This window comes from Theropithecus gelada, chromosome 15 (assembly GCF_003255815.1).
Source record: "Theropithecus gelada isolate Dixy chromosome 15, Tgel_1.0, whole genome shotgun sequence".
Taxonomy (NCBI): domain Eukaryota; kingdom Metazoa; phylum Chordata; class Mammalia; order Primates; family Cercopithecidae; genus Theropithecus; species Theropithecus gelada.
In genome coordinates, this window is record NC_037683.1 from 74,349,439 (window position 1) to 74,421,527 (window position 72,089).

Consider the following 72,089-nt stretch of genomic DNA (forward strand, 5'->3'; position numbering starts at 1 on the left):
TTTTTTCCTATTTGAACATGAACCCACAGTACAACTCTCTCCCTTTTCTCTCTCAGCATCCCAGGCACTTCCCCTAGGTCTGGGCTGTGTGCTGCTAGCAGTTTACAAACCATTATAACCATTTCCAGGTCTTTCCAGGTACTCTGAGCCCAGAGAAACAAAGCTGAGGGTTTAAACCAATCTATTATTATCAGCTCACAATAAACTCCAATCTGTTTTGTGCTTTGTTTTGTTTTTACCAGGGTGGGCTTTCAAGTACAAGTCTGTTACCACCAGTGAGGCCAATCTGGTCTGGGCAGAACATAAGCCTTCTTCCCAAGCAGAGGTTAATGGGAAAGCAAGGAAGAACACCTGGCTTTAATGACCCTGGAATCTGGGAGCCTTCCTTCCAAAATGATACCACAGGCTGCTCCCACATGTGCATCTGTCAATACAAAAATATCCTCAATCCTTGTCAGAACATTTATAGCATTCCTTGCTTCTATTTGAACCACAAATGCAGCTGAAAGAATTGCGTGGTTTCTCCCCCACCTCTCCTATCTGAGTTTCATGTTTTTTATTTATTTGTTAATGAGAAGTAAAAGGAGAGGTGGAGAACTACCCACTAAAGGCATGTTTCAGAAACTCCACTAAGTCACCAATGGTTTTAAGGGGTATGGATTCATAGCTATTGTGCTTTTCAACTTTTTTTCTCCAGCAGGGAGATGTATCCAGGGGATTACACCCCAGCAGTAGGATCTCCTTGGAAGCCAAAAGCACAGTGCAGAGCACTGGAACCCCTAGGATTCCCACCATGGGGGAGCTTAATACTTAGGCCCTAAGGCCACAAGAACATAAACCGTTGATTGCTTAGAAATTGGGAGTGAAGAGGCCATACGGGTGAATGAGTGAATCTCCAACCACCAGACAGTAGGTGAAGGGAGTTAAGGTTAGCCTGAGGGAATACCTATGAGTTGAAAGGACTCCCTCCAGGTGCCAAAGGGATATTGAATCTTACTTTGGGCTCCCTATCCTAGAGCCAACAGACTGAAATCAGCATCCATCTGTACTTCCTCCACAGCCAGCTCACATTCCTGTTGGTAGACCTGTGATCAGAGCTAAGAGTGCCACCTATAGACACTTTAGTGCTAACTATTTACTGGAAACATCTAAAGAAAGCCATTCGCAATCAATTGTACAAGATTCTCGGAGATTTTCGAATGTCACTGGAAAAGAAGGGGGTGTGTGCGTGTGTGTTTGGAAAGGGGATGGGTGATAGAGCAATGAAAATTTAAAACGACGAATATTCTGGACACAAGGGTAAATGGGAGGCTTCTGGAGGCATAAACAGGCATAACAAATTCAAAAGGGGGCTCTGGGAGTGAGGACACATTCATCCCTAACCTCCTCTGTCTGTCTGTCTCTATCGCATGCTCACATGCACACACACACACACTGAACATAAGCTGCTAGCCAGACTCCCTCTCCCCATTTTCTGCCAACGTTTCAGATACTTCCTTGAGGTCTATTCTCAGAGCTCCTGACAATTTGTGGTGTGTAGTGACAGAACTGTTACTTTCACATTTCTTGCTGTTTTATTGAGACTATCTGTAGTGGAGAAAAGTGACATGGTGGCTGGTCCCCTCCCTGCCTCACTGCTGGTCAGCATTGCCCTTCCTACTTCCAGCCTGCCCTGAATATTCCCATCTCTGCACGATAGTAACTACTGAGTTTCTCAAGATTTGGAGGATATGAAATTTACTCGTCCTAGAAGAGAACTGGACATTGTAAACCACAAAAAGTGGAGGCAAGTCTCAATCAATTTTGAGGTTTATTTTGCCAAGATTAAAGACACTCCTGGTGGGGGGGTGGAATAACCCACAAGAGCCTGTGTGATCTGTGCCTGTGTGCCTTTTCCAAAGAGGGTTTTGAGGACTTCTGTATTTAAAGAGGAGAGAGGGAAGTGGAGGAGGAGGGGAAAAAAAAGGGAGGGTAGGCTTTGAAGCAACTGGTTGTATTCTTATAAGGCTTTGATTAGCACTCACTGAATTCACATTTTACATATGAAACAAAGGAGGAGGGGAAAAGTCAATTATGCATTCATCTTGTGCTCGGTAGATCTACATTTTACATAAGATAAAGTAAACTCGGAGTAAAAGAAGTCAATTATGCATTTGCCTGGGGTGGGACAAAGGATGATTTCTAGTCTTGTTTTTGTCTAGTTATCTGTGAAGATAAGATATTAATTTACATTATCAGGGTAAGATTCAACAGAACTCTATTTTAGGGTGAGGTTATAGGGGGCACGTGTATTCTGAAAGATCTGGGATCCAACAGAAATTTTTGCTTGTGAGCAATTTGTGAGGGAGGCCACCTGGGGAAATCTGTGGCCTTCTATGTTGCAGCTATCTAGAAACAAAAGGAAGGCAATTTTTGTTTGTTTGTTACACATGACTCAGTTACCAAGCTTAAGCCTCCCTTTAGCATAGGGAATTTGGGATCCTGAGATTCTGTTTTTGTTTCGCAACACCATACCTTAAAACATTGGGGTTTTACTATGTGTTTTGTCTTCCAGGTATTCTAAACAGTCAACATTTCACCCAAAGGAATACAACTTTAATGGTAAAATTTTGAACTGTGATATGGTTTGGCCCTGTGTCCCTACCCAAATCCCATGTTGAGGTGTGATCATGAGTGTTGGAGGTGGGTCCTGGTGGAAGCTGATTGGATCATGGGGGGTGGTTTCTACTGGTTCAGCACCATCCCCCTAATGCTGTCTCGTGATACAGTTCTTAGGAGATCTGCTTGTTTAAAAGTACATAGCACCTCCCCCTTCTCTTTTCCTCCTGCTCCAGCCATGTAGGACATGCCTCCTTCCTCTTTGCCTTCTGCCATGATAGTAAGTTTCCTGAGGACTCCCAGCCATGCCTCCTGTACAGCCTGGGAACTGTGAGTCAATTAAACCTCTTTTCTTTACAAATTACCCAGTCTTAGGTAGTTCTTTACAGCAATGCAAGAACTAATACAGGCTGGATATAGAAGTTATTTCTATATCTACTGCATTTCCATATGCAATGGATCCTCCTCTGCATTCTCAAATTACATAAAATAAAATTTGCCTATATATGTTTACTTTTATCACAAATACTAAAATTAACACTTTGCCCTTTTGTATGGTATAATGGTAACCCATCAGACAGAACCCAGTATGAAGCTCAGCTTTACCCTCTTCCAGGCTATGGCAAATCATTGAACTGATTTGAGCCTCAGTTTCTGAATCTGTAAAATGAGGGGGAAAAAAAACTCCCACCAGAGTGAGTTATAGATCTAAATGTTTTAATGTCCTTAAAATAAATGCAATGGCTTACACATAGTGGGTGCTCCATAAATGTTAGTTCTCTTCCCTTGATTCTTCTTTTTCCAGGTGCAATAAGCACAACGATCAGTCATTTCTGAGCCAGCTTATTTACTTGCTATCACTCCATTGTAGGTTGTCTTTTCCAATGTACCCCAGGTTATTTTCCCCTACTAATAGAAAGTCATTACATTAACTAAATACTTTCTTATGCTTGTCAATGACATCTTACTTTAAATCCAAGCTCTCCCTACTTCACAGAGCTTCCAGTAAAACAGATGAGAGGAAATCATAGTCCTCTGATCACAGGGCCACCATTTCAGTGGGTACCAGCTATTCTTAATGAAAATAGTACCAAGACAATGCACAGAAGGAAAAACATTTATGAGAAGCTCTAAAATGCACAAGAGGTATTAAGGGGAAAGTGAGTTATAATCATGCTGTTGGATTCTTTTTCCATTTTATTTCTCTTGAGAGTGGAGTTCATTTTCCTGGCTCCCAATACAATGACACCATATTAGACACATATTTTTAGAAAAGGTATATTATTGTTGACCTAGTATATGTGCTGCTCTTAATCATCCAAGTAATGCCTGGGTGATGGGCCTGACACAACAGGGAGGCAATGGCTAGACAAAGAGCTATTCCCTGAAATGTGCAAGAAAATAATCAAACAAGGAGATTATCCAAAGTTCCACCGCTGTGTACAATACTTATCTTCTTGAGTCAGGAAGAAGGGGACAGTCTTCAGTTTATTTCTTACTGAACTGATCCTTTGTTTCCCTCCCCCTACTCACTACAGAATCTAAATTAGAGTGATTTCCTCCCCCAGAAAAGTCAGGCCATCCATCTTGATATATGCAGATTTGAAGATGATGTGGGAGGAAAGAAAGGGCGAGGAAATTTATGTTCTACCCTCAGAAGCTGACTCACAGACCAAGCAGGTAGAATCAAGGTGAGGGTGAAGGAAACATCATTCTTACCATCTCCTAATTCAGAGCCGAGGCTCATTTTCACCAATCACACAAGTGTGACTGAAAACAAAGTGTAACCCTCACTGCTTTCTGTAAAGACCTTTACCTTCAGCCTTTCAACATGGGCAGCTGTGGTCAGGAGATGAGGGCGGAACTGCTAAAGCTGATTCAAAGGAGAGAATTGATTAAAAAACAAAATCACTGCTTGAAGTAGTGATGTATTGCCATCATAGCCATGAGCCTGAAATGTTGTGGCAACCAATACAAGGCACCACCAGCTTACTTACTCTGAGTATCTCCAGATATGGTCAGTGGGACGCTGCCACGGGGAAGGAAATGTTTTATAAGTGATCCAGGTAACCTGTGATTCACAGAAAGTTTGAGACTGAAATTAAACCACTTTGAGGTTAGCAAGGACCATATAGGCACACAATTAGTCCCAAGCTATGTTCCTAACACTAATTTGCTGAGAACTGAGCATGTATTTCCCTATGGAAACAGGATTACTGTGATGGTTAGTATCGCATCCATCCTCATAATTCACACTGTCTCAAGAAGCAGGAGCAGCAGCAGGACTCCATCATTCCCTAACTGGGTGCTATGATCTGAATGTTTGTGTCCCCCCAAAATTCATACTTTAAAACTGAATCACCAGCAATAGTATTAAGAGGTGGGGGCTTTGGCAGGTGGTTAGGCTGGGAGGGCAGGGCCCTCATGAATGGGATTTATGTCCTTATACAAGAGGCTGGAGGTAGCTAGTTCACCCCTTCTGCCATGTGAGGACACATAGAAGGCACCAAATATGAAAAAACAGGCCTTTACCTGACACTGAATCTACTGGTACCCTTATCTTGGGCTTCCCAGCCTCCGGAACTGTGAGCAATATATTTCTGTTGCTTATAAATCACCCAGTCTAAAATATTTTGCTTAACAGCCCAAACAGACTAAGGCACTAGGATATTCTGTAACATAGGCATAAGCCATAATGCACCATATGCCACAGTCACAGGATACACACAGTGTGGCTTCCTGGTGTCAGTTGTTCTTAATAAGTCATTTTAAACATAACTTGTATGAGTGTATGGAATGGAAAGCTAAATTCACATGAATCTTTAAAATAAAACCCAGATGTGTACAGAAACTAAATGGCAGTTAACCCTGTGATCACTTCACATAAATTTGCATTGTTTGAGTTGCCTTTTTCCAACAACTGTGACTACATTTGAAGAGAAAATTTGTTTTTTAAATCAATAAAGCATAGATGCTCTAAGAAATCTGTCACTGGGTAAATTCAGTCTGTGTCCCCAGACACAGTTGATTCATTGACTCTCCTCTCACACAGAGGTCTTTCCATGGCAAACCTGGGAAATACTGAGATAAAAATATCTCTGGACTGGACCCAAGATTCAGAAGCACTGCGTTCAAGCCCCAGCTTCACCAAAATACCATGCAAGACTGAATTTACTATGTCTATTGATTGTTCATTCATCTAATAAACATTTATTAACCATTTACTTTGTGCTAGATCCTGTGAGATAGGGATGTTTCTCATCTGTAAAATAAGGATAGTAATACTAGCATACAGAATTAAGGTCAAATAAGATACTAAACATAATCATGTAATAACTATGGTTCTGTACGAATATAGGATACTTTCAGACGTTAGGCTTGTTACTGATTAAAAAGAATTTTCTGTGTTAACCTTTGAACCTAATCATTATTTATAGGATTGTTTCCATGCAGGACACACTATGTTAGAGCACCGGGAAACATATCTGCTTCTCCTAGTCTCTTCCTCTAGCCACTCTGCCTCACCTCCTATAGAACCTATGGTGTTGGCCAGCCAAGGATAAAATGAAGCCACATCACAAATAACTTTCCCTTTCCCATTTAAGACCCAACGGTCACTGATCAACTTTTAGAATGAAAAAGAGAATATATCGGTTTAAAAGACCCTTCTGATCCTCTAGGGCCCCATGATAAATCCAATACTCTTAATGTATCACAAATAAAGTCTTTGATTATATAGACATGAATGTGCCAGCGACTGAAAGTCACTACATGAGGAACTCTGAAGAAGAAAGAAGCTTAAACAGATAGAAGCAAATATTTTCCACAAGTGTGCCATTGCCTTCTGGAGCTAAGGCAGTGCTGAGTTCTGCAGGGAGTTCTACTGGCTACTGAGGCCCATGTCCCAGGACAATGCAAAGTGTACAGTCTTCCTGAAAGAGCTCAGACTTTGGGGCCACCATGCCAAAGAAAAGCCATTCTGCAATAAGAATAAAAAGGGGATAAAGAGGCAAAAAGAAAGCAACCTGTAACCGAAGAAAGGAGTAGTTTTCATCTCAAAGAAAGCTCTTTCAGAAACTGGAAGCTAGAGCCACACTGGGAGTTACTATTGTAAAGGATGGAAATGCTGCCAAGGTATCTGGTTGAAACCTGCCATTCAAAAGGGTTGAATGCAGATAATATTCCTTCAGGCCAAACAAAGTCAGAGACTTTTGATTTTTTTTCTTTTTGTTTTAAGCCTTAGAAGAGTTATAGGCTAATTGAAAAATAATTTTGTCAAAAGCATCTAGAAGCAAAGGAATCAATGTCATGGTTTATAAGCTTATTCACAAGAGAATGAAGAATCTACTTCCTGACCACATCTGCACATGACCATAAAAATAAGCCATTTTTTAAGTGAACACACAGGTACTAAGTGCCGTATGTTTGAAATGCTGGAAAGGTGCTCAGGGAACTGAATGGACGGATAACCTCAAGTTCCATTTGCTTACTATCTATCTGGAAAACAAACACCTACACAGACTCCCTTATGCAAAGCCTAGTGAAAGAGCTTTGCAGAAGGGACTCTATGTCAAAAGGTACCAAACCATGCTGTGAAAATACGGGGGAGACAGATATTAATTCTGCAAAAAGATCTGAGAGAGCAAATTGAAGGAGAAATATTTAAAGATAACAACATGAAAGTATAATATAAGTAGGCAGAATTTGCAGAGGTTAGTAGTTTGGTAAATAAAGCAGGAATAATAGGTCAAAATGTCCAGCCACAAAGAACAAAGAAAGAGGTAAGAAAATACAATCAACAATATATGCTAATACCAATTTTTGCACCATCCTTATTTTGTATCTTCCCAGTTTCCCTTAGGTTACCTAGCTAAGTTCGATGAAAGCAGTTCAGCAGATACTATTGGTTACTTAAACATCCATTGTTTTTCTTCTCCTTTTGTTCAAGTGGCTACTCTGTATATGGCGTTTGACTTTAAGACCGACTAACCCCACAAGGGTGAGTCCTCACTGGGCCATGCCTATCACGGTGCCCTTAAACCTCCTCCTGACAGCAGCTGGTTTGGGAGTGAGCATGCAAAAACATTTTGGCCAATGATGCTGGAAGACTTCGAAGAAAGATTTCCTTGATCTCAAAAGTGAACCCAAGGAAAACACCTGGGCTTTTGTTATTGTTGTTTGTTTTCTTACTTCTCTGTCAGGATATTTTCCTGTCTGGATGTGGTGCCTGGAACTGCTGGTACCACGTTAGGATGGTAGAGTGGGAAAATGGAAGAAGGCTGATTCCTAATAACTACACCACTGAACTCACCAGACCTGAAGCTCCTACTCCTCCACTTCAGGCACATGAGAAAATAAATGTCCTCACTGCTTTAACCAGATGTTTCAGGTTTCTGTTAGTGGTGCTGGGGGAATACTAACTGACACCAGGAGGTACCATATCTTTGCTCTGCTCTGGCTGGGAAACAGGCACAGGCATGGGCCCTAGGAGATGGTTCATTGCCATTGAGTGTTGCATGAAGAAAAATGTAGTAAAACTTCCTGTAAAACTCCTCACTGAAGCTCAAATTTGATTCTGATTAGAGGCCCCTCCACTCATCTCTGTGGGCTCCCTAACATGGCTTGCCTATTGAGGGACCTGTCAGGCTCTCACATTAGATTCAGCTGGCCCTGAGATTAGACAAAGAGGAGCCACCATATGGGATAATTTTGAGAAAAAGAGAGGGGAGGGTGACCAGAGTTATTACAAAAGCTGATCAACAAAACTGCAGTACCTGCATCAGCAATGCCTTCTCCCTGTATGTGGGAGGAATATCTTACACTTCTCTGGCACTTCCTATTTCCAAAGACCTTACAAACAATGTACCACATATATTTTATCCTCAAGAAAACATGAGGGGGTAGTAAAACAGGTATTTCTGCCTTTATTTAACAGATAGGCAAACTAACATCCAGAAAGATTAAATAACCTTTGCAAAGCCACACACTGGTGTTAGAGAAGGTACTCTGACTTTGGCTTTCATGCCCTAAGAAGATGGAAAATATAGAAATATAAATGTGAATATATTTAAATGCATTTGTTTATATTAATATAACTATGTTATTTTGTAAATATATTAGATACAAATTATATATAATTAAATGCAATTATAAAGGATTCAGGCCACGGGGAGCTTATACATAATAGGAGGGTTCACAAAAAATTTTGAGGGAGATTTTGAGGAGAGAGTTTTACTCCCATGTTTTCTGATTTGCAATCCAAGGAATTTTCCCCATATCATACTCAATATAATTCAACAGGCTTTTAATTTCTATTTACTTATTCTTTAGCCTCTGCTACATAGAAAGTGCCCCTTGGGCTAAGTCTTAAAGGAGAGGTAGAAGAGGGACAGGGAAGCTGCAAGGCAGGAAGCAAACCCCTAGCAGAGAGAACAGTCTAGGCTACCATGACAAAGAGGCATTAATCAGCTTGGTGCTGGGTAACTTCAAGTGACTTCATATTGCTGGAGCATTGGATACAGCAAATACCAAGGACAAAGCACAGGAGGGGAGCACAATAAAACTACTGTCTGCCTAAGACTCGGTCCTGTCCGCCACAGAGCCCTTTGAAAGCCTAGCTGAGTTTGGGTTTTCTTCTGTAAGTCTGCGATCTTTAAACTTACTCTGTTCATTGCCCCCTAAGTAACTGAAAATCTAACTGTCTGATGTCTGCAACTTACTGAACTGCATGGAAAAACAAGGTGGGTTTATGGATATGTACATGAATAGCTAGGTAAATGATATGCAATAAGGCAAATATATTGAAACATTTAGCCAGGCACTGTGGCTCACACCTGTAATCCCAGCACTTTGGGAAGCTGAGGCAAGCAGATCACCTGAGGTCAGGAGTCTCGAGACCAGCCTGACTAACATGGAGAAACCCCGTCTCTACTAAAAATGCAAAATTAGCCTGGTGTGGTGATGCATACCTGTAATCCCAGCTACTCGGGAGGCTGAGGCAGGAGAATTGCTTGCACCTAGGAGGCAGAGGTTGCAGTGAGCCAAGATCACGCCATTGCACTCCAGCCTGGGCAACAAGAGCAAAACTCCATCTCAAAAAGAAAAGTTTATAGACTCTCAATGGTGCATATGTGAATGTTCACCACAAGTCTTTGATCTTCTCCATACGTTTAAAATTTTTTTCATCATAAAAATGTTATGGGAAAAAAACTATATACCCTTTATCTATTTAAGGTTTTTCATCATAGGTTTATTTTTTTTTAAACAAAAGGACACAAAAATGTTAAACATTTTATAAAATGAAATGAGAATTGACTATTTAAGAAACAAGTATTGTATTTTAGGTATTAATAAATCAATTTTTAACTACCTTGCTATAAAGCACACTGAATCTGAGAGAAATTATATAAATTATTTATCCTTAGTTTTTATACAATTATCTTGAAAATGTGATAGTCTTCCAGAACATTCCAGTTACATTTAAAAGAACCATAATCATTAAGCTTTACCATTCCATCTGTTCTGAATTCAGACCATCCCAACTCCAACCAAATCCAAGCTCTACCCTTAACAGAGAGATGTATAAGATAGGAAACACAGGAAGCCCAATGGGATCAAGGTGTCATAAAAACAAGAAAACTTCCCTAAACAACAAGATTTCTGGCCAGGTGTGGTGGCTCACACCTGTAATTCCAGCACTTTGGGAGACTGAGGTGGGCAAATCACCTGAGGTCAGGAGTTCGAGACCAGCCTGGCCAACATGGTGAAACCCCCGTCTCTACTAAAAATACAAAATTAGCTGGGCATGGTGGTACATGCCTGTAATCCCAGCTACTCCGGAGGCTGAGGCAGGACAGTCACTTAGAACCCGGGAGGTGGAGTGAGCAGAGATCGCGCTACTGTGCTCCAGCCTGGGTGACAGAGCGAGTCTCTGTCTCAAAAAATAAAATAAAACCAAGATTTCCATGCATCCCTTCTTTTGGTACTCTGAGGATTTTATATCTTAGGGCGATGCACAAAGTAAGATTTAGGATGGTTAAAAAGCCTACCTTTCTTTTGCAAGGGGTACAGAAATCTTGTGATTGCTAGCTCATTCAGATATTGAAGATCTGGACAGATTTTTAAAAATTTATCCGTGCACATGTACCCCCTAGAAAGTCTGTGTTTAGCCCAGTTTGGAGACCATTCTCTAAATGAGGAGAAGTTATTACCTATAAAATGTGCTGAGGAAGGACAGGATCAGTTTTAGACCATTACCCTGGAATTAGTATGGAAGACAGATTTGTGGGTGTCAGGAGTGCAGGGCACAGAGATACCAGCTAAGAAGTGATAGCAGTCATTGGGATCTGAAACAGGAGAGATTTTAGAGCAGATACTGGGTAAAGAATTTGAGAAACCCTTCCAAGAAGCAATGCTCAGCAGGACTGATGACCCACCAGATTCAGAGAGAAAAGGAAAGTAAGTAAAAAGTGACTATTTGACCCATTATAGTAAGGAATAAATATGCCCTTTAGAAATTTAATATGTAAGCAGCCTTCAAGGATAACACATTACAAAGTTATAAAAATTTCTGCAACCTTCAATTTTACCCTCTTTTAGCTGAACCTGACAGTTTAGCCTAGAGACTGTCCCTAAGTACTGTGGCTTCTGTTCCATCACAAGAGACCACACAATCCATGCATTTGCTGGGTCATGGGGGTGGCTATTTCATCCTAAGCTACAGTCAGGGCAAGTGAGAGAAAGAACAGTAAGGATTAGGAGGTACAGAGTCTAGGCCCAGCTCTGCCTCTACTTTCCTGTGTGACTTTGGACAAAACATTTAACCTCTCTGACCTTTACTTTTTGCATCTGGAAAACAGAAGATATCAATGAGATGATCTGCAAGGTTCCTCGCCTCCCTAGCCTTATTATAAGGCTCAAAAATCAATTGACTTTGGATAGGCCAACTCTGTAAGAGGAGTGAGAGAGTTAAGAAGTTGAGTGAAGAAGGTGACAGATTATGAAGACGAAATAGCTGCAGGGAGAGTCATAGGTGTAAATTGCTATAGGCTTGGGGGCTTTCTGCAACCCCTTGTTAGCACCTGGAGGAGGAAGGTGCTAATGATACTATAGGGACAAAACTGCAGATTATTATTAAGCAGTAGGCAATGGAAAACCCAAATTTACACTAATGTGATCTGAATCAATGCCAATGTCAACCCCGATGAAGGTCTTTGGGGGTGGGTGACAGCACTCTGAGAAGTTGAAAATGATGGCTAATAATAAAGCATGGAGTCAAACTAATATATGCATTTCTCATTCTGTTCTTTATAAAAAGACTGCTATATTATCAAGTGCCTCTTTCCAGCTAAGGAATAGTGTGAATTATTTCCAAACAGTCTGTAAACTAATGGACCATCTTCTTTTTCAGCAAGGAAAAGAAAGAGCATTGGTAGAGGTCTTTTGCATGCTCTACCTAGGCTGACATTCAGACTTAAGGGAGGGTTAGCTGACACAGAGCAAGAGGCTGGATTATTCAATAAAAGAGAAACAGAGGCATAGAGCCAGTAAACTGAGGCTGGAATCCCAGATACCTAAATAACAGTTCAATAGGACTGGTCTTCTAGACAGAGAATCCATGAATTCAGAGTAAAAGAGCCAGACAAACTGATTGCCTGACTCCACTGGGGGTAGGCAGAGCAGTTATTTTTTTCCACTTTTTCAAGTTCTGTAGTCTCACTTAGCAAAGCTCTGTGATCTCCAACCTAACCAATTCCGTTCCCAATCAGATACTGCATGTGAATGTGGTTGAAAAACAGATGTACTTTATTTCTCTAAGTGGATTATTCCTATTTGTCCCAGGTGGAGCCCTTTGAAACAGCATGGACAACATTCCTCATATCCTTCTTCTCCTGTCCATCTGGAATGTTCTTGCCTCTCAATCCAAATTCCCCTTCCTACTTCATATTTTGAATCTCAATGTTGTTTTGAAACTACCCATCTCAACAAAAGTTTTGTAATTGTAATTGTTTATATTCCTGCAGCTGAGGGACATCTCCTACCCTTCGTTTTAATCCCCTGTAATCCAAAGGACAGTTTCAGACACTTGTAGACACTCTCAGATCTGATTGGTCGATTGAAGAGTATCCTATACAGATAGCCTCAGGACCCAGTTTACCAGGATTCAGAAGTGGCAAACTTATTTTTCCCATCCTTCATCCAGACCCAAATGCTGATACAGCAGCTCCAAGAGCAGAAGTAGCTTTCCCCCAGCATCAACCTGCTCTGCTACCACACCAGCCATCACCTAGTGTGGCCTCAGCTCCCAGCGTCTGACTCCAGTCAGGATGTACCAGAGAAAGTTCTCAAAAATTCCTCCTGGCAAGAGCCATGGGAGACAAAGCAAGACTCCAGTGTGTGTAGGAGAGGGTGGCTCTCATGAAGGAAGAAGAGGAAGAAGATGGTGACTGAGAATAAGGAGACGAGGACATGTTCGCACTGTGCGTGAGTCCTACAGGGTAGGGTGACAGCCTGCAAGGCTGCCGAGAAAGTGCCTCATGATTCAAGGCACCTCGGGAAGAGGAGATATCACAGTTTGAACACCAGAAAAATGGAAACATAGAATCAATCACAACTCAGGCCTCAGGAATTTAAGCACAGTCACCAGCAAAACCATGAACTAGAACATGTCTCATCCTCAGTCATCTCAACCGAAGTCACTCCCTTGAACACATCAGAGTGTGATAGAGTCCAGGTGTGAACAGCAAATTCCCCAGAATCATGTAGCAGTCACTGAGTTCATCTGAATAATGTGTGCTTTTCATAGGTTTTAATATATAAACACCATCTGGCACCAGCAATGCCTCCAAAGTAGTTGTGGGAAAAGAATACAGTCCATGTATTATAACAAATACCTGTCTTTATGTGATGCATGGCAAGTGGAGTGGGATACTTACAAAGGTCATTATAACTTAGTAGCCCACACATATATAAAGCCAACTTCAACATGTGAAGTTACTATGTGCCAAGCACTGTTTTAAATCATTTGCCAATAATGGCCTCTTTTAACTCTCACACCTACTTTTATTAAATATTATCCCCAAATGAGAAATTCAAGTCGCAGGCAACCTATTGTCTTTCCAAAGGTCACCCTTTCATAAGGTCAGCTAAGGTGGAGTTATGATTTGATCCCAGAGTATTTGACTTCAAGGTGCATGATCTTAGCTGCCTTGCCCCACCCCTATGTCATCGTGCCTTTTAAGGAACAGGTGACAGAGATGACAGCAGCAGCAGCAGCAATTTCTCATCTGTCTTGTAGCTCCCTCTCAATCCCTTTCATCCAGAGCCTAGCTCCCCAGATCCTCCCAGCTTGGAACTCCTTAATCAACCTTATGCTCCTACTCTCAGAAAGCAAAATTGGAAGAAATATTTATAGGCTTATTGGTCTATTGTAGATAAATGATCGATAACAATCTATCTGCCAACTGTCTCTGAAATCATAATTACTGCTAATAGAGATTCTTTTACTGACAATGAAATAGCATGTTCCTTCCTCCTCTTTGGAGGCCAGCTGGCATAGGTTTCATTTCCCACTCCCACCAAGCCAGGGACTGCCACAGTCTCTCAGTCTCTCAGAAAAGCAAGGGTCATCCTTCCTGGCTGACATCCTGAAAATCTAACATCTGCTCATTGATCTGCTGCCCACGCAAAAGTCAGCAAAAATGTAAACGTTTTCCAGAACTCTCTCAATATCAAATACTTTTCCATATCCACAAATAATGGGTGGAAGGGGGAGAATCTACAAAGCTTATATCCAAATTTTGTCTTACTTTTCATAAATGGATATTATGAACATGCCATTTTTCCTAATTTGTGATCATCAGGAGAAAAATCATCTCAGGCTGCTGGAGCTTCAGGAGGATACTGCCTCTATTTCCCCATTGCTTGTTTTCTGGACTTGTACCCATGACAGCCTCCTTTGCCGCCCCTTGCAGCCCTCCTCCTATTCCTGATGTTCTTTCCTTCCTTCTCTCTCTCCCCTAGACTGGAGGCATCTGGAGCTGACTGTGTCCTCCTTAGTTGCTCTCCCTTGCCTTAATGGATACAATGTCACTTCAGGTGCATTTGAATAGACACTCAGTCTATGTTATTTACTTTGTTAAATATGAAATAGACTCTCCTGGATTGGGGGTAAAAATATGCTTTTGAAGAAGGAGTCAGTGGAGGCCCATATTTACAGGACATTTATTGCTGCCACTTTATGGGGAAAATTAGTCTTTTATGCTTTCAGTAATGATTCCCTAGGCCCTCTTTTCACACCAGCATGCTCATAAATTCCTTGTTTTTACAGCAGGGCAAAAATTTCTAAAGTGTTCTCTTCCTCACTTACCAGGATCACCTGCAGAGGATGGAGAGCCATCCCAGGAAGAGGATAGTGTGCTGGCCAGGGCCACGATGCCAACAGGCCTCTGGGTCCCCTCTGGACACTATTTCCAGGGATGAAGGGAATGTTGTGTAACTGAGGAAGCCCTTCTGGAGAGCACACATTCACTAGAAACACAGCTGGCTCTTTAAACAAGAGAAAGCCCAGGCATTGAGCAGGAAACGCCTGCACGAGCTCTCTAGGGGCTTTGCTGGAGTTGAATGATGCTAGCCAGACACATGCTGTTGAAAAGGTTCTCCTCATTCAGGGCATCTGGCCTCAGCATATCTCATCTCAAAGTGAGCCAGAAGTAACTGCTTTGAAACCTGGACAAGGTGCTCAGAGAAACCAGGCTATGCATCCTGTAGCACCTAAGATGTGCTTTCCAGGACCAGGGGACTTTCTATTGCCGTGCCCGGTGGCTGGTCCCCCTTTCCTCCTGGCTTAGCACTACTGGCTGAGCTGCCTTTACCACCTCACCCAAACTTAGTCATTTTAGACTCCCCAAAACATTACTCAAAGATGCCAGCAAGCGAAAATAAAACAAGAACTCTTTATGTCTGCTAGTAAGTCAATTCCTATTTACTTAAAAGGGGAAGAGGGCCATGTTGAGTTGGAAAGCTACTACATTCTTACTTATGGTCAGCCTTGTGCTTTCAGGTTAATATAATGCTACAAACGTGGGAGGTCACGTCACCTAAGAATCAACTCTTCTCAGAGAAGAATATATATTCAAATTACATGACAGTCATGCTAAACTGTAGATTTGGATTCAGTGGGTCTGGTGTGAGATAAGAGATTCTACATTTCTGACAAACTCCTCATAGCAGCCCACACTCCTAGTTCACGTACTATTCGTTGAGTAGCAAGGTCTCAGGTAGAGAGCTATAGCACTGGATTGGACACATTCGAGCTTGAATTCAGCTACTTATTATCCTCAGCATATTGGGTAAATTCTTTAAGTTCTGAGCTTCTATTTCTTCAACATGAAAAGTAAAACAAATAGTAATAATACTCATCCATCCTTCTTCCACTAGTTGATAGAGTTTTGGGTAAAAACATATGTGGAGGAGCCCTGAAGGCCCTAAAAATAGCTTATACAAATGTTAGTTATTACTATTGACTCCTTTCAGCAATACTCACTGTTTTATGTGCTGAGTTACTCCCAGAGTTTGCTTAGCAATAGAAAGAAATGCTTTTTGCAATATAATCATATTGCAGAGATAGAATAAATGAGGAAGAAATTCCAAGAGGCTGCTTTTCTTCCATTGCCCCTTCAAAAGCCAGTGATAAAACAGACAGAGACGAATTACCTGCCCAGCTTTTAGAGCATTCTAGGGGAGGGAGATTCTACTACGTTCCTTGGTGGGCTGTTTAATTTCAAGTAGAAGAAAGAATTTCATGGTCGAATCATTACTGGGTCTATATCATCCCTATAACCAGTTGATTCAACAAAATCATCTGTTGTGTCTTGGATTTGGTATGAAGTCAACAAAATGGCAAATAGATGGGTTACATTTTTTTTCTAATCTCATTCAATGTATGTTGTTCAATTAAGCAGAAAAGGCATGGGCTTTAGGGTCAAATACGCCAAGTTTAATTCTGGAGTCCACAGCTTACTAATTATGTTGACTCTAAACAAATTGCTTGACCTCTCTGAGTCTTAATTTGCTCATCTGTAAAATGGGACTAAGAATTTCCATCGTATAATATTCTGGGAAGTATTAGAAGAAATAATATGTAAAGTTCCTGACACCTGAAAGGTGGCCAGTAAATGTTAGATTCCTCCCTCTTTGTTCTGATTCTGTAACAAAAACAAAGAACAATTATAGAAATATTAAGTCAGCTAAGTTTTTAATACTCTAGCATTTTTAAAAGAATTTCTCATCTAACCCTCATGACAAGCCTTTTACTATTACTATCCCCATGTTAGAGAAGAGAAAACTGAGTTGCAGAGAAGTATCTTAGTCTGGCCCCACAGCCAGTAAGTACAATTTTGGAACAAGGTCCAAGGGGAACTCTAAGACGCTCCCCCTTATCCATGCATACTGATTCCCAATCACCCCCTGAAAATAAACCTTCTATGAAAGCAGCATGCAATTCACTTTTTCCCACTCTCAAAAGACTCTCTCATTTACTGTTTGTCTTGCAAGATGGTATAAAAGATGGCACGTTTTGCAGTTGATCCTATAGAGTGTTGTTGACCATTAGCGCAATTTTGTGGAAAAGCCACAGGCCAAGGGCCGTTCAAATACAGCAAACAAAACAACAAACCTGTAAAGCAGGAAAATGACCAGTATGTCAATATATCTCATTTTGCATCCCTCTATAAATAGCAAACTTTAAATACATTGTGCTGTTTAGCTAGATAGATGGAAACAAGTTCATTGTATTTTATATAGTTAGTGAAAGAACCCATAGCTTTAAAATGGATAGAAACTAGTCATTGTGTTTTATATAGTTGGGCAGTTTATTTGGTTTTCTATTTTAAAGTCATAGGTTTTATTTTTAAATAAATTGCCAAATTCTTTGGATCTTCCTGCCTCCTACGAAAACTACTTCACCCTAACTTCTCTTTCTTCAAAAGACAGTTAAGAAGAAGGTAAGTGAAAGTTGGTTTTTAAAGAGTTCATTTTTACCATCACATATATGCAGAAACTGATGGAGAAGTAGGTTAATTTGACATCACGGGAGGTCTCAAAACTATGTGATCAGAAGCACAGAGATGAGTTGTTGTGTACCTGAACTCAGAATTCCAATTCCTGACTGATAGATGGATTGGTTGATTGATTGACTGACTGATTATACTAACATTTTTTGGGAGTCAATGATGTACAATTTGCTGCACAAAGGACTTAACTTATTTTACTTTACTTAATCCTTCATAAAATGTTATGAGCTAAATGTTATTATCCCAATTTACAGATGAGGAAACTAAGTGTCAGAGAGTTTAGGCAACTTGCATCTATCTCTGACTGATTCTGAAGGCTCAGCTTTTAGCCACTCTGTGATAACTGCCCTTAGACTTTTTTATCCTTCTCTTTTCTTAAGCATACAGGTCTATAACACACACATGTACAAATGTACACACACACACACACTCCACAAAATAATCAGTCACTAATTCAGACTCAAAAGAACATAGTAAGATTTACTCTCACACTTGTCCTGTTCCTAGAGGTGGATCATATAACTGCTTTCTACTAACTCCCTCAACTACCGAAGTCTATAAACCCACCAATAATGAAGCACAAGTTGAATCCAGGAGTTGCTTGAATAAATTAAACAATTGTTATTTTTATAACTTTAACACATCAAAGCTAAATCCAATACACAGGAGCTTTCCTAGAACAGTCTCTTCTCTGCATGTTAAGCAAAGGTAAGAGGTAACTCTTATGCAACCCTGGAAAAAGACACAGACATGAAAATGTTAGACTGTCGCTGAGTATCAAAGACACTTGGCTGAGTTCTCCAAAGACAATTTGCAGCTGAAATTCTGTCCCCAGTGTAAATCAAACCCAAAATACTCCATAAGTCTTACTACCCAGCCTCATTTCATTGTACTTTGACACCCTTCCATCAAGTTAAAGTCTAAAAGTTAAATGAATTTTATCCTCTTCTATTCACCATATTTCTGATCCCTCACCAAGAGAAATGAAATGGAAAGCCCTTATTACAGAGCCAGGCATATAGAAAAATGTGAAATTGAAACTTGGCTGTGATACTTTTTTAGGGTGATACGGTGGTTTGAAACAAACAGACTTTAAACCAACAAAGATCAAGAGACACAAAGGCGGCCATTACATAATGGTAAAGGGATCAATTCAACAAGAAGAGCTAACTATCCTAAATATATATGCACCCAATACAGAAGCACCCAGATTCACAAAGCAAGTCCTTAGAGACTTACAAAGAGACTTAGACTCCCACACAATAATAATGGGAGAATTTAACAACCCACTGTCAACATTAGACAGAGCAACAGGACAGAAAGTTAACAAGGATATCCAGGAATTGAACTCAGCTCTGCAAAAAGCGGACCTAATAGACATCTACAGAACTCTCCACCCCAAATCAACAGAATTTACATTCTTCACAGCACCACATCACACTTATTTTAAAATTGACCACATAGTTGGAAGTAAAGCACTCCTCAGCAAACGTAAAAGAACAGAAATTATAACAAACTGTCTCTCAGACCACAGTGCAATCAAACTAGAACTCAGGATTAAGAAACTCACTCAGCACCACTCAACTACATGGAAGCTGAACAACCCACTCCTGAATGACTACTGGGTACACATAACGAAATGAAGGCAGAAATAAAGATGTTCTTTGAAACCAATGAGAACAAAGATACAACATACCAGAATCTCTGGGACACACTTAAAGTAGTGTGTAGAGGGAAATTTATAGCACTAAATGCCCACAAGAGAAAGCAGGAAAGATCTAAAATTGACACCCTAACATCACAATTAAAGAACTAGAGAAGCAAGAGCAAACACATTCAAAAGCTAGCAGAAGGCAAGAAATAACTAAGATCAGAGGAGAACTGAAGGAGATAGAGACACAAAAAACCCTTCAGAAAAATCAATGAATCCAGGAGCTGGTTTTTTGAAAAGATCAACTGATAGACCGCTAGCAAGACTAATAAAGAAGAAAAGAGAGAAGAATCAAATAGATGCAATAAAAAATGATAAAGGGGATATCACCACCGACCCCACAGAAATACAAACTACCATCAGAGAATACTATAAACGCCTCTACACAAATAAACTAGAAAACCTGGAAGAAATGGATAAATTCCTGGACACATACACTCTCCCAAGACTATACCAGGAAGAAGTTGAATCCCTGAATAGACCAATAACAGGCTCTGAAATTGAGGCAATAATTAATAGCCTACCAACAAAAAAAAGTCCAGGACCAGATGGATTCACAGCCAAATTCTACCAGAGGTACAAGGAGGAGCTGGCACTTTTTCCTTCTGAAACTATTCCAATCAATAGAAAAAGAAGGAATCCTCCCTAACTCATTTTATGAGGCCAACATCATCCTGATACCAAAGCCTGGCAGAGACACAACAAAAAAAGAGAATTTTAGACCAATATCCCTGATGAACATAGATGCAAAAATCTTCAACAAAATACTGGCAAACCGAATCCAGCATGACATCAAAAAGCTTATCCACCATGATCAACTGGGCTTCATCCCTGGGATGCAAGGCTGGTTCAATATATGCAAATCAATAAACACAATCCAGCATATACATAGAACCAAAGACAAAAACCACATGATTGTCTCAATAGATGCAGAAAAGGCCTTTGACAAAATTCAACAGCCCTTCATGCTAAAAACTCTCAATAAATTTGGTATTGACGGAACGTATCTCAAAATAATAAGAGCTATTTATGACAAACCCACAGCTAATATCATACTGAATGGGCAAAAACTGGAAGCATTCCCTTTGAAAACTGGCACAAGACAGGGATGCCCTCTCTCACCACTCCTGTTCAACACAGTGTTGGAAGTTCTGGCCAGGGCAATCAGGCAGGAGAAAGAAATAAAGGGTATTCAATTAGGAGAAGAGGAAGTCAAATTGTCCGTGTTTGCAGATGACATAATTGTATATTTAGAAAACCCCATCATCTCAGCCCAAAATCTCCTTCAGCTGATAAGCAACTTCAGCAAAGTCTCAGGATACAAAATCAATGTGCAAAAATCACAAGCATTCTTATACACCAAAAACAGACAAACAGAGAGCCAAGTCATGAGTGAAGTCCCATTCACAATTGCTTCAAAGAGAATAAAAGACCTAGGAATCCAACTTACAAGGGATGTAAAGGACCTCTTCAAGGAGAACTACAAACCACTGCTCAGTGAAATAAAAGAGGACACAAACAAATGAAAGAACATTCCATGCTCTTTCATGGATAGGAAGAATCAATATTGTGAAAATGACTATACTGCCCAAGGTAATTTATAGATTCAATGCCATCCCCATTAAGCTACCAATGACTTTCTTCACAGAATTGGAAAAAACTACTTTAAAGTTCATATGGAACCAAAAAAGAGCCCGCATTGCCAAGACAATCCTAAGCCAAAAGAACAAAGCTGGAGGCATCACACTACCTGATTCCAAACTCTACTACAAGGCTACAGTAACAAAAACATCATGGTACTGGTACCAAAACAGAGATATAGACCAACGGAACAGAACAGAGCCCTCAGAAATAATACTACACATCTACAACCATCTGATCTTGACAAACCTGACAAAAACAAGAAATGGGGAAAGAATTCCCTATTTAATAAACGGTGCTGGAAAAACTGGCTAGCTATATGTAGAAAGATGAAACTGGATCCCTTCCTTACACCTTATACAAAATTTAATTCAAAATGGATTAGACACTTAAATGTTAGACCTAAAACCATAAAAACCCTAGAAGAAAACCTAGGCAATACCATTCAGGACATAGGCATGGGCAAGGACTTCGTGTCTAAAACACCAAAAGCAATGGCAACAAAAGCCAAAATTGACAAATGGGATCTAATAAAATTAAAGAGCTTCTGCACAGCAAAAGAAACTACCATCAGAGTGAACAGGCAACCTACACAATGGGAGAAAATTTTTGCAATCTACTCATCTGACAAAGGGCTAATATCCAGAACCTACAAAGAACTCAATCAAATTTACAAGAAAAATACAACCCCATCAAAAAGTGGGCAAAGGATATGAAAAGACATTTCTCAAAAGAAGACATTCATACAGCCAACAGACACATGAAAAAATGCTCATCATCACTAGCCATCAGAGAAATGCAAATCAAAACCACAATGAGATACCATCTCACACCAGTTAGAATGGCAATCATTAAAAAGTCGGGAAACAACAGGTGCTGGAGAGGATGTGGAGAAATAGGAACACTTTTACACTGTTGATGGGACTGTAAACTAGTTCAACCACTGTGGAAGACAGTGTGGTGATTCCTCAAGGATCTAGAACTAGAAATACCATTTGACCCAGCCATCCCGTTACTGGGTATATTCCCAAAGGATTATAAATCATGCTGCTATAAAGACAGATGCCGGGCGACGTGCCTGCTTCCAAAATGGCGACGGCAGCAGCCGTGTCTGGTGCACTTGGCCGGGCGGGCTGGAAGCTCCTGCAGTTGCGGTGCCTGCCTGTGACCCGTTGCCGACCAGCCCTGGTGCCACGTGCCTTCCATGCTTCAGCTGTGGGGCTAAGGTCTTCAGATGAGCAGAAGCAGCAGCCTCCCCCTTCATTATCTCAGCAGCATTCTGAGACACAGGGGGCAGAAAAACCTGATCCAGAGTCTTCTCATCCACCCCCCAGGTATACAGACCAGGGCGGGGAGGAGGGCTATGAAAGTGAGGAGCAGCTGCAGGACCGCATCCTGACGGCAGCCCTGGAGTTCGTGCCCACCCACGGGTGGACAGCAGAGTCGATTGCAGAAGGAGCCCAGTCTCTAGGTCTCTCCAGTGCAGCAGCCAGCATGTTTGGGAAGGATGGCAGTGAACTAATACTGCATTTTGTGACCGAGTGCAATGCCCGGCTCACACGCGTGCTGGAAGAGGAGCAGAAGCTGGTACAGTTGGGCCAGGCAGAGAAGAAGAAGACAGACCAGTTCCTGAGGGATGCAGTGGAAACCAGACTGAGAATGCTGATCCCATACATTGAGCACTGGCCCCGGGCCCTCAGCGTCCTCATGCTCCCTCACAACATCCCATCCAGCCTGAGCCTGCTCACCAGCACGGTGGATGACATGTGGCATTACGCTGGGGACTAGTCCACTGATTTTAACTGGTACACCCGCCGAGCCATGCTGACTGGCATCTACAACACGACAGAGCTGGTGATGATGCAGGACTCCTCTCCAGACTTTGAGGACACTTGGCGCTTCCTGGAAAACCGGATTAATGATGCAATGAACATGGGCCACACTGCCAAGCAGGTAAAGTCCACAGGAGAGGCACTGGTGCAAGGACTCATGGGTGCAGCGGTGACGCTCAAGAACTTGACAGGTCTAAACCAGCGTCGGTGAGAGGAAAGGGTGTAAGCTACAATGCCTAGAAGAGAATGAGTGGACAGATTGAAAGAGCTTTGAAAAGTATGAGGTGCCATCCGTGTAACCTGGTGTTCATGAGAACACACTAAAGGACTCCTGAGACACTACCACAGCCACCTGGAAACCACAAGGCATTTGATGCTACCGTTCTGGTCAGGGATTGGGCCGCTTCTTCAGTTCCTAATACCAGACACCAAGCCTCCTGATGCCTTTCTGCACTGCAATTGTGTGATTGGAAAATGAGATGTTCATCCAAGCACTCAAGCCACAGAAACCCAGCATGTCCCTGTCACGATCTCATGGGCACCTTGATCATGTCTTAACCTTCCATTAACCTTGGGGCTCCCAAGCCAGAGTCAAGGTGACGCATGCCTCATGCCACCTCAAGGTGACAGCTCATCCCCAGCACAGCACAGGCGTGTGCACACAGAGGTGTTCCTTGCACCCCCTTCCCTCTCAGGTGTCCTGAGATGCTACTCCTGGGAAATCCCTCAGAAAACTGCCTCACCTGAGACAAGTGCCTGCTGGACAGAGGTGTGATCCCAGGCCTGGTGTCATATGACACCAGCATGCATCACAGGATTAGTGTATTTTGAGTCTAAAAATAATAAATATGTTTGAAGTAGAAAAAAAAAAAAGACAGATGTACACATACGTTTATTGCTGCAGTAGTCACAATAGCAAAGACTTGGAACCAACCCAAATGTCCATCAATGGCAGACTGGATTAACAAAATGTGGCACATATACACCATGGAATACTATGCAGTCATAAAAATGGATGAGTTCATGTCCTTTGTAGGGACATGGATGCAGCTGGAAACCATCATTCTCAGCAAACTATCACAAGAACAGAAAACCAAACACTGCATGTTCTCACTCATAGGTGGGAATTGAACAATCAGAACACTTGGACACAGGAAGGGGAACATCATACACCAGGGCCTATTGTGGGGTGGGGGGAGTGGGAGAGAGATAGCATTAGGAGATATACCTAATGTAAATGACGAGTTAATGGGTGCAGCACAACAACATGGCACATGTATACATATGTAACAAACCTGCACGTTGTGCACATGTACCCTAGAACAAAAAGTATTAAAAATAATAAAGTATTTCAAAACACAGAAAAAAAATAAAATAAAATAAAACAAAACATATCTGAAAATTTGACACTCCTTCCATTACTAGATAGAGGCTATGACCCTCCCCCTTGAACCTGCAGCTTTCTCAATGAATAGAACATGGGGGAAGTAATGCTGCATGATGTCCAAATCTATGTTAGCAAGGGGTATGCAGTTTCCAATAGTTTCTCTTGCAACAATCATTCTGGGATCCTTTGGATTCCATGGAAGCAGTTTAGCTAACCGGAGGTAGTTTAGCTACCTCCTGAGAGAGAGAGGGAGAGACAGCTGCTTCATCAGTCAACCCCCAGATTCATGAGAGAAATAGGTTATTGGAAGTAAGCTGTGGGTTTGGGGCAGTTTGTTATATAACAATGAATAACCAGAACAAGTAATGCATGTAGCCCATCTGTGTCCTCTTGAAGTTAAAAAGGTTCAGAAACACTAAGAAAAATCTCAGTCCTTTTAGTACATCTTTCTTTAGAAATTCCTTCAAATAGAGAAATATCTGTCCACAATTGGAGAGAAGTCAACAAATGAGAATGTCCCTGAGAAAACTGATTTGAAAAGAGCACTGGATGAAGAGAATCAGAATAACTCCTGCTCTGGCATTAATTCGCTGAGTGAATTTATGCTAAGTAATTTTCCTCTTTGGACCTGGACTTTCTCACCTTCCAAATGAGTGGATGGATTTGATTTCTTTGCACTCTAATGTTATACCATCTAACTTCATACTAAAGTGTGAATGACTGATATCAGATACTTTCCCTGAAAGCAGACTTTGACCAGGGTAAGGATTGGAAAGGTGGAAACAAAGTAGAGGCTGAGGGAGCTGACAATCAAGTTGTCCCTTGTGACATTTTGGCCAGTTCCTTGATCTCCTTGGACACTTGCTGCTTGGATTCTGGACATGAAGCAGGTAGTATATTGAAGATCAGAGGCCCCTAAGCCTGGCCAAGTCAGCAGCAGAAAAGAAAAGAAACTTCCCTGCTTACCTCTTCATTGAGACAATGTCCAAGTGAGAAGTTCTGTGCGCCCAGGGAAGAATATTCACCCTTTCTGGATGTTAGCATCTTCACCTCTAAAATGGAATGATAAATTCCAAACTAGCTTATGGCAAAGGATTGTGGGGGAGAATCTAGTGAAACAGTAGATACAAACATGCTCTGAAAGCTCTAAGGGCGGCACAACAGTAAGACTGGCTGGGATTTATTAAACCCTTACTATGGAACAGGTACTGCACTAAGAAACTGAAGTAAAATTGCTTCCTGAATCCTCCCAACACTTTAAGGCAGAATTTACTACAGGTGAGGAAGCTGAAGGCCAGAGTGCTAAAGTAACCTCCCTAGGACTCGCAGCTAGAAAACTGGAATTCAAGCCCATGTTTGTTGTACCACATAACACTTGTCTCAGGAATAACCGCTTAAATCCTGCAAAAAAAAAAAAAAAGGACTGGGGGAGGGGGTAGTGGAAAGTTCCCATTTCTACTGCCTGCTTGTTCTGAGGCAAGGCTGGTTCATGTAGAGTTTAGGGGCTTGAGCTACAGTGATTCTCAATCTTGCATGCACATTGGAACCATCTGGGCAGCTTTCAAAAATACTGACACCCGGGTTCCTCCCCGAGTGTCTAATTTAATTGGTTTCATGTGTGACCTGGGCACTGGGATTTTTAAAAGTTCCCAGGTGATTCCAATGTACAGCCAGGGTGGTAAGCCACTGCCCATCCCTGGCAGAGTCCTACAGAGAAAAACTACCAGCGTGCTCAGATCTCAGCTCCAAGTGGTCCCTTCCCATGTGAGAAGCAAGATGACACGTAGGGTGGGGGAAGGGAGAAATGGCTAAGGATTGATGGAATCTAGTATTCATTGCTGCATTCTGAATGGCGACTTTCCTGGCAGATACATTACCAGTCATGTCTCAGCCATAAAACATAGAGCTCTCATTTCCTCAGCGGCCTTATATACTCTGAGTGCTTTTCAGCATTATTAACCTCCATGATCAAAATAGATAGGGAGGCTGAAAGCCAGGGAAAACCTCTTTACGTCTTCTGAATTGCATAGCCACGCCACACAGTGAGAAAGAAGTCAGCTGGCATGTGAGCATTCTCGCTGGAGTCAGACAAACCCAGACCATGGACAAATTCACTTTGTGTAAATAACAGGTTCAGGAGGGCCATGTATTTTGAAACATAAATGTCATAATTAGAATCATTGACATTAGTGTAACAGCATGCATTGTTTGAACAGTGTTCCATTCAAATGAGGCTATGTCAGCTTCCTTTAGGCACATTTCTATGCTAAAACTAGGTGTCTAGAGGAAACATCCATCACTTAGTTCTGCTCAGTATCTAAACGCCCCTCCGGATTTGGGCAAATCACAGAAACGGTAGGAGACCGAGTTCACTTCCTACTGGGGGAGTCAGAAAAAGACAGATGGTCCCTTCTCCCTCCTCCCAAGAAGGCAGAGTGTGGCCCTGTGACAGCGTAGCCACTCAGATGCTCCCACCCAGACCACAGATCTTTGAGGGAAGGATGTGGAATCGGTCAGAGATTTTTCATGGTAGCTTTGGTGCAGCAGAGGACCCAGAGGCAGGGCAGCAAATGTCCAAGGCAAGCAGAGCCCAGCAGCATGGGGAGAGTCTGCTGGCCAGGGCCAGCAGGGGTGGGGTCTCCAGCTGGCAATGAGTGTGTCCTCAGCAGAACTCTCCTGGGACTCTGCCTCATCCATGCCCTGCCTCCCTCGATTACTTCCTAAACCTGTTGTTCAACCTTCCTCAATTTCACGAGCTACCCCATTACTTTCTAAGAAATTCATTTTTCCCTTAAATTGACCAGAGTAGGCTTTGGTTGTTTCCAGCCAAGAACTCTATTAGTGCAGGGTAACATAAGGGGATCTTATCACTCCTCCTTTAATTACTGGTGACCTGGTAATACCCAGGTGGTCTTCCACCTACAGGTATTTATAAAATGGCAGTGTCTAAATATAAACCCTTCTCCAGCAGGGTTTGTATCTCTCACTTGAAAAAAATTTACGTATGTGCAGATTTACTTCTGTATTCTCCACCATGGTGAGAATTTTGGGTTGAGGACACAAGAAGGATAAGTCATTTCATTATTATTTGAGAAGAAAAAGCTAATGTCTTAGTCTGAAGAATGGAAATCAATATAGGGCACAGTCTCACTCAGAGGTCATAATAAGAGTTAAGTAGCATGAAGCAAGTTGTTAAAGTGCCAACATTTAATTCAGTAGAACCCCCTTATCCAGGGAGATACATTCTAAGATGGCCAGTGGATGCTTGAAACTACAGAAAGCACCCTATCTATACTACATTTTTCCCCATATCCATACCTAGGATAAAGTCTAATTTATAAATTGGGCACAGTAAAAGATTAGCACAACATATAAAATACAGTAACAATATGCCAGCTTAAATACTCTTGTGCTTTGGGGTCATTAAGTAAAACAAGGATTACTAGAACACAAACAGTGAGATATCCCAACAGTCAACGTGATAACCAAGATGGCTGCTAAGTGACTAATGGGCAATAGCCTATACAGGGTAGATGATGCCAGACAAAGGAATGATTCACGCCCTGGGTAGGACAAAGTGGAATGGCAGGAGATTTCACCACTCTACTCAGAATGGCGTGCAATTTAAAACTTACATATTTTTTATTTCTGGATTTTTTCATTTCATAATCTTGGACTGCAGTTGATCACAGCTAACAAACTGCAGAAAACAAAACTTCAAAGAAATGGCGTCTACTGTATTCCATTTTTGACTTATAGGTAATCCTAAACCACACCTGTCAAATTTGGTCTTTGGATGCAGTACTCATGCACCACATCCAAGATTATCTCCAAATATTTTTGTTTGACATTTTTCCTGGAGATAGGGAGATAAAGTGTTTTGATCTGATAGATCTTTTTGTGGTAACTGAATTGAGGGTGGGATAGGAAAAGAAATCCAAACTCATTTTTCAGCTTTCTGCTGTACTGCATAAGTGTGTCAAACTGCATTTCAGATTAGGAGTTGATAGAAAAGGTTATCATAGATCCGACAGGGTGCCAACGTAAATGTCACCAAAGGAATCTAGTAGAGAGAATGTACTGTCACCTAAACCAGTAATTCCCAAGCTAAAGACCATCTACCCAGCCCCTGATGATCTCTCACTCCCAGAATACTTAGTGTCTCTACTCACTCCTCATTCCCATGTAAAAAATGGCCCCGATTTGAAAGGAAATATGGAACAGTTGAAAAATTGTGAGGTTTGGAACCAAAGTGGTTTGAATATTGCTTCTACTGCTATGAGCTCTACGACCTTGAACAAATTCTTTACCCTCTCCATGTTAGTTTTTTCTGCAGAATGTATATATAAAGTTATAGATTGCCTAGCACAATGCTTGGCAAATGGTTCATGAAAATGGTTGACTTCATCTAGATAGGTAATTGAAGAGGTATGAGGAATATCAACATTATCCATTTATACAATAAACACTCATTATGTGTTCATCATGTTTAAGGATGTATATATACAAAAATAAATAAAACCCAGAGTCTGACCTCAGAAAACAGATGATTAAAACATTGGCTAGAGTATAAAATCATTAGAAATATCTGAAGCAAGTTCCACTGTTCCCCATCTTTTCAGAAAAAAAAAAAAAATCCTACCCTCTTTGCAAAAAAAATTTTAAAACCTTCAAATTCCTCTCCTAAAAAATCCAACAGTGGCTATTTTCTCTAACTGCTTTGCAAGACTCAGCCCAATACTACCTTTCTCTATAACACCTTTCTTTATACCACTTCTTCTTCTACAGTCTTTCCCCACTCCAGGCAGGACTAGGCTAGTGAAAGTCTCACGGCTGGTTCTCTGGGGGGAAGAAAAGCCCTCAGTAGTAGTGTTTGCCAATTTCTGTCCTATAGTCTCCTCACGGCTGCTTTTAAGCTAACACCATGATATCGCTGAACACATACTTGGGAAGACATGTGCACAGTCAACTCTCACAAGCTGGTGCAAGCTGACTGCAGCACACCACTCTGGCACCATGTAAAATCAGTTCTTCCCACGGAGCCCTGCTGTGCTTCGCACTGCTCTACCTTATGTGTTCATTTGCTTAGATGTCCATCCCATCCACCTCTGATAAACTATAAGCTCCTTGAGGGCAGGAACTTCACCAATTCTTTATTGTTATAGTTCCAGCACTTGGCACCCTCCCTGGCCCAGAGTGGTCCTCAGTGAATACCTGTTGAAGAAGCAAAGTCACAGGAAGCTTTCCATTCTCTTTGGCATTGCTGCCTCTCTGGAGATATTGTGAACAGGTCTTATAAAGTTCGTGAGGTTTGTCATCAGCTTCCCAAATTCCTTTTTGGCTTCTTATCGTCCTCTCTTTTCCTTTCCCATCAAAGTACAGCCAGGAAAGGTCCTAGTAGCAGTCATTTACATCTCCGAATAATTTAAATATCTTGTTTCCAGAACAGTGCCATGACTTAGCTCTACCTGAGCAATGAATCATTGTCCTTAATTAAGATAATTTCAATGGCAGCAGGCAGGTGTAAAAATTCGAGGGCAGTTAATTACTTTGCATTTATGTAGGAACAGCCTCGTTGTAGAAATACTATTGAAAATGACATTTCAAAATTTGTAAATACTCAAGGTCTGAAAAACTCATTTAGAAGTCTCTAATATTTTGACCTAGACTAAGGCAAACAGACCATTCACTAAGCTCACAAGTCCAGGAAGTCATCAATTCAACTTGTTTTTTAAAGGGAGGTCTTGAAACTCTTGTTTTAACCGTCTCAGTCTAAAAATGAAACTGTCCTTAACCTTGGTTTTCATATAAAAGTTGTATCCCTGACAAATGATAATGACCAAATTAGATATTAAGAGTTCTAAGATAGGCCGTGTTTAAAGGAACATTAGTAAGAATAATGAAGATAATAACATTGTAACTATTTGCAGTATGCCAGTTACTAAGCACTTTTTTTTTTTTTTTGAGATGGAATCTCACTCTGTCACCTAGGCTAGAGTGCAGTGACACAATCATGGTTCACTGCAACCTCTGCCTCCCAGATTCAAGTGATTCTCCAGCCTCAGCCTCCCAAATAGCTGGGATTACAGGCACCCACCACCATGTCTGGCTACTTTTCCATTTTTAGTAGACATGGGGTTTCACCATGTTGGCCAGGTTGGTCTCTAACTCCTGACCTCAGGTGATCCACCCCACCTCAACCTCCCAAAGTGTTGGGAATTACAGGCATGAGCCACCGCACCAGGAGCAAACTGCTTTATGTGTGTTCGTTCCTTTACAACTTTCTACAATACAACAATCAAAAACACATTGATGTAAACAATTGTCCCCTAAATTTTTCTGTAACTTTGAGTTTGTTTTTTTTTTTAATTTTGGACTTTCCTAAAGTAATGCTGTCATTTTGGAGCTCTAGTGCAGGTAGACTGATTGCATGCAAGCCTTTGTGTGTTTATAGCAGATATATTTGCCTACTCCACTCTCCAACTAGCAAGAGCCAGGCCAAGCCCCAGGAAGCATTAATTAAAGCATGGCATGAAATAATATCCACATGAATGGATTATCTCATATTCAATCACATTTGTTTCAGTATTTATTTAATTAAAAACACAACTATATTTATAATGGCAGCTTCTGCCTTCCAAGATCTATAGCCTTATTTCTTTCTGGAAACACTCACCGAAGAGGAACTTTAAGATTTCTCTTCATAGCTAAATATATCCTATTTTCATTAGTGGTGCCTGAGCACACAGACATTCACCATACTTTTATTGATAATTGCACCTGATTAACCACAAACTCCAATAAAGAGGATTGAATGCTTTTTATTAATTAACATAGTCAAGTCAAGGAAAACAGCCTACATGAGGGATAGCTTGTATAAAAATAATTGACTCATTAATCTTAACCATATGAACATGTTCACATTAGCAAGGTCAGTCACTAGAAAGGATTCAAACCAGAATAGTACATTCATGCAAGTATGATTTTGCAGTTCTTTCATTTGGACTAGCGTGGAATTCCTTAGGACAGTGAAGGTTTTCAAAAGGACATAGCCACGAGAAAGGCAAAAGTTTCATAATGGCAATCTTTGCTTCAGTTTTCAAGCTATCAGAGCATTTGGGAGAAAAGCCTGGATTCCAATTTATTTTTTTCCAGCACATAGGCAGTGTTTGCACCCTAAAAGCAATCCCCCATACTTCCTCATGCTGTGATGCTGAAGATACAACCATCAGGCGCACCTCCACAGCAGCAGAAGTGTGCAGGCCAGAGGCTGTGAGCCAGACAGACATTGCTTCCTGGGGACGATAACCAGTTGAGAAGGGAATTTGAGTAGGGGAGCACTTAGGCCTGGAAAGCAGTCATTTAGAATAATAACCAAAGGAAGTACTCCTTCACACAGCAGGTGGTAAACATGTGGAACTTGTTACTCTCCACAAGTTGAACAAGCCAAGAAATGTAAATAGTTTCAAGAAGGGTTTGAAAAAATTTCAAATGCCCAATCTTTTGCCAGTTGCCAGAGAGAGGTTCAGAGTGTTGGGATGAATTCCCAATTTTTGATGTTAACAGAGGCAGCTGCCACCTCCTTTACAAAATCTCTCTGGCTCTGAAGAGTTAAAATGAAATATTTGGTGGGGGTAAACCATTAGATTGACCCAATATGCCGTATCTTTAAGGTGTTCTAGTGTTCTTATGCTGCTGTGGCTTTTTAAAAGCTGTGTGATTGAAGAAAACCCTCTAAACCTCCATGAATTCATCTGTGAAATGAGCTTGATTATAGCTCTCCTCCTACATCATGGTGTTATTGTGAGGATCAAGCTTTCTCAACTGTAAAATGCTGTGCACATGGTGGTGTAGCATTTTTTTCAATAATCCAAATAATCTGGATGCCTCATGGGAAAATTCTAAAAGGGCCACATTCCTCAGAAAACAAAACTCAGCTCTGAAAAAGCTTAAACGGTTATGACACAACTAATATCTAATGGATTCTCTTTTCCTCTCCACAGCGCTGATCTATTCATCATCCCAGCTGCACCAAATCTGCTCTCCCTGGCCCCAAAGCTCCAGATTACCTTTCCCTGTCACTCTCCAGTTCTCTTTTGGAGCTGTATTTGGGAATCCAGTTGTGTGTCTCTACACATCACCCATACCCCATTGGTAAAATGAAGTCAAGGATCTGAATTAAGTAACAGAAAGGTGTCTTACCTGGGAGTATTTATATGTAAGTATTTTTGCTCCCTCATGATTATCCCCAGCTTTAGAATGGTGATATGTTATAAATTTTCACTGTTTCATCTAAGTTGTATCATACTAGGATTAGGTTTAGAAATCAAACATCTCAAATCAACAAATACTGTCTCAAATATCTGCTTTTCTGTGGACACTGTGGCAGTGGCAAAGATCAGGGAGATCCATGTCATCTTATAAGGGCTTCCATCCCTGGGGGATCACCAAAGCTGACATTCTTTATCAGGTTTGTGCCCCCACAATGATTTGCTTATAAAAAGTTGGCTGTCCAGCAACTATATGTGATTCCTCCGATCACAGTATAGTGAGTATTCTAATTCAATGGCTTTGGAACAGAAAGAATCATGTTTGAATCTTAGTTTCATCATTTAAAAGCTGTGTGACCTTGAACAAGTCACTTGTCCTCTCTGGGCTACCATTTCTATAAAATGGAAATTCCAAACACGCACACACCTCTCATTGGAATTGTATGACATAATATCACTTAAAATGACATAAGGCACTTGAATACATGGCCTGGTATACAATAAGCACACAATAAATGACAAATATGATGCTCACAGAGCCTTCTAAGGTTCCACACAGATCTATAGGGTGCCACAGAAACTGGGAGTAAACTTGCTGGTGTGAAAATAGCAGCTGTTATAAGTTGCACAGTGTCTTCCCCAGTGATGTGGAAGATGACCACCCAGGGAACAACCAGATAGTTGACTCATTTTTCCAGCGTTCCACCTCAGCTGGCTGTTCAAGATACTGGAAAACTGCTTTTGCTCCAGAGGAGACTACAGCCTGGATCTTCCCCTGGAGTCACTGTGGCAGGTGGCGTTTGTCTTGTCTTCCATAAACTGTTGTTCTCTTCAAGGATCATTGCTTGTCTAAGCCACGTATTAATTTTTTAATATTCTGGCATGGTCTCCCCTTCTGATTATTACAGGCTCTCATGTAAGCAGACCACTCCGGGCCTGTTAAATACTGTATTTGCTTAACAGCCAAATAGTCACTGTGTAAACATGCTGTGAAAAGGGATACTTTCAATGAGTTGTATTAGAGGTCAGTGCGTAGAGAGTCTCATTAGTTCGTGAGAAACCCATAACTCTCTCCCTCTTGCTCCTCACATTTCAGGGAGGTTGGAGAGATGTCACAACAAATACCCTCCATGGGATCCTTTTTCTCAAACCATACAACCCTTAGGTCTTTCAGAAACTAAGCTTTTGCCTTCATTATCTGAATAACTCAGGAATTAGCATTCACTTTTCTCCAAAAGAGAACAATGATTTCCATTGTCCCTAGTACTGTAAAATATTCCATGAAACCAAACAGCCCCATTTTTATCTCAGCAGCAATCAGATGGCATGTAAGGAAAAGAAAGGGGTGAGGGGGGATTAATTTCAGTATCTCACAGCCACTTGTATTGATTTTTCCCAAGTTTGTACAAAAGCAGAGATTTCCCAGCTGAGCTGAGATCAAAAGTGGCACATTTAGCAGGATCTTCAGCATCCACAAGGCCATCTTGTTTAAATAGCTTTAAGAATCAACAGTATGATTCCTTAAACCTGTGTCTACAAGAGAGCCAAAGGTTATTGAAGAAGGTGGCATGTAAGGGAAGCTGTCTCCTAAAAGGCAAAGCTAGTAAGCCCTGCAAAACCTTTCAGGTTATCAGTGTATGATTGCTACAACTAACCAGTCATAACCTCCCTGTCTCTCTCCTCACTTCACTATATGCTTTCCAAACATCAAGAAGAAAGTGAGAGACTTATGCAACAGGCAGCAGTGTGAAGGTGGCATTATGAGAAAATCCCCACAACCTAACTCCATGGAAAACAGCTCCATTTTGAGAATTTGGATTAACAATGAGGACAATTTGAGAATGCTACCAAGATCACACTGAGAATAGTTGAAATTATTTTGTGTATTTTTTACATTTGTTTCCTAATTGAGAGGTAACAATCATATTTATGGAGTACAATATGATGTTTTAATCTATGTATGTTTCTGCAATGGTAGAAAGATTAAATTAGCTAATTAACCTAATAAGCACCTCACCAACGATTTTTTTTTCGTGGTAACAATGTTAAACATCTATTATTTCAGCGATTTAAAAATATACACACTATTAACTGCAGTCAACATGCCATGAGATATTTCACTTAATATCTGCTTCTAGAACATCAGAAAGTCCTACAACCCCTTAATCAAGAAATAGCATAAATGTCAAAAGATCATAGGGGGAATAGAGACTAGGATATGAGGGGTGTAAGTGGTTAAATTTCGCCAAATATTCCGAGTCTGTACCATATGCAAGTATTTGGTACTTGGAGGCAGAAAAATATAAAAGGTGAAGAAGGCATTAATACTTGCCCCAAAGGAGCTCTAGTGGAAGAAAGACAGTAATTAGGGAAGGAGATATTAAGGCCTACAAGGCAGATTTGTTAACAAATTTGTTAACAGAGGTATAAAAATGTCTTGATTTATTAGTGGAAAACTTTACGGCTGGGGTGAAATTGAAGTTGGGTTTGGAAAGTATTAGAAAAAAAGAAAAGCGGCAGAGGTGAATCTGTGGTTTCTATATTGGTCACTCTGTAGATAGTGATACCATTAACTGGGCTACAGCAATGTGAGTCTTAGTCCTACAGGGCTGCTGTAACAAAATACCATCAACTGGGTGGCTTACAAATGATAGAAATTTATTTCTCACAATTCTGGAGGCTGTGAATGGAATGCCAAGACACCTTGATCCTGGCTGTGTGGAATACAAGATCAAGGTGTCTGGTGAGGACCCACTTCCTCACAGATAGCCACCTTCTCACTGTAACCTCGCATGTAGGAAGGGGTGAGGGAATCTCTCTGGGGACTCTTTTACAAGGGCAGTAATTCCATTACAAACATCCCACTCTTGTGACCTAATCGACTATCAAAAGCCCCACCTTCATATGCCCTCACACTGGGGATTAGATTTCAACATACAAATTTTGGGAACACAAATATTCAGACCATAACAGAGAAGCAACTTTGAGAGAAAATTTCAATTTGAGATGAACATAAGATTCCTTCCTTCATCCATATGACAATGTCAAAAAGATACTTGAAAATTCAGGCCCAACTCTTAAGAAATCTGATTTCCACTCTCTCTCAGGTGCTTTGTGTGTGTAAAGGCCAGAACTATAGCATCTGGCACTGTTGTCTGAACCCACATAATGCAGGTGACTTGGATACTTTTGCTTCGTGTAGCCCAAGCCTTATAGAACCGTAGCTTTTAGTCATTATCCTCTGAAGTTAAGATTTATCTTTAGGGAATTTCACATCAAGGACCACATTTACCTTTTCAGAGTTATGGTAGGAAAGACATGAGATCATTTTTATCTTGAAAAAAACTAAGAACGTAATTCTTGCCCTTCTTCCCAAAACGTTGACCTTCTCTGAGTCTATCTTCTAAGTCCTGAGAGGGCAGAGAACTTTCACCATGATTATGGTGGAAAGGGCTACTGTAAGGGTTTCTTAGCCTGTTCTAACAAAGGAAAATACCAACCAATGGGCAAAGGCTCAAATTTTGCAGCAACTTTGTGGAGTTAAAAGCAATGAAGTTCCCTTCTGAGAACAGAAGACCTTCCAGGAACCACAATGACTCCTGGAGCACTTCTTTGACTCCAGAGAAAGATAGAAGGGGCCTCCAGAAACATCCATTCTTAACAGTGAGAATAAGTGAAAACTGAGCATTGTCTGTAAATTATAAAATGCTATTCACATGGAAGGCATTGTTACTACTCAATGTCATCTCCTCATTAGAAACTGCTCTCAGGGAAGCTTATTTCACACATTCATGTAAGATGGGCATCATACAGCTACAGGGGAATCTAATCATGATGGAGCCCACAGGCAGAAAAATAGGACATGCAGTGATCAAGATCAAGTCATCGTGCAGTCACCATTTTTCATTTCACAATGACGCAAAACATAAATAGACCTTAATTTTAACAATAGCAATGACTATTATATATGTATTATGTAATTAGAGATGTAAATACATACATGCATATACATATGTACACACAGACACACATAATCAAATTCATCAGCGAAGACCATCAGCCAAAACACACTCTTAATAGCCAAAGACCCTCTTTGTCAGCCTCCCTCTGAAAGCATGACTGGCAAGAAAAGAAGGACTTTGAAAATGGAAGTACCACCTACAAAGCACATAGTATCCTAAAGGCAAAGTGAAAATGTGAAACATAGCCATTAGGGAAGTATAGAGACAAATGTTTCTCTTATACACACACACACACGCACACACTCACAATCAAATGGCAAGTAGATTTAGAACACAAACTTCAGGACCCTAATCAAAAGACCTGAAACAGAAAGGAAAAAAATAGGTCACCCCGCTGCTTCTAGCATTCCCCAAAGAACTACAAGCCTTCCAACAGCAAGCCTGTCTGCTTCTATTTCTGACTCTTCCTTTAGGAGGCCCCTCAGGGCTTGGCTGCTTCCTTCCAAGAGTATACAACCCAGAACTCTCTGGCAACTTGCTCCAGTTTCTATATTAGATTCAGCATTTGTGTATTGATATTCCTTCTCCCAATCCATTTTCCATCATTAAGAGGCCTGATGCTGGCAGCCAGAAAAATCTGCCGCCCTGGTTCTCTTCCTGCCAAAGTCCATCCGTTCGGTATTTCACTGAGAAAAAGTCATTGAAATGATTACAAAATCTACAAACTTTAGAATGAGTTATATATTCATATAAAGGAAAAAAAGCTTTCACCTTTCCTTTCACACTCAACTTGTCTTGAGTTTGAGAAAGACTCAGAGTTCACGGTCTTACAATAAAGCCACCCAGTTGTTGTTCCTTTCTATTGGAAAAAGGGTGGACATTCCACTTGAAGAACAAAATAAGAGAGGCCCCCTGACTGAGGAGGGAGCATTCACCTTCACACAGCTAACACCTGATCTCATATATTAGTCTGTATTTAAGGCTTTCTTCAAGTCTAAATTGATACCAATCTCTCAGCCCATCCATCAAGAAGTTGGGGAGCGGGAATTGTTAAGCCTAGCTCAGGGCTGACTAGGATGGACAGGCCCAGGAAAAGGACAACAGAAAAATACAGTGGCTGACTGGGTGTAAGCGCTGGCTGACGGAGAGGGATTGGCCAGGATGAAAGCGCAAATCCTTTGGATGAGGCCCCAAAGCCTCTCTTCCAACAAGTTTCTCGGGAAAATCGCAGCTGATTTTAAGTTGAAACATTCACTCAACTTCAGGCTTCAGGACCACAGCGAGCCAAACAGACTGAACCAATCTATCTACCTACAGTTACCTTGCTTTCTCCTTTTCTTCTTCCCTTCCTACTTTGTTTCCGCCCCCCACCCCACTCCTGCTTTTTTTTTTTTTTTTTAATACTTACATATTCTTGCTCCCAGAAAGGTCTGCATTGGCCTCTAAGGAAAAAGCGAACCCTCTTAGCATATATAGAACCATTAAAAGAAGAATAAAAAGAACGAGAGATGAGGAATGAAGAGAGCATGGTGAGGAGAGATCACTGCTGCAGAAAATTTAACTAAGTGTATTTATGGCAACTAATTTATAACCGAACTTTGAACTACTCTGCAGACATAATTATTTGCACAACACTCTAATGAAAATAAAGCATAACTTGTATCAAAGAAAACAAAATTGAATGTTGAGGAAGAGAGTGACCTAGAGATTTGTTATATTCAACTTGAAACTAACAGTTTTGGAACATAACAACAGGTCAGACATCTCACTAAATGCTCACAGTAAGCCTACCATAGGGTCATTATGCCCATTTTGCAGAGGAAAATATGAGCTCTGAGAGAAGAGTGACCTGGAAATTAAGCAGCTTCATGAACCCTTTTTTCAATGACAACCTGATACATGCCACAAAATTGTTCTTCATTTGACCCAAGGCCTGAAAAAGCAAAGTCATCATTAGCAGCACATTCTTCAAGAGGCAGCTGGTGTGACAAGTGAGCAGAACCTCTCCAACCTGGGCAAGGAAGATAGTTCAGCTGGCATCAAGGGACTATTTGAGCTCTACCCACAGGCACAACATGTCACAGAACCAACTTTAGAACAGTACTTTACTACTAACATTTCTACTATTGCGTAATCTTATACCCAGGAACAGAATCTATGAGGCTACAGCAGGAAACAAAGTCTGTCAACTTGGATCTTGTCCTAATTTTCCGTTATGGAGAGGTGATAGGGAGCTGTCAAGGTTCAAGCTCTTGGAGTATGTGCCAGGCTTCCTGGGTCGTCCCAGCAATAATGAAACAAGAGCTCCCGGGCCAGCCATTTTGCTGTCCATATGTCTCTTTCATGTGAGACTATTTGATCCTCGCGGCAATCCTGGGAGAGATATATGATGGTGAAAACCTCCCATCATCCCAAATGAAAGTTCCCATCTTGTAGATCAGAAAACCAAGGCCATGAGAAATTAAGGTTTTGTCCAATAACTGTCATAATTATGACAAAACCTGGATCTCCTGGTGCTGAAGCCTGGGCTTTTTGCCCTACATCCCATTCCACTCCCAGTAAGAAATGCTGTCTCGGAGGATAAAGGACAGCATTATATATTGTGCGGAAAATCCAATTTGAATTGACTATGTGTCTGAAGAGCTGTACACCTGCTTGATAATGTGCCTTCTCTTACATAATTTCTGAGCAATAATTTATGGGCTTCAGAAAGTCGATTTATACAACTAAGCTATGAAAAATTCTGCAATTAATTTTACATTTGTGCCATGCTTCCTGCATTTCCACTGTTGTCTGGTTCTGATTTTCTACATCCTGTTCCCAAACTGGGACTCATTCAAAAAACAGGCACCTTCTTTGTAGGTTCCACCCAGCTCCCCATTTGCAACCACCTTCAGAGGCCTGAGGAATCGTTGTGCCATTATTGCTGGGAAGTCCCAAGGAGACTGGCACAGAGTCATAGATTGAAACTTGACAGCTGCCCCCCATCCCTGCACCCCTCTGAAAGGCAAAATTTAGGACAGGAGCTCAGAGTTTACAGGCTTTGCTTCCTGTTCTAGCCTCAGAGATTCTGCTCCCGGATATAAGATTAAGCAACAGCAGAAATTCCAGAGTTCTGAAAATACACTGTCAGCTGAGATGACAGAAAACAGATGCTTAAAGTTCAGTTTCTTATGGTATCTGGTGAAGAGTTAAAGACTTTAACAAAGGATGGGAGTGAGAAAAGCCACAAACTAGCCCCCCTTGAAATCTTGGCTTGGAAGCAACAGTTAGAGAATTGTAGTGTTATCATATTTCCCTATCCCTGTTAAAAAGAAGTAAAATTTTAAAGTTTAAGGAGTATGCAGAATACCATTTTTCTTTTTATTTCCTTTTTAATGTTGTTGACAATCGACAATTTATAATTATATATATTTATGGGGTAGAAAGTGATGGTATGATTTATGATTACAATGTGGAATAATTAAATTAAGCTAATTAACATATCCATCACCTCAAATACTTATTTTTCATAGTGAAAACATTTGAAATTTAGTCTCTTAGCAATTTTGAAATGTACAATATACTAATAGTAACTATATTAACCACACCACGCAATAGATCTCAGAAAAAAAAAAAAACAATTATTCCTCCTGTCCAGCTGAGATTTCGTACTGTTCGACAATCTCCCCACTCCCCCCAAACCCAACCTCGGTAACCATCATGCTACTCTCTGCTTCCATGAGTGTGATTGTTTTACATTCCACATGTAACTGAGAACATACAGTATTTCTCTTTCTGTGCCTGGCTTCTTTCACTTAGTATAATGTCATCTAGGTTCATCCATGTTGTCATAAATGAAAGAATTTCCTTTTGTTAAGGCTGAATGGTATTCCATTGTGTATACATAACACATCTTTATTCATCTGTTGATAATACTTAATGTTGATTCCATAACTTGAATAGTGCTGTCATGAATATGGGCGTGCAGATATCACTGTGATACACTGATTTAAAATGTTCTGGGTAAATACCCAGAAGTGAGATTGAAGGACCTGGAGTATTAGTTTTCACTGATACCAGGCAGACTGCTCTATTGTGCTGATGTCTGGATTGGAATTGAGGAAACCTGAATTTTCACCGTGTTATTACTGCTCATAACAGATATGAGGGAACCTGGGTTCTAATGTTAAAATTTTTTTAATAGAAGTGTAATATTTACTTTTTTTTTTTTTTTTTTGAGACAGTGTTTCACTCTGTCACCCAGGCTGGAGTGCAGTGGTGTGACATCGACTCACTGAAGCCTCTGTCTCCGGGGTTCAAGTGATTCTCGTGCCTCAGCCTCCTGAGCAGCTAGGACTGCAGGCACGCACCACCACGCCCGGCTAAATTTTTGTGTTTTTAGTAGAGATGGGGTTTCACTATGTTGGCCAGGCTGGTCTCAAATTCCTGACCTCAGTGATCCACCCGCCTCAGCCTCCCAAAGTGCTGGAATTACAGGCGTGAGCCACCACACCCGGCCCAATATTTACTTTTAAAACAAATTCACCTAGACTTTATGTACCTGAGAGTATCATAACAGTTATGGTGACAATGCAAACTGAAGTGACATAGACTCCTGCCTTCACGTGCTAATATACAGCCATAGTCCCTCATGAAATAACCCCTATTTTCTCATATATTTCCAGGAATCCCAAGGAACCTTATTACATGTGCTCACAAACCAGTCCATTCCTACCAGGCACCTCTATTTCTACTGAACCCAAACCCTCATAGTGCCAAACCTTGGTCCACGGCGATGGGGAAAAGATGACACTCAGGCCTCTGCTATGTGAGCTAGACCCTCTCAGAGGGGCTAGAAAGCAGCATCGCTTCTGCCCTTCAGCTTTCCAATGTTTTCAGTGGAATAGCTCTGCCACGTTTGACCCACATCCCTTTATTTTCATAGAACCAGGAAGAAATTCCTGAGAGAGAGATGTGAGTGGCAGCCTTCACATGGTACCAGGATGTCCCTTCTGACTACCAAGACTTCGTTACAACCAAACCAAGCTCCTCATACCAGTGCCCTTTTCCTAAGCGGGTCCTCAGTACCTCATGAAAACAGACTTCTAGCAACCTACTTCAAACTTACCAGTCACTCAGCAGATGCTTACTGAGTGCCTGCTATACACCAAAAACAACTGACGTCAACTTTCTAAGGCATTGGCTCTCTAGACCCCAGACAAATCCTAGGTCATCTCCACTCCTGCCAAAATGTAAGCACCACCAGCAGTCACTGGTACCTGGATGGATTTCCAACTATACCACCATCTGAATGCCTGTAATAGTAACCATTCTGCACTCAAATATCTCTTTTCTAAAGAAGTACTCAGGCATAGCTACACTTAGAAAGCTGCTATAGGCAGTTGGGAAAATGAAAAAATCCTGCCAAAAGAAGACTCCTTTACACCAACACAGAAGAAAGAATAGGCATCACTGTTAAAGAATAGGCATTATCAGATTTGCACACATGTAAGACAGCACAGAAATGACTACAAAGTCTAAATCAAATTTCACCAAAATTTAGGCAGTAGTGTCAAAGGCACAATGAAGACTTGTCTTATCTCCTTGAGAGATAAATAGATGCACCTTGTAATTGTCTCCTGTGTACCTTGGGAGGAAGTGACTTAGAAGGTATGTATTTACAGCTCTCAATCAGAAAGCCCATCATCTTACACTATAAAATCAAAAGGTCGGGCTTCTCATTGAGCCTATTATGTTTTCAAGGAAACACCCTAAAGAAGAGTCACCTCTTTCCTAAAGAAAATTTCATCATTTTATCCTTCCATGGCTTGAAGGTCCTGATTGTCAAAAGGACCCACACTACCAAGTTAAAGATCACTGAAATTCCTTTTTCTCCTGTGGTTCTGCACAGGATATTTTACATAGGACATACAAAATGTTAAGCTTCCAAGGAGCAAATTTGCCTTAAAAATTTATTTAGTCCACAGGTTCCTCACTATCAAACGAAAGTCAGGCCTAAATGGAAAATTATATCTGGAGGAGGAAAGAGGGCAGATGGGGGCTTACCAAGTCTGGAAAGAAAAGGAATGGCAAAAAATAAAATGGTTTAGAAGAGTACCAAATATAAATTTTGGTTTTATAAATGTATCAAGAATCAACACTATTCAGGAGTGTGCATGCACACACACACACCCATGTGCTCAGATATATGCCTCATGCATACATTATATCTCATGCATATATCATTTATAAATATTTATACTTTTTAAACATGTGATATCATCATTTATTGACCTGACAGTGTTTTGTTTATTTTTATTTTTGTTATGCTAAGATGAGAGAGAATGAGAATGTAACATAAGAATGGAATTTGGTCTCAGCATTTTCCTGTGGTCGAACTTTTTGTCATTTTAGTACCTCTGTAGGACCCACCACAGAATTTGCTTCTAGACAACTTCTTTTTCAGGCTTTTGTATACCTGAGTGGACCTCTACCTCCAAAGCTGCTTGAGTCAGCCAGAAAGTTATCAGTGAAATCATGTTGTGGGGTAACAACTTCTTAATGCCAAGCAACTCAGGTGCAGCTGTTTGAGAGAGGAGCTGAGCCCCTGCTAAAGCTGAATTTCCCATCATGCACCCTGAATTGGCATTGGCACCAGAAGGCAAGGCAAGGCCAAGTACACAGCGTCTGCAAAAATGCAACAGTGCAAGGTATTCAGTTTTGTTTTGATTTTTGGTTTTGGTTATCACTGGAAATAATACCTCAGTAGATTTTAACCCACAGCTTGACTCTTTCTGCTACAACTCAGCTCAACAGAAAATCCACCCAGGTCTTCACAGGAGTGAAAAGGTACCACAGCCCAGACACCCCACAAACTAGCGCTACTGACTTGTACTTTCTTTGCTATCAAATGGCAAGCCCTTCAGCTCCAGCTGCAAGGATTATCAGCTGTGCTGATAATAAGACAAGCTGTGCTGGCTAATGAGTTTACTCTGTTGGGTCCCCTCTCACCCAGATACCACTGGCTGAGCTGAGAGGAGTCACCTGGGGACTTCCCCCTCACCCCCTCCAGTGTTAAAGGGGAAGCCAGAGTGCGGAATTCTGTAAGAAAAACGTTTGTTTAAATCTTTTTTTTTTTTTTTAAGAATAAAACTTTCAGGCACTGAAACCTTGTTGATAAATAAACTAGTATCTAGCAGCCTTGCGTTCCTTTCACTTTCTGTTAGCACAGTTCTTTCCTAAAAATCAGAGCAGATGTATTTGCAGCAAGCTGGCCATACCAGAGTCATTTCTAAACATTAACTTTTGCCTGAAGCATATTGTATTTGGGAGCCCGAAACAGCGGACAAATTCTCTACCTAACGAAAATTATGCATACCCAAACTCATCTTCAAAACGCAAATCACTTTCGAAACAAAGTATCTCAATTGGCAATGATTAACTTTTCTAACATTTAATATTCTGTCCAAAGAGGACATGGTTATCTGTGATTATATCTGGGTATTGGAATTGTGGATGACAATGTTTTCATATTTTTCTACGTTTTAATCAAATCAATGCATGCATTTTTGTGGGAAGTGTTTTGTTTTGGATTTGGAGATGAATCTTTATGTATTTTTCTTTTCAGTGTGGGAGCTCTCCCAAAGTTCATCGCCTCTTTTTGTCTTCCATTCTGAGAGGGTCTCAGGCATCACCTGAGCCAGCCAGATTTTTAACGCAGCTGGTTGTAGCACATAGACTAACTTTATTGCCTTGTCCAGCTGTAATTTAGGAGAGACCTAAAATCTGTTGAATCAGATACCCAGGGGCAACTCTGAAAGGGAGGGGCTCACCAGGTTTATTGCGCTAGTCAGAAAGAAAGCAAAATGACTGAGCGCAGCCAAGATACACCAAGGGTGACACTTTTATATAGGGATCAGCAATTTAATTTGTCTTTGCATTTTATGAATTGCAGGCAGAGATGTATTTGCAGAGAAAATACATGGGCATTTTTGAAAGCGATTAATTAAGCATGCAATTTATATGAAAACAATTTACTGCAGGACATTATCAGGGCACCCAAAATGCACATGCAATTTCCTTGCCTTCTAATTTGTAGACATAATTTATTTTGATTGTGCAATTAGGAAAAAAGACCTTTATTAATTTTGGTGCAAGTCTAAAGAACTAAGACCAATTTAGCGGCGAAAGAGTCGGCCTTAATGTAAAAAGGGAAGGTGTGGCCTTGGGCTCTGTCCTAGCGGATAAGTGTTCTGAATCCAAAGCCCTGGAATCACATGTATTTCTGTTCCTTTCTTCAACAGGTCATGTAACCACTCTGAGATCCAGCTTTTTTATATATACACATAAAACAGAGCTGGAAAGATCCCTCCTCCCGGATTAGCATTTTATGGCAGGTTTGGAGGGTCTGTCCCACCAGTTTGCCTCTTACTCGTGGCAGGCTGCCCCATAATGGGCAACACTATGTGGCCTAGGCCCTCCCCAGCCTCACCTTCAAGTTACAGGCCATTCCATTACCTGCAGCAAATTCTCCATAGTGCACTTGCCCGCGGACCCCCTGACCCCACGCTTGCAGGTGCCCAGAATGAAGGCAGACAAGAGCCCGCATTGGATTTTCATTTTACCAGAAGCAAATTTTCAAGATGGAAATGGAGCCCATGCCCCTATTAGCCTAGTCCTATAACAAACTAAAAAATCAGTCCAAGTCATCAAAATTTTACTAGTTATCTTCAAATCATAAAGCCCCCGAAGGGGTGGGTGATTTTTAGGATTTGGGGAAAACTATCAAATCCTCACAGAAAAATCTCTGGAGGCCCGCCAACAGTGAAGAACGAGCTCGTGGGCTTCTGGTCACCACCCCTTTACCCCACACCCATCAAACACAGAAAGGGGGTGTATTAGTCCATTTTCACGCTGTTGATAAAGACATACCCGAGACTAGGAAGAAAAAGGGGTTTCATGGACTTACAGTTCCACATGGCTGGGGAGGCCTCACGATCATGATGGAAGGCAAGGAGGAGCTAGTGACATCTTCCGCGAATGGTGGCAGGCAAACAGAGAGCTTATGCAGAGGAACTCCTCTTTTTAAAACCATCAGATCTCCTGAGACTTATTCATTATTGCAAGAACAGCATAAGAAACACCTGCCCCCATGATTCAATTACCTCCCACTGGGTCCCTCCCACAACACGTGGAAATTGTGGGATTAAACAATTCTAGAAGAGATTTGGGTGAGGACATAGCCAAACCATATCAAGGGGTAAAGGGACCAAGGAAGTGGATATGCACTAGGCATCACACTAGAGTGCCTCCCTATGTTCTGTCACTCCAGGGCCAGGACAGCCCCATAAAAAGCTGGTATGTTGATCGGCCGTGGTGGCTTACACCTGTAATCCCAGCACTTTGGGAGGCCAAGGTGGGTGGATCACCTGAGGTCGGGAGTGCGAGACCAGCCTGACCAACATGGAGAAACCCATCTCTAATAAAAATACAAAATTAGCCAGGCGTGGTGGTGCATGCCTGTAATCCCAGCTACTTGGGAGGCTGAGACAGGAGAATTGTTTGAACCCGGGAGGCAGAGGTTGTGGTGAGCTGAGATCTTGCCATTGCACTCCAGCCTAGGCAACAAGAGGGAAACTCCGTCTCAAAAAGCTAGTATGTTTATTCCCACTTTGCAAATGAGAAACCGGAGCTCAGAAAGGCTAGCAGGAATCCAGTTCCGATTGACTGCAGAACCTAGGCTCTTTCCACTCCACCACTCAAGCTGTGGGCTCCTCTAGAAATACAGAGAGGCCATGTGGTCCTTTTCCACTTGTGAGCCTTCCTTTTGGGTGACTGAGCCTTAAAAAGCCATTTTACCTATGTTCTGAATTCCCATGACACTTAGCCTGTGTTTGCTAAGTGTTAGCAAACTTAGTGATGGGTTAGTCTTTGACCTGTCCTTGGTGTTTGATAAACCACCATTTTTATAATCATATCAGTGGCAGTTGATCATTTCCATAGTACATACACAATAGTTATTTACATATGTAACCCAGACTTTTCCAGTGTGGGCTCACAACATAAAGTTACATTTTTCTTTCATATACAAATTACAATCCCACAAAATCTCCACTTATCCAGATTAGCAGAAAATCTGAGCATTCCCCTTTTCACATGAAACAGCTCCCTCCTCGGTATGATCAAAACCCCCAAGTGTGCTCACTCAGTCCTCAGATTCAGTCTGGGTTCTCTTGTTTTAAGGGTAAATGTGGATGGTGTGAGCAAGCCACAGGAAGTGCCTCCTTCACGGCCAATGTTGACACTATTACCAAATCAGGAATGTGCCACTGGAAATTGGAAACGGGCACTGGAATAACCTGGGAATGAGAATAATGCCCATTGGCTGCCACTGTTGCTGTTGCTTATGCTGGCATTCTAATGTCATTTACAGTCCATTTTAATGCCTTTCCAGGGGGGACACAATGTCACCACCCAAACCAAAGAGGCTCCCGAAGCTGACACCCTCAATGCCCTCTGCCTGAGTAGCTCCTTGGACCCTACCCCAAGATCACCAACAGAGGGCCCCACCAATCCCAACCTGGAGTTGCAGGTGTTGCATTCTTAGCTCTTTCAGCTCATCCATTGTTTTCCCCAAGGCAGACCATATCCTGGATCAGGATGTCTAGTATCAGCCAGAAACTGTCCCCAGAAACAGTTCACTTGCCCTTATGTTGTGTTGGGGTCACTCATTCACACTCCTTCCTCCCTTAGGGCAATTTCCTCTCAGAGCTTCTGCTGACCTTCCCTGTTCTCTGACCTAGATAGGTATGTAGGTTAGGTAATTAGGTACCCCAGTTCATCAGAACTTCCAAAGGCTCCTGGGACACCTTGTAAATTCACGGAAAGACATTAAAGTGGAGTGGGGTTTTGCCAGATATGGAAATATCTTAAAGGGGTCACTTAGTAGTCCTTCCCAGAACAAAGACTGCCCATGAGTGAATAAATGTTGCCCTCTAAAGAAAGAAAATTGCCTATAATTTTAAAATGACATTTGGCCAAGTTATTAAAAAGTCAATAAATAGAGTTAAAGTCCTGACTGCCTGGGCACCCTATAGATAAACCTTCTTCTGTTTACGGCTATTTAGAGCACATATTCATCAGGATATAAAAGGTATGTGTCCCCAGTTCTCCTAAGTGTATTATAATACAAATAAGAATTATCCCAATCACAGTAATGATATTACACATGACTCACGGGCTGCCTACAGTTACACTGTACTAGAAGCTATTATCTTATTTAATCATCACAATCACCTTACAAGGCAGGATATTACTATCATTTTCACATTACCAGTGACAAAACTTGAGCTCAAGGAGGTTAAGTGGCAAACTAATAAATGGCAGAGCTGTACCCTGAACCCACAACTGTCAGACCTCATAAGTCTGTTTTCTTGATAATTTGTTAGTTTTGAGTTAGAAACAACCAATTTGGATAGAAACATTTATTGCATCCAAAAGCTGCATGACTTTTGGCAAAATACATTTTCTTTGATCATCTATTTCCTTTATATAACTAATAATGACCAACTTCCAGGGTTTTGTGAGGGGAAAAAAAGTGCAATAATGTGAAGAGAACTACGTAAATCATAAAACGCACAAAATATGACTGATATTTTTAATTTGTCTCTTGGTAACCAGGGCAGCAACATGATGAAAATAGACCCTGGAAATCTTGATGACAGTAGGCGTCACTTTGATGGCAAAGGATGATTGCCTTCATGCCCTGACAACCTGGGGAGACAGGAGGAAGATGCTTCTGACACACCTAAGACATTGTAGTAGATACCCGTCACTTGTGGCTGCCAAGATTTTTGATAATTCTCCAAATGGGGAATCCCACCTTCTCAACATAGACTCAAAAAACCAAAAAAGCTATTTCCTAACCCTCTTTGTTAGAGAACAGACTTGTGATGTAGATACCATCACTCAGACCCACCCAAATGAGACTGATTCTGAAGCAATATTAGAGGAGTGGTGGAAGATGACAGGTCTATTTTGCTGGTACTTTTGGCAAATTTCTGGAGGTGTTGGTGGTTCTGGCAGCATGATTTGGGGGTAAGGGAATGACAAAAACACCCTGATGGCAGCAGATAAACCTGGCTCTGGGGTTGGTGGTGGCGGAGGCCCCCTCTCCAGGCCAGTTCTGCAGTGTGGTTCTGAAATGCAAGCTCAGCCAAGACGCTGTTCAGCCTTCCAGTGATCCTCTGGGCTTTCTAATATGCTTGAATAAATTCATTTCTGCTTGAACCTACTAAAGACGATAGTGTTGTCTGCAACTAAGAACTAAAGCAGCACTTATAGCTTCTCCCCTACCAATTATGCAAGGGAAGAGTAATTGTTTGAAGAAGACTGACAGGTTTGCTTCATTTGGGATGGGCCAACTCAGCTGCTGCCAAAGGGAGTTCTCTGGCAGGTGATAAAGTTGCTGACAATGTGAGTGAAGACAACAGAAGCTACCTAGTAAGTGCCAATCAATGCACAGATAGGCAACCTGGGCTGGTTGTTGGACACACATTTTCTAATCTATATGGGCATCCTTAAAGATAAGTAATATTACTACCACACTACAGTGAAGAAATCTGGAGCTCAGGGAGGTTAAGTGAATTGTGGAGAAACAGCCACAGTTAGTATAGAAGCCTGTCTTCATAGAAAGCCCCTCTGGCTGCAAAGACATAAGAATAATACAACGGACTTTGGAGACTCGAGAAAGGGTAGGAGTGGGGTGAGGGATAAAAGTCTATAAATTGGATACAGTGTATACTGCTCAGGTGATGGGTGTACCACAATTTCAGAAATCACCACTAAAGAACTTATTCATGTAGCCAAACGCCACCTGTTCCCCAAAAAGCTATGGCAATAAAAATAATAAATCAATAAAAAGCCCCTCTGCTTCCACACACACCATTCTTCCCCTGTCACACTCTGGGATGGAGTGTGGATTTAGACCCAAGAATTTCCAGGTGCCTGAGGATCAACTTCCTCCCAAAGAAAGACAGAAACCACCTGCTTTAAAAGATTTATCTACTGTTGTCTAATGACTCTAAAAACAACTAGCTCTCAATATTTTGTTATCCATATAGGACATTTCTCACAAGCAGGTTTATTTAATCTGAAAGAATAAAGATTGATTTTCCTATTACTCGTTCTAGTGATTTTACGTATTTAAATTACGAACTTTTCTAAGAGGTGATTCTATATAATGAAAGGTAAGAGGCATCTAGTTAAGGGCCAAAGTGTTCAACAGTTAGTGGAGATGATGTTTAAAAATACCATTTTTTGAGGTTTTTTAAAATTTTTTTCTAATTTTGAGGAAAATGGGAGTGAAAATGTCAGAAGTGTGTTTTGTTTTACCATGAGCCAGACAACAATGAAAACACAGGGACTCACGAAGTAGAAGACCCCAAAGGAGGTTCAGAAAGGAAGTCAGCTCTCCCCAACCCGGCTCCACCCCCCGCCACCCTCTGTGCCACACCACGGCAATGGCTCTGTGAAAGGTGCAGCCCCCTAGCTTGGTGTCTCCACTTTTATTGCCTTTATTTTGGGAGAAGAAAGTTACTTACTGTTTAACAAGAAAACTTTGCCCAGGTCAAATAAGATATCTTGGGGAAATAAAACCAACCATTCCACAGTACAATCATTTTGACAGGAATCCTCAAAGTAGGTCATCCATTTCTTACAGTTTAAGAATCTGTAAATCCCACAATATTCATGTAAAAGGGAAGTTTATGAAGTATGTTACATTAATAGGATCCATTGCCTTGATTCTGAGATGTCATACCTTTTCAAATGCTCCATTGTATTATCAACAGCTTCTTAGAGACAAAGCAAAAAAGAAACCGTATTTAAAATGAACATGTCGCTTTTAAGATGTACCCCCAATTTCCTGAAAATAAAACTTATTTTTTAAAAGAAGTCTCTTTTAGATTCAAGGAAATATGATCACTATAACTACATTCATTCCTCGATTTGGGGTTTTATTTCTTTGAAATTCTTACTGGAGATTTTAGCTTTTCTTGTGAAGTTTTATTAACACCATGAAGACTTGTAAGTTGAACTATATATATATAGTTCAACTTACTATATATATAAATATATATAGATATATAATATATAAATATATATCTATATATAGATATATAATATATAGATATATAATAATATATATATCTATATATAGATATATACACACACACACACACACACACACACATATATATATAACTGGAGGTCCAGATAAATTACCTGGAAACATCCACCCAGACTAAAATGACATTTACAAAGAAAGACTAAAACATTGATAGTCTGTCATTTTTGTGTTTATTCCTATCTATTACTTAAGACTCTTGGGTTACCAGTAACTAATTCAAGCATTAAACCAAAAGGAGTATTTTATTATAAGGATATACAGAGGTGTTTTATTAATCCCAAAGGTAAAAACAGTTCTTAATAAGGAGACAAACCAGTAACTGGAAAATTGGAGAATCTTAAGAAATACCCTCTCTGATTTTCTTGCCTCTTCTCTTTTTTTCATAGCTTCTTAATTCTTGTCTTTCCTTGAAGACAGTCTTTTTTCTTTCTCATCCCTAGTGTGGGGTTTGGCCAGTACTCTAGGGTTTACTTCTCTAGGTTCAAAATTTCTCATTAGCAGGAAAGAGACTTGAATTGCCTAACCTGAGACAAATGTCCTCCATCTCTTGCAGGGGAAGTGAGTAGAGGAAGCTGGGCCGTGTATAAAGCATTAGTGCCAGGGACCCACCTGTGTGAATGTCATGAGACAGGGGAATATAGGTCTCAAGAAAAGGAGAGCAGCTCACAAGCTGGGCATTCTGTCCCTCAAGCCCATCTCCAGAACTCCCAAACTCTGAGTTCAGAGCCACCTTCTCTGCCCAGCAGCTCACACATTCCTGAAAAACAGCTTGGGATACCAGCAAATCACTGCATGTTTAGGTGACCTCCAGAAGAGGGATGGTGCTTGCGGTAATGGTAAGTTCCAGACACCCAACTTGGAAGACTTTACTATCCCTTTAAGCACATATCCTTTGAATGAATGGTGGTATTTGTAAAACCAAACTTCATGCATTTTTACTATTTCAATTACTTGTAAATCAAGACACACAAGCTTTTGTTTTCCTACTAAAATTCCTGAGATTTTGTCAATAAAACTGGGGTGCCTGAATATAATGTGCATGTGAGATTACAGTCCCCAAAGCTAATGGTCAGCAATTTGCCCCAGAATCAGCACCGCACCTGAGATTCAACACCTGAGATTCAACATGTATGTGTCATGTGATGGGGCACTCAGTTTGGGCTTTTCTCTTTTGTAGCTTTACCTATTTAAAAAAAAACAAAACAAAAAAAAAACTGTGACAGACATAGGGCCAAAATTGGCCATTTTAAATAGTCAAGGTAAAAACTGTCTACTTTTAATGTATGGCATATTTTGACACATGACTTGTATTATTTCATTATTTGAAAAAGATGGTTTTCTGATATGTTTGATAGATTATTTTCATCATCGTTGAAACTTTTTTCAAGGATATTAAAATATCTGTAAAAACATCAATGATGTTAGAATTATGTTGGGAAGAAACCGGCAGATATTCATTGTCTAGAAAGAATTTTTCTCACTGATCTGGTTCAACATGAAGGGTTTTCCCCAAGAGGAATGGCTAGAATGGAGCAGCTGTTGCCTTGGGTTGGCCAGAGGTTTTCACTGCATCTCACCTTCTTCTTTGTACTAGGGAAGTCTCTCAGTTGAAGAACTTTGCTCTGTACTTGGACCTTCATGACCTTGCTTAGGAAAGAAATTAGGAACTTTCTTGAGTCACACACAGTCCTAAATCCTAGGACAAGGACACTGGAAATCCTTGGTGTGGACATTTGCCCTTTGAGTAGGGGTCCTTCTACGGAAATTGGAGGTTGCACTAACAACTGCTTGAGGGTAGGAAAAAGAGGCAGGACCAAGATGGTCTGTAACATGGAAACTGTAGCCAAAGTAATCAAAATGGGAGGATGAAAAACAGAAGAAAAATGAACAGTGGTGTTCTGATGATGAGACTAGATTTGTGCAGCACATCTTGACCCTGTGGGGAAAAAAAAGGTAAAGCTAGATTTGAATAATACCTCAAAGACAGTTTCCTTTGCTGTGGTATCCGCCTTGAGGGTTGAAGTGTTGTGGTCAATAGGTGCAATTTCTCAGCTACAACATGATATGAGGGAGCTGGGGGGCAGAAGATGGCATCGCCAGCTGACTACTTCAAAAGGAGCTTCACAGAGTGGGCTACTTTTATACTACTTTACTTTAGTGAGTTTTCTAGAACCCATTTTTCAGAGCTAAACTCATACTGATTGAACTCTAAGTCTAATACCTGAAACCAGAATACCTATTTATTTATTCACAGTGAGATAAAATGTCAGAAGCCCCATACACTCAGACCATTGGTCTAGGTGTTCTCTTCCTGTAGGTACATTAACTACCCAGGAAACCAAGCTGTAATTGCAAAGTAACTTGGTGAACATAGAATCAAAATACAAAGAATAAATTTGATGGGTTGAATGTTTAATAGCATCAGGCTGAAATTGCATAATGTATTCATCTCTACAAAAGGATTATTACACTTGACCTTGGACAGGTGCATACTCACACTTGCGCATGCTCAACTCCTTTCCTCTTCTTTTCCAGAATGGTTTTAATCACCATCACTCCTGTGATCTCCCTATCCTAGGCTTTCTTTGCTGATCAACATCCCTTCTGATTGATGTAGACTTTTTTTGACCTGTTATCAGTTTCAGTAATTTTTCTGTCTGACTTTATAGACAAGAGAGATATTCTCTTTTGCATAGAAAAAAAAATTAATTGCATGCTTGTTTTGTTTGTTTGTTTGAGAGACAGGGTCCTGCTCTGTCACCCAAGCTGGAGCATAGTGAAATGATCATGGCTCACAGCAGCTTCAACCTCCCTGGCTCAAGCAATCCTCCCACCTCAGCCTCCCAAATAACTGGAATTACAGTTGTGCATCACCATGCCTAGCTAATTTTTTGTTTGTTTGTTTGTTTGTTTGTTTGTTTTTGTAGAGATGAGATCCCACTATGTAGCCCAGGCTGGAGTCAAACTCCAAACTCCTGGGCTCAAGCAATCCTCCCACCTTGGCCTCCCAAAGTGCTGGGATTACAGGTGTGAGCCACCACACTCAGCCTACATGCTTGTTTTAAATGTTTAACTCTGAGACAACCATCTTGTTTATTTTACTTCCAGATTGTTGGATGATGTCTTATTATGCCTATAGAAACTTGAAATGCTATCCATTTGTGCTACTTGGGCTTTTACAACCCTTGGTATTTTATCTTTCAGGCTTTCTAAGCTTAACACTGTATAGCCAAGAGTGAAAGAAAATTAGTATCACAGCACCAGCCTGTCCTGAGTCTTTGGGATGCAATATGCTCTGATGATCTCACAAGTTTATTTGTGAATCCCATCAGTTTTTCCTGTCGTTTCCAAGAGGTTAGTGGGATGACATACACAGGATAATTGAGTAAACTTCTACATAAACAGCATCTGCAATTGCAGATACAAGAATAAGTTCCATTATGGAAATATAATATGTAGGAGTGCTATACCAATAATTGGAAAGGTAAAGACTCAGGGCTTAAGAAAATCAAAAGAGAATAAAAGAATGAGATAGAAGTCCAGATGGCCTCAACATTCATGCATTCAGTTTTCAAACAACTAACATACTCATATGTGTGTGTTTGTGTAATACTATTTCCAAACTTGGATGTTCATATCTCAGGTGAAAAACGAGTGCTCAAAGTCACCTCCCAGCCAATTGTTCCATTTTAGCAGCCTCACTATATTTGTGTGCACTGTACTATTTATCCACTTACTCATTTTTTACACTTTTACCTATTATTTTATAAATAAAAGTAAACAAGAAATATTAAACATCTGACACTGGCAATAAAATGCATAGCTTTCATACACAATCTACTTGAGTCAAAGAAGGAACTTATCGAGCATGCCAATAGTAGAAAATCATTAGTCTAAATTGAATTCCTGCTGAACATAAGCCAATTGAATGAGGCTTATGTGTTCAGTTGTAAAGAAAAATTTAAAAAAGAAAGAACATTTAAATCATGCTGGAAATGTAATCCTGAACATTATATACTGAAGGCAAGATGTAATCAAAACATTTAAAAATTTTTTCCTCTTTATGACTGAGATTCTCTTATCAGGTTTTTTTGTTGTTCGACTTTCATATATTTCACTTCCTTGCATGTTTTCAAGTATATATTAAACTTGAAAGATATTTTTCAGCATTTGCTGAAAAAGCAAAAACAAATTAGTGAAATACCCAGAGGCCTTGACACTACATTTCTTTAGCGAGGGAAGGGCTGGAATATAGCTGAGCCACATCAAAACTTTCTGTTACATTGTGCTAGCAAAGCTCTGCCTAAGATGAGAAAAGTGGAGGGAAATCTCTATAAAGGAAGATATTTCCCCTTTTGCAATGGTGAGCTAATTGTGTTAATCAAGGTTATACACAGCAGATTGTGCTGTCTCTCTGAAGATGTGAGCACACCAGGAAGCATAAGTCAAACAGTGGGCTTCTTCTTAAAAGCTGGTCTCCTAGCCATCTTTCACTGATTAATGAGTACCTTGGCATCAGAATCTAAAAGTTGAGAGATAATGAAAAAGAGTAGAACTCCTAGAACCAGCATCACCATCTGTCTGAAGCCTACTTTTACACTTCCCCTACATTATGTACCAAAATCCCAAAATTATCATATCTCAGATTTTATTCATTTAAGGAAAAGCATAGCATTGTCATGAATAGCAGCAGTCATGATCAAAGAGAATTCTAGGAAATTAAAGTAAAGAGAGGTCAGATCTAATAGAATTTAGGTGTACTCAGACTCAATATTACCTTTGGCTTTAGTCTGTGTGAGTTTTGAAAAGACAGAATTCTAATGTTATATTTTGTGCCACTCAGTGCACAGGTAGTAGAACCCATGTTGCTACCACCTAAGATTTGAAGAACATATTACAAACCAAGTACAGGATTAGAGAAGACATGGAGAAATGGCAGCTTCCATACATGGCTAGTATGGGATATAAATTAGTAGAAATACAGGAGAGCAGTTTGACCATATTTATCCAAGGGAATATCCTTAAGAAGTAAAAATAAATGAATTACAGCTAAGTCTATCACCATGCACAGATCTCAAACATTTAATGTTAGAGAAAACTACATATAACATCACTTATCTAAAGTTTAACACATGCAGAACAACTATGCATTTTAATGGATAGATACATGTAAAGTAAAGGCAGACCATTACGGAAGGAAATGATAGAAACTGACTTCAAGGTAGTGGTTACCTTGGTGGAGAAAGAAAGAGAAATGAGACTGCAAGGGGGTTGAAAAAGAGTTTCTCCTGGTTTTGTGAAGTTTTATTTCTTAAGAAATAAAAATCCTAAGGAAATATGACAAAATAAGATTTGTTTAAACTGCATAATGACAGATTGTGAACACAAATTTATTTTCACTCCCTCCCAAACCCCAATAAAATGATAATAAGTGTAATTTTAAGGCAGAAAATCTAAAAAGAGAAAGATAATGGGAAAAGAGACAAGAGAAACAAATTTAAAAGCTGGAAAGCAGATGGGATTTTCTGACTTCGAAGAACTGAGAAATGAAAATCCTGTGCTGACCAGGGAGAAACAGAAAAACAGCTTGATTTTCTCTGCAGGCCCGCTAAGAAAGTTGAGACACTAGCAGTACAAAGTACTGGAAGTACAGGTGACAGTCTGACCAAAATAGGAGGATGGGTTGAAAACAGGAAGATGCTGTGGAAGAAGCAGATAAAAAGTACTAATTAATTAAATTTTTAAAAAAATTTAAATGCAGTTAAATCTGATTCATACCTCTCTCAGAGCAGTTTGGTGGCTGCCCTTCTCACGTCACTTGAAAACTGTGAGTTGATTCACTGGAGAAAGTAAAGCAGGCCAGGCATGGTGGTGCATGCCTGTAATCCCAGCATTCGGGGAGGCTGAGGCAGGATTGCTTGAGCCCAGAAGGTCAAGGCTCAGTGAGCTATGATTGCACCACTGCATTCCAGCCTGGATGACAGAGTGAGACCCTGACTCAAAAATAAAAATAAAAAATAAAAAGAATGTTAAACAGAGAGTCTCTCAGCTAGGAGACCAAGCACGGCAGAGGAATTATATTAAAAACAGGACTAAAAGGGTTCAAGACCAGCCTGGGCAACATAGCGAGACCATATCTCAAGAAAATTTTTAAAATAAAATTAGCTGAGTGTGGTGGTATACATCTGTAATCCTAGATACCCAGGAGGCTGATGTGGGGGGATTGTTTGAGCTCAGGAGTTTGAAGCTGCAGTGAGCTATGATGGCACCACTGTACTCCAGACTGGGAAACAATAAGATCCTATCTCTAAAAAAAATTTTTTTAATTAATAAAACAGGGCTAAGAGAATTTTTATATGTTGCATTGCTAAATCCACAGTCCTCTCCCCTCACTTGGTTCCTAGAACAATGGTAGTAATAAGTATATCATCCTTAACACAAGACATTGAAATCATTTTCTTTCTTTCTTTTTTTTTTTTTTTTTTTTTTTTAAGAGATCTGAAGTGATTTTACCTTTATTTCCTTCACTTTAAGCCAATCATGAAATTTCACAGTGATTTCTGGGGTGGGGGTAGAAGGAAGGCGGTGTTAAGAATCATCAGGGCTGTGGCCCAGTCAGCCCGTGGAGGTGCAGGCAGGGTGGGCCCTCACTGGGGCAGCTGGAGGAGCACGGACTGCCCGGCTGGCAGGTAGGTGATGTTCCGAGAACGTGAGAGCTGGTATGCGATGTCCTCCATGGCTTCCAGCTTGCGCAGCTCGATCAGGCCATCCCCTGCAGTGGCCAGTGAGTTGGCAATCAGCTCAGCCGCCTTGGAGTCACCCTCAGCAGAGATGATGGCTGCCTTTTTTTGCTGCTCAGCCTTTTCCACCACAAATCTGGCCTTCTCTGCTTCCTGCTGAGCCACCTGTTTGGCTTCCACCGCTTCTGTGAACTCCTTCCTGAAGGTCAGATGTGTCAAGGACACGTCATCCAGGATGAGCCCAAAGGTGGCTGCTCGCTCTGTAAGATCGTCGCTCACCTGCCTGGAGACCAGCTCTCTCTGGGTGATTAGTTCTCCAGCATCAAAGCGAGCCACCACTGACTTGAGGATCTCTCGGTCGTGATGGAGGGCAGCACACGCTCATCATAGTCCTCTCCGATGCTGGTGAAGATGCGAGGAAGCTGGCTAGCGACGGGCCGGAAGAGGATGCGCAGTGTGATGTTGACATTCTGTAAATCTTTGCTACCAGTGATGACCGGCACATTACGTGGTCGAGAACGGCAGTCAAAGATAATTGGTTTCTGTACCCATGGGATGAGAAAGTGAGTCCCTTCCCCTACCACAATGTCCCGTACTCCACGGAACCGGTCAAAGATGACAGCTCTGTGCCCAGCATCCACATTATATAAGGCAGAGTTCACCACACCTCCTGCAACAGCTAAGGCCAGGCCAAACTTGCCAATGGACTCAAACACTTTGGCAGCCATGTTTTCTTCTGCTGGACCCTCTCACACCTGCTTCCACTCTGACCTCCACATGAATTTCCCCGAAAGCATTTTCTCCAGAGAATTTGACAATCCCACCAAAAATAAAAAATAAATAACGCAGAGCCAGATACCTCTGTAGGGACTCTCAGACCTCCCAGGCCCCACCTGGGTGCTCAGAGGCTTCCCATCAGGCTGCAGTGTTCCATTCTAAAACATGAACAGGCAACTCAAGGACATCAGACATCTGACAAAAGGCCCTAAGCCGAAAGATAGGGATCAAAGCTAATAAGCAGAAAAAAGCAAATTGGAGGAACCAGGATGTATACAAGAAAAAGAAAACTTAAAATATATATACACATATATATATAATGCTCAGAGAGATAAGAGACGATGCATTCATTTAAGAACAGAGAACAAGATGCCATAAAAGAAATTTCAAAGAACAACCAAGATCACTTAGCAATTAAAAAGGAAAGTGAAAATTGAAAGAAAAGAGATAAGAAAATTAGGGTATCAACCAGAAAGTCTGACATCCAAATAATAAGAGTCCCAGGAAAAAGCAGACAAAAAGGAGAGAGAAAATTATCAAATAGTTCAGGGAAATTGCCCAGTACAGAAGGATCTGAGTTTCCAGACTCGAAGAGCCCAGCAAGGGTTCAGTAAAACAGATGAAAACATGACCATATACAGACAGTTATTGAAAAATTTTAGAACATCGGGTTCAAAGAGAAGACCCCACAAGCTCCCAGAAAGGAAGACAAAAAAATCACACAAAGATCAGAAATCAAAATAGTGTCAGTCTATTCCAGGAGGACTACTCCAGCAACATTTTCTGTGAAGGGCCAGATAGAAAGTAATATTTTTAGACTTTGCAGGCCACATACAATCTGTTGCATTTTCTTTTTTGTTTTGTTTTGGAACCTTTTTTTTTTTTTTTTTGGTTGGTTGGTTGGTTGGTTGGTTAGTTGGTTGGTTGGTTGGTTGGCTTTTACCATCCTTAAAAATGTAAAAAACATTTTTAGCTCACAGGCCATACAAAAATAGGCCACAGGTGAGGTAGCAGGTGAGACTCAACTCTAGAGGTGGGGCTCAGACACTGTACCAGATTCAAGACTAGCTAAAACAGAGCCAGCGCAGAAGCAGCTTTCAATCAGACATGCCCACCAATGTGCCATGTCAATTTACCATTGCCATGGCAACACCTGGGAGTTACTGCCCTTTTCCATAGCAATGACCCAATGATCCAAAAATTTCTACCCCTTTCCTAGAAATTTCAGCATAAACTGCCCCTTATTCTGCATGCAATTTAAAGCAGGTATAAATATGACTGCAAAACTGCCCTGAGCTGCTACTCTCTGCCTACCGGTTAGCCCTGCTTTGCAAGAGCAGTCACAGAGCTGTAATACCACCAGAGCTGTAACACTGCCCGTTCAATAGAGCTGTTTTTCTTCTACCTCTGGCTTGCCCTTGAATTATTTTCTGGGCAAAGCCAAGAACCCTCATAGGCTAAACTCCACTTCAGGCTCGCCTGCCCTGCATCACAGGGATGTAGCTTGCTGACTTCAGTCTAGTCAACAGCAACACTGGATTCCAGATGACAGTGGAGCAATGCATGCAGTAGCCTGAGGAAAAATTATTTCCAACCTCTGGCTCTATACCCAGCCAAACTATCCATTAATCTCACAGTAAAAAGACATATTTAGTCATATAAGTTCTCCAAAAATATTTCATCTAAGCACCATCTTTCAGAACACTACTGAGGCATATGTGTTACCAAAAGGAGAACATAAGTTGAAAAGAGAAAGAAAATGCCATTACAAAATCTGGGACCAAATAAGAGAAAGATCAAGGAAATCCACAGTGTGGTCCTGAAGACAGCTCTCAGATAGGAATCCATGCCAGATTAGAGCAGGTTCAAAACTTCAGAAGAAATTTCTTCCAAAAGATGGAATTCACAGAATGCCTAATACAACTAAATATATTGAAAGGAGATTTAGACAAATGGCCAAAAGTTCGGGAGGAATTACAGATAAATGTAACAAAAACTTAGAAAATAAAAGATAATTATTAACCTCAGAGGAAAGAAAAGTTGTGCAAGAAAGTTTAAAAAAATCACAGAATACCAAATATCTCAGATGTGGAGAGCATTTACGTGGTCATAATATAAGCAATGGCTACCTAATCTCGAAAATTACAATGTATTAGGATGACAGAGGAATGTGACAGAAAAGGAAAGTAAAAGGAAGCCACATCCTTATATAGCAGGAAGTCCATATGTATGTTTCAAAAAATTAAAATAGCCGTATTTTATATATTTTATATAACAATATGCAATACTAAATTAAATTAGTCAGTGAAAGCCATTGAAATGGTTACCTTTGAATTTAGGGAAATGGAGGCAGTTATTTAAACATTTTAAACTAAATGATAAATAGTGTTCCCTACACTGACTTGTCTATATTTAAACACTTTCTATTTTAAAACTTTTATTTTTAAGGAGCATTCTTCACATATCAGTACAAAGTGTTGTCAAATACAGTTTGCCTACATCTTCAAAGTTGTATCATAAAGAATACTAAAATATTTTGAGATTTTTTTACATTAGTAGAAATATTTAAAGAGATATTGTTAATCAACTTCTTAAACAATCAGAAGTCCCAGAATCTTGCTTCACTGATTTCACTCTCCTATTTTCCTCCAATACGCTTTACTCGTCTGTAAAATCCAGCTGGTCTGGTTTCTTGGGGTCACAAGGAAAAGACACACACAGATTCTTCACAACAGGAATTTGTTGCAAGAATAAACAGGAACATAAGGAAGAAGCAGAAAGTGCCTCATCAGCACAATCACCCTGTGTATTGGATATTTGTCATATTTTGGCCACCAAGCATCTGAAACACATCCTATATTGGGAAAACTTTTATTTTTATGGAGAGTCAATAGAACACAAAAGCTGCCTCCACTGTAGCCTGAAAATACCACATACAGTTGACCCTTGGACCACCGGGCTTAGGGGTACTGACTGCCCCGTACACAGTCAAAAATCCACATCTAACTTTTGAATCCCCCACAACGTAATTACTAATAGCTTACTGTTAACCAGAAGCCTTACCAGTAACATAAACAGTCTATTAACGAATATTTTTTATGGTATGTGTAATATATGTATATATAAAATATATTTTTTTTCTTTTCTCTAGCTTACTTTATTGTAAGAGTACTCTCTCTCTAATATATATAATATTTATATATATATTATATATTATTTATATATCTAATATATCTAATAAATATTAGATATAATATATATTATGTATATATCATATATATATTAGAGAGAGAGAGCACTCTTACAATAAAGTACGCTAGAGAAAAGAAAATATTATTAAGAAAACCATAAGAAAGAGAAAATGTATTTACTGTTAATTAGGTGGAAGTGGATCACCATAAGGGTCTTCATCCTCATCATCTTCAGATTGAGATGGCTAAGGAAGTGGAGGAGGAGAGGCTGGTCTTGCTGTCTCGGGGGTGGCCGAGGTTGAAGAAAACCCATGCGTAAGTGGACCCATGGAGTTCAAATTCACATTGTTCAAAACATGTTGTTCAAGGCTCAACTGTACACACCTTCCCAGACTCCCTTGCACAGCTCTCTAATCCTCAAAACAATTGTTTGAGCTCCCCAATACCTCTTGAATGCAACTCTCTTCTGTGTAAATAAGCCAGAATTGATTTTCATCACTTCCGCTTTAGAAGTCTATTGTATTCATTTCTGGAACTTGGAAGTTGACATCAGTCTGTTCTTAAATGTAGAATCAGCTGATTGAAGGATGGAGGATGGAGGAGAAGGATGGAGGGATTTGAGGATCCCTGTCTCTCCAGAGGATTAGTTTATAACCCTTGTCACATACTAAGGTTTTCTTTTTTTTAATGGGAAAATTTCAGATCTTGGCATGTTTTGGCAATCTCTTGCAGCTTTTGGTGAGGTACGATAAGAAAGAGATAAGTTTAATATCCAATATAAAAGAGTAAAGAAAATACAACTTTGCTAATAAAGGCCCTTTCAGTTACCCAAAAGTCCAATAATTTTGAGTCTTTCAAATTTCAAGAAACCAAATTCTCTACCCCAGGCCAATGGTAGCCCAGCAGAGATATTGAAACTAAACCTTAGAAGGAGTAAAGATCACAGTTACAGGGAAGATTCAGTGCTCAGGCCTCAGCTCAACAAACACGGAACTTTCTCTGTAAAAAATACAGCCAGGGGACAAAGATATGAACTGATCTAGTGCTTCTTCATCTAAGGCCATTGCTTTTAATTGCATCAGGGTGGAGCTCATTAAGTTGAGAATCACAAAAGTGAGCAGATCAGAGTTCTGTAGAACCCAAGGCATCACAGACAGTTAAAAAGGGATCCGCACCACATTTACTTTCTGTTTGATCCTCTCTTCCCCCAAAGTCTTGTCTTTTTCTCCATGTGTTGGCTTTATTTTTTTCTCACTACAAAAGGATCTCCTCCACACACTTTTTCAATTAATATTCAAAAAATCCTGGAGGAAGGCTATGATTGGCCCAGGTTGGGTCACACCCAGTGCTCACACTTGGACTGATTAATTTTAGCCAGATGTCCTGGAAACTGCAATTGGTCCAATCTTTGACTGTGATGGGAGCGGACTAGAAGAGGCCATCGCTGGAAAGGAGGATGGTGAAAGCAATATCAGATGGTCTCAGTTAACTCTGAAAACAACTCTACAAGGTATGTACCACTTTTTCTTGGTAACTTATATTGTTATATCTGTTGTAAAGAAGAATGTTACACTTATAAAAGTCAAACTCCTCATGAATGTAGACGTAGTAAAATGAAGAGCGAGGACTCAGACCCAAATCTATCTAATACCACAGCTCATGTTCTTAAACTTCTTTACCAGTGCATCTTAGGGTTGTGTTATTGTTGCAAAACATGTTTCAAAAATAAATTTCAATAAATGATGATGGAGGTCTATTCTCACTAATGACAAGATTTTTGCAATTCCCCTGGGCTTTTTCTTCTGTTATGATATGCAATGGAAAAGGAAACATCTATTTAAATTGAATCTATAAGAAGCCATGAGAGGAGAGAAAAGAGAAAGGTAAGAAAATATTTTATTGGAAGAGTCTGCATCGTCTATGGCAAAGATGAAGGCAGCCCTACTAAAAAATAAAGATAAAGTAAAATAATTTTTAAAAGAGAAAACATCAAAGAAAAAAAGCCTTATAAAGTTTTATGAAATAATGACGTTTCAAATAACAGTAACATTTATTGAGCACTTATTATGTGTTCAGCCTTGTTCTAAGTATTTTACATGTATCATCTCTTTTACACCTCATCGCTTATTAAAATAAATAATCTAACATCTTAGAGACCTTTGTAAAAAAATGTCTAATTCTGATCTCCTTCCACCCTTTAATAATGTAACTTTTATATTCCTCGTTTTTTCTCCATTGGCCGTATTGCACCGTTCCCATGTAGCATGAGCAGCAGCAGCCAATGATTAGCTCAAGCAATCCTCAAAACCCTCTGCGAATGCAGCTCTGGTGTATCCTGTACCTCAATAACTTGGTTATCTCCATCCCTCCAGGTTATCTCCATCCCTTGTGATACCTGCCACCGCCAGATTGCTACTTCTTTGACTTGTGGTGAACACTGTTCTCTATCACATCACACAGCTCCCATCCCTCCCTTTCTCTCTCCACCTTCCCCGTTGACTTCCCAGGATCTCGACACAGTTCTATGATCAGTCATTTCTCTTTCCAAGTCACCCTTATCTGTAAGTCCTACCCTCCTTCCTCCACCCCTCCCTGGCTGTGTCCCTGCCCTCCCTGAGGGCTGCCTGACCTATCTCACACAACTCTCTGGTTCAGACTGGAAGACTCCTCTCATCTGTCCTTGAATTTCCTCTATTCTTACTCTATTATCTTCACCTTTGTTTTTGTTTGATTTGTTTGTCTCCTCTTTATGTGTCCTCTTGCTATTTCTGCTACATTCAGAATATCTATTTTACGCCTTAAAGTCGCTGAGTCTACCCCTCACCTTGAAAGCTTCCTTTGAATACTTTCATAAAATGCCCCATCATGTGGATTCTGTTTTCAGAATCAGGGCTCCTCCTTCAGCCTCCATTATGTCTCAGTTTTCATTTCTTCCTTTTCAAAAAAGAAATTCTTGATTTCAAATAAGAAATGCATAAATATAAATACGAAATTGTTCATATTTATGATTTCTGCCAGATCTCCCAACTTCTGAGAAATTAATTTTAGTAGAGAGCACAATTGCAAAAGATATAATATTTCACTTTCCATTTCACCACTTCCCTTCTTTTCAAAGGGTAAATTTTCTTAATTTTAATTTGTATAATTCTGACTCAGATTATTAATGTACATTTTAAAAACAAATTATTTTACACATTCTTATATGTTTACTAAATGTTTAAAGACACAAGCAACTTTCTGGTATTTCCAAGGCTATTATCTTTCATGAACTACAGTGGAAAAATCCCTTTGTAATGTAATCTTTTTTTGCTACATATTTTTTCTTTCACGTTTCTTCTGTGGAACTATAAATTCCCAAATCAATATTTTCTCCTCCATAATTGACATCCATGATCATATACCTTCCAACTCAGCCATATTGTAAACTATGAATTATTGACCTCATACAAAAGCTTCAACCCCAATTATTTGCAAGAAATAAATTATCTTTGTCAATATTTAGCTTTAATTCTTACATGAAAATTGAAAAATTGAATCTAGTAAGAATTGCTGTATCTTCTCTTTGATGCATTTTGACGTTAACTGATTTACCTTATTATGATGAGTTTTGCCCAAATGTGTGAAGAATGGCAGAGTCCTTCAAGCCACTCTCACATGCTCTTCTTTCTCCCTTTTCTTGTGCAAAAGGAGAATTTAGAACTGGGGGCAAGGGCTAGGGAAGTATTGGTTGACTCTTATTTGAGATTCTTTTTTAAATACTACCTCATTTCTCTTATCTCACACTCATTCTGGAATTTGAAGTCCATATGTAATAGCCTGAGGTTTTTGTCCTCTTTAGTATTATCCTTCATTAATTTGGCTAAGAGTCATAAGTGCAGTTAGCCAAGGCCCCATGCCCATACATCTGTCTGCATCTGAAGTTTATATGGAACACAAAGAGAGGAAGCAGAAACCAGAACCCCTTCTTTTTAAGGTTCAAATTATTACAATATGACTGATGGCCTAGGGTGACCCAGACCAAAGCCATCTCTCGAAAGAGGTCAATAGAGGGCCTTCCAGAAGAAATTCCTAAAAGAAATACCTAAAAGTTCTTGTACTTAACAAGAGAAGAACGGTCTTTTCACAAACCAGTGGATGAGATTCACTGATTTTCTTCTTTTTGTTTTAAAGAGACTTTATTTTGTACTCTATGCACTCTGTGAGTGAAGCAGGAACCTATGTACATACAACAATGGAGTATTTTGCAATCCCACTTTAGTCCATTCACGGTGATAACTGGAGTCCTTTATCCCTCCGTGCCCCTAAGCAGTCATTCTCGTTCACTTTACAGAAGAATTGCTTCTAGCTATATCATGTACAGCAAATCACTTAATCCATGTGGGTGAAGTGTCTTTGGTTGTCCCCTGCACTGGTTAAAACCCTGTGTTATGCATAAATGAAAGACATTTGGCAGATGATTAACCTCATCTGTTCACTACCAGAATCCTCTTACACACTTCTTAGAAAGAATGCTAAATTTAAGCACTACATTCATTAGAATAGTAATCAAGTCACAGCTCCTTCATGTGCCCCCTATTCTTAAAGAGAATAAATGGGTTATTTAGATCATTAGCCCAAGTAACATTTTCACAGTATTCCCTCAACGGTTAATCTTTCTTGTGAGAGATTCTGAAAATAAACTGCTTCTCTGCTAAATTAAAGCTCACCCCAAATTCCTTATTGCATCAATATAGACTCATGCATTTATATTTCATGGGTTCAGCATAGCCTCTTCCTGAAAAACTATAAAACCATTTTTTCATTTCAACAAATACCTCACTTTCTGCCTCCAGCTCCCTCTTCTGGACCCAAAGAGCCACAGAGAATGTCTCAGCTCCTCTTTCCTCTCTGCTCATTTGTTCTCATTGTCCTCTCCCTCTTCTTCCTCTTTTTGTCCTCCCTCTGTTCCACTTTGATCCAGTCTTTCAGCTTGGCCCTCCCTTTTGTCTCTTTCAAAGTTCCCTTCCAATGAACTGGCCTAGGTCTCCGAGTGTAAAATGACCATAATCTGTCTTTTCTGGGCTGTCCTCAGTGTCTTTCTATCATGGCTATATTCTGGAAGGCTGAAGACTTTCTTTACTGCCTTGTTCTGTTCTTCATTTTCCCACTCCTTTCCTTTCTTTTGTCTTTGTTCACTATATACTCAGTCAGCTCTAATTGATCCTATGGCAACTAATTCTCTGCCTCCATGAATTAAGTTAGTAGCGATTACTCACGGGCAAAGTTTCTTAGCCATCCCAATGGATCAATGAGATTGTTATTATTATTATCACCCAATTTTAGAGAAAAGGACATTAAAGCACAGAGAGGCTAAATAGAACTTTTCCAAGCTAACAAAGCTAGTAAGTTGCAAAGCCAAGTTTCAAATCTATCTACCTAACTCCAAAACCCATGATTTTTCAACCTCACCACGCTGCCCTTGTATGCAAGTGTGCCATGCCTTCCTGTGGTTAGCACTGTCCCTTATTACTAAGCTTCATGAGAATTTTGGTTTAAGATACATTTAAATTAAAAAGCACCTATTTTGCCCTAGAATAAGGAAAGTAGTTGAAAAATAAAGATAAAAATACAGAGGCTTTATTTGAATGTGGCTTTTGTTGCAAACATTTTTTAAGATAAAAAAATTAAAAATAACAATAATATAAAAAATATAGAAGTGTTTTGGAGGATATTAAGTACAAGCATATATTGTTGGGGGGGGGAATCATGTTGTATTCCCAAGGGTAAAGAACATAATTGTAACTACACATACATCCCCCCAAAAAAACTAGATCTTCGCCTGTTGCCTTTCTCACGCCCATACAGAAACCTATTACAGTTCCTGTGAATTACCCTAGGGGAGCAAACCAATGTTGGTATTAGAAAAGAGACATATTTTTGTCTTTTTTTAAATAAAAGGGATTCAATTCAGAAATCAAGAATTTCTCACTGATGAAGAAAACTTAGGAACACTTATCTAGTAGGGGCAAAGGAAAGAGTAAATGTAAGAACAGAAACAGCAACATAGCATAACCATGGAGAGTGAGGCCAGGAGGCACAGATGAATGAACAAGAAGAACGTCGACACGGCAGCAGGTGCAGCGCACGAATGCAACACAGAGCACAGGGACAGAATGATGAGGCGCATGAGGAAGAGCACAGCAGTCTGCCACACACACACAGGCACTCGAGGACCTGGAGGCAGCCAAGCAGACCTACAGAGGGAGGCCGAGAACCTGTGAAGGTGGTGAAATGCTCACTTGCCCAAGAAGTGACCATTTTACCCGGGATTCAAGGGGAGTCCCAACAGAAATCATTGGAAATCTCCAGCTTGAAAACAACTCTCGATGAAAAGCTGTAATAAAATCAGAGAATTTTAAATCAGAAAAGGAACTTAGAGATTATCTCATTCAATGCTCTAATTTTATCATACTACATATGCTGCCTGGTAAAGAATGCTGCATTTGGTATCAGAAGATCTAGAGAAAAGATAAATGTTAAATAATGTAATGAACAGTGAATAACTATACAAAAGTGTTTTCATCATCATTGTCATCTTGTATAATCTTCATATTTGACCATAGTGTAGAAAGCGCAAACATTGGTGTCCCAATTTTACCAATGACAGATTTTAAAAGATTTAGTAAATTATATTCACCAGCAAGTGATAGAAAAATAACACTGTAGAAACTGTCTTATTTCTAGTTGTAATATATTTTACTATGTTTTCTTTGAAGATTAATGTATGAGTACAATGGAGGGTTTGGTGAGAAAAGAAGTGAAACTTGAAAAGGTTTCAGCTAAAAGAGAAAACTAGACCACTATCATTTTAAAAGGGCAATAAAATAGAATAATCAGATACTATCTTTAAGTTGGTAAGCCTAATTTAAAAAGGATTAAACTACTTTCCTGGAAAATTACTTTCTCCCGAGAAGCTTCTTTCCCTCAAACTGCTTTTTATTTATTTATTGCCTGAAGAGTTTAAATAAAGATAATAAATTGCATGATCAATAGAAACAACAAAGTTGCTTTGCTTAGAGCTGATAACAGAGTGTATAGATTTTCCATGAATAATTGAAAAGGCCCGACAAAGACGTTTAAACTCTCCTGTCTCTATGCCTCTCTTTCTCTCCATTTTTCACAGAGCCAATTCCTAAGTCTCCCTACAGAAAGAAATCAAATGCAACCAAGTCAACCACTCCCATATGCAGGAGGGTTTATTTATTGCCTGCAGGGAGCCACAGCCAGTCATGTGGCAGTAAGTGCTCAGAAAGATCAGCAGCTCATGGCTGCATGAAGTCATCCGCAGGCCTAGGAGAGGGAACCTGGCACTCACTCCTTAGGCAAGGCCCAAGAAATAAACGTGTGTAGCCAGGCAATTTTTTGGTTCACTTTGCACTAACTCTAGCACCCTCAAGCCTGCCATTCTTCAATGGGCATCTTCAATGGGCTCTCCCTAAGATGAACCTTGGTATAGTTTAGGGACGTCTCTCACACTTTCACTCTACCAACAATGATCCTAGAGAAGCTTTTCTATACACATGGCTCAATTCCCCAGGATGCTAGCAGAAAAAGTTTATGAAAACTTAAGGCTGCTGTAGTTCAGTGTCTGGTTCAGGCTGCCAAAATTTGGTCATTTTCATGCCCACAGCCTAGGCTGTGGGGGCTTCTTCTCCCCTTCACTCTCTCTCATTCTCCCCAGCAGTAGCTGAAAAAGCAATGAGCTAGAAGGTGGAAGACTGAAACCCAAGCCCGCTCTTCTAAGGGCTGGAGGCCAAGGAGCAAGTCGTCTCTACTGTCCCAGTACCCAGCACAGACTATGGCACATAGTAAGTGCTTTAAAAACGTTCATTAAATGAACTGATAAATGAATTTAATATCAAGGGGTCTCCATTTCCTCATTAGTAAATAGGAAAGTTACACTAGGTCCCTTCAAAAATCTCCAGCTCTGAGATTTTAAAATATTTTGGACTAGCTTTCAGGATAGCATAATTATACTAAGATAAGGCAGTGCTCCCCTTCTGACATGATGGAGTAAACTGATAGATCAACTCTCAAACAGATAGCGACTACTTAGAGGCTCTGCAGAGGGAACAAAGCAAATGGCTGTGTGTTTGGGTGCAAAATGGTACAATCACTTAGGAAAACAGTTTGGCAGTTACTTATGAACGCGAATATATATTTACCATAACATGCATCAAATCTACTCCTAGGTATTTACCCAAGAGAAATGAAAACATACGCTCACCTAAAAACTTACCCTGCATGTTTATCATGGCTTTACCCTTAATCATTTAGACTGAAAACAAACCATATGTCTTTCAACTAATGAATAGATCAGCAAATTGTGGTACATTCATGCAGTGAAATAACACTCAACAATAAAAGGGAACAAACAACTAATACATGTAACAACATAAATGAATCTCGAATGCATTATGCGACATGAAATCAGCCAGACTCAAAAGGCCAGAGACTGTGTGGTTTCATTTATATGATATTCTGGAAACGGCAAAACTATAGGAACAGAGAATTGAACGTTGGTTATCAGGGACTGGGTTTAGAGGAGGGGGTGACAGCAGGAAGGCATGAGGACTTTTGGAGGGAAATGAAACTGTTGTACATCTAGGCTTCTAATCTGTGATGGTACTAACACAATTGTGTGTGTTTGTCAAAACTCACAGAATTGTACATTAAAGAGTAAGCTTTTAAGTATTTTTATAATTATGTAGATTATACCTCAATAAACTTGACCTTAAAATAAGGCAAAACAAAGGAAAGAAATGGGGGACTTCTAAATGAGGGAAGACTAAGAAGACATAACTGCCAAAGGCGATGCATGAGCCTTGATTAATTCCTGGATTGGGAGTGGAGGTGGGGAAACCCAGCCGCTTAGGAACAATTGGGGAAATTTGAATTTCCACTCTGTTAATAATGCAATTGAGGTAGTAATTTTTTCTCAGGTGCAGTCATGAGCTGTAGTCTCATAATCTACCCCTGTTCTTGACAGGTATGCACGGTTGTACTTAGGGGTAACTTGTGATGTCTGTGAACTTATTTTGGATATTTTGGCAAAAGAGAAGTGAATATGTATATTCAGAAAGAAAGATGAAATAGGAATCTCTTCTGAAATTTCAAAAGAGATTTGAAAGGGTTTGAAATATTTCAAAATAAAAATGAATGCATTTTGTTAAACCCCCATCATGTGCACCTGCAACCCCCATCTCCTGATCTTTTGCTGGATGCTGTGGTTTCACTGGCCCATCTCCATTTTCCTCCAGTTCTGTTTTAGGAGTTTCTACCCTTTGCAGTTGTCTGCTTCATTTCTTATTCTCTGATCATGCCTTTCAGCTGCCTGGAAAGCATTTGTTTCCAAGGTTGTTGATCTCTGGCATTGCCCTTCTCTTTCCTCTCCCCTGAGCCAAAGCCTGACCTGTACAGCTTTGCTATTTTTAAGTATAATCTATATTCTCCAAGTATCCTTAACAGAGTCAAGTGGTATTTAGGCCTCTCCAAGACCATCTACCTTCTATTTTAAAAGCTCCCCATTCAGCTTTCTGCCCTCCCTGTTGAACTGGAAGAACATTCACCATCTTTTCCCCCGTTAAGCTCACAGCCTCTCCTACCCAGCCAGCTGGGTCAGGGAGGGTTTTGCTTCTCACATCTCATACACTTCCTTATATTACCCTCCTCCATTGCTCTGTCTCACCTAAAATTTAGCTGTGAATTCCCCTCCTTTCCTCTTGCCTTTTCTTTCTCAGGAATACAGACATACCAAATGTGATCCTTTCTCATCAGGGCACCACTGTAGGTGTGGTCTAGGTGAACAGAAGCCTCCAGTGGGGAGAACTGAGGGAGCCACAGGAATATCCTGCAGCCTGACGCAGGTACAGATATCTTGGGATGGCATAACACAGGCCTAGGCAAGCCTTTTCTGTAAAAGACCAGAGAGTAAATATTCTAGGCTTTGCAGCCAAAAGGCAAAATGAAACAGCTGTTCTTACCAAAAGGCTAATAGTCCTTTACATTTTACACTTAAAAATGTAAAAAAGAAAAAAGTATTTGCTCTCAGGACACAGTTGGTAGTTTGTCAACTCCAGGGAAAATACACTGGGTGAACTTCTGGTTTAACTTTAGAAGAGTTAGAAATTGCTTTATTCATCTTCTCTGTTTCACTGACATAAGGGCAGTATCAATAAAAAGAGCTTGGGCTCAGGAGTTATTACACCTCCTGGCCCCAGCTGCTCTACCGTAGTTCTCAGACAACATCATGACGTCAACCAATACCCAATCCCTACAGAGGCCTGTGACTTCCTCAGGATTCTGAAGATAAACAAGTTGCCTAATGTCTGTTTTCTTCCTTGATATCTTGTGGCAGCTGTCAGGAGTGACACTTGCCTTTCAAAGCCCTTAGAAAAACATCGTCTTGCTTCCTTTAGAGAATGAAGGCAAGGAGCACCATCTCTTCAATATATTCCTCCCACTGAAAAGTTAATTATAATTGTTATGTCAATTTTGTGAATGGAATTGTCTGCTGACAAGTGGCTTTTAGGACCGAGCATAGGCTGTTTTCCATAGTTTCCATGTATGACCCATTAAACGTGGCCAGATAGTCTGGCAGGTTTTGTATCCAGCACCTCCTGTGCCTTTCTCATCACTATTGCAAAGATGATGATGCTCAGTTATTCTAAATCTCACCCTAATAAGATCCTGACATGAAC

The 72,089-nt window shown here is 40.4% G+C and overlaps 2 pseudogenes across 1 annotated transcript; one reads left to right on the forward strand and one right to left on the reverse strand.

Annotated features, from left to right (window-relative positions):
• The first annotated feature begins 22,094 nt into the window (after positions 1–22,094).
• LOC112608092 lies at positions 22,095–23,726 on the forward strand (annotated as a pseudogene). Its single transcript, XR_003115940.1, has 2 exons — positions 22,095–23,205; positions 23,471–23,726. The product of XR_003115940.1 is annotated as a ubiquinone biosynthesis protein COQ9, mitochondrial pseudogene (transcript).
• A 33,563-nt stretch (positions 23,727–57,289) lies between these two features.
• LOC112608336 lies at positions 57,290–58,160 on the reverse strand (annotated as a pseudogene).
• Between the last annotated feature and the right edge of the window lie 13,929 nt (positions 58,161–72,089).